The 62,216-nt window shown below is 32.5% G+C and overlaps 6 protein-coding genes and 1 pseudogene across 7 annotated transcripts; 1 reads left to right on the top strand and 6 right to left on the bottom strand.

The window, feature by feature from the left end:
• Positions 1 to 2,935: 2,935 nt before the first annotated feature.
• On the bottom strand, positions 2,936 to 5,504 carry LOC143604685 (putative pectate lyase 15). Its single transcript, XM_077081087.1, has 5 exons — positions 5,341 to 5,504; positions 4,513 to 5,155; positions 4,321 to 4,424; positions 3,472 to 3,610; positions 2,936 to 3,376 (listed from the first exon to the last, which is right to left on the bottom strand). Exons 1-5 carry the CDS (start codon positions 5,418 to 5,420, stop codon positions 3,161 to 3,163), a joined length of 1,182 nt encoding a protein of 393 aa, XP_076937202.1. The 5' UTR covers positions 5,421 to 5,504; the 3' UTR covers positions 2,936 to 3,160.
• A 2,904-nt stretch (positions 5,505 to 8,408) lies between these two features.
• Positions 8,409 to 9,414, bottom strand: LOC143604687 (vesicle-associated membrane protein 722-like). Its single transcript, XM_077081088.1, has 4 exons — positions 9,158 to 9,414; positions 8,925 to 9,045; positions 8,749 to 8,811; positions 8,409 to 8,653 (listed from the first exon to the last, which is right to left on the bottom strand). Exons 2-4 carry the CDS (start codon positions 9,024 to 9,026, stop codon positions 8,504 to 8,506), a joined length of 315 nt encoding a protein of 104 aa, XP_076937203.1. The 5' UTR covers positions 9,027 to 9,045; positions 9,158 to 9,414; the 3' UTR covers positions 8,409 to 8,503.
• A 6,753-nt stretch (positions 9,415 to 16,167) lies between these two features.
• LOC143604690 (putative pectate lyase 15) lies at positions 16,168 to 18,735 on the bottom strand. The gene is made up of 5 exons (XM_077081091.1): positions 18,572 to 18,735; positions 17,744 to 18,386; positions 17,552 to 17,655; positions 16,704 to 16,842; positions 16,168 to 16,608 (listed from the first exon to the last, which is right to left on the bottom strand). Exons 1-5 carry the CDS (start codon positions 18,649 to 18,651, stop codon positions 16,393 to 16,395), a joined length of 1,182 nt encoding a protein of 393 aa, XP_076937206.1. The 5' UTR covers positions 18,652 to 18,735; the 3' UTR covers positions 16,168 to 16,392.
• Positions 18,736 to 30,735: 12,000 nt separating this feature from the next.
• Positions 30,736 to 34,207, bottom strand: LOC143604684 (vesicle-associated membrane protein 722-like). The gene is made up of 5 exons (XM_077081086.1): positions 33,929 to 34,207; positions 31,485 to 31,626; positions 31,252 to 31,372; positions 31,076 to 31,138; positions 30,736 to 30,980 (listed from the first exon to the last, which is right to left on the bottom strand). The coding sequence occupies exons 1-5, from the start codon at positions 34,116 to 34,118 to the stop codon at positions 30,831 to 30,833; spliced, it is 666 nt and encodes a 221-aa protein (XP_076937201.1). The 5' UTR covers positions 34,119 to 34,207; the 3' UTR covers positions 30,736 to 30,830.
• A 1,641-nt stretch (positions 34,208 to 35,848) lies between these two features.
• On the bottom strand, positions 35,849 to 39,519 carry LOC143604689 (guanine nucleotide-binding protein-like NSN1). The gene is made up of 8 exons (XM_077081089.1): positions 39,402 to 39,519; positions 39,072 to 39,319; positions 38,412 to 38,505; positions 37,925 to 38,316; positions 37,580 to 37,844; positions 37,324 to 37,503; positions 37,041 to 37,252; positions 35,849 to 36,456 (listed from the first exon to the last, which is right to left on the bottom strand). Exons 1-8 carry the CDS (start codon positions 39,418 to 39,420, stop codon positions 36,097 to 36,099), a joined length of 1,770 nt encoding a protein of 589 aa, XP_076937204.1. The 5' UTR covers positions 39,421 to 39,519; the 3' UTR covers positions 35,849 to 36,096.
• Positions 39,520 to 41,056: 1,537 nt separating this feature from the next.
• LOC143604691 (uncharacterized) lies at positions 41,057 to 44,625 on the top strand. The gene is made up of 9 exons (XM_077081092.1): positions 41,057 to 41,076; positions 41,456 to 41,571; positions 41,703 to 42,011; positions 42,129 to 42,354; positions 42,445 to 42,591; positions 42,684 to 42,808; positions 42,912 to 43,116; positions 43,913 to 44,166; positions 44,295 to 44,625. Exons 2-9 carry the CDS (start codon positions 41,474 to 41,476, stop codon positions 44,461 to 44,463), a joined length of 1,533 nt encoding a protein of 510 aa, XP_076937207.1. The 5' UTR covers positions 41,057 to 41,076; positions 41,456 to 41,473; the 3' UTR covers positions 44,464 to 44,625.
• A 3,338-nt stretch (positions 44,626 to 47,963) lies between these two features.
• Positions 47,964 to 50,361, bottom strand: LOC143604688 (large ribosomal subunit protein uL13w-like; annotated as a pseudogene). The gene is made up of 4 exons (XR_013148343.1): positions 50,018 to 50,361; positions 48,529 to 48,645; positions 48,340 to 48,427; positions 47,964 to 48,244 (listed from the first exon to the last, which is right to left on the bottom strand). The product of XR_013148343.1 is annotated as a large ribosomal subunit protein uL13w-like (transcript).
• Positions 50,362 to 62,216: the final 11,855 nt, after the last annotated feature.

Raw genomic sequence — 62,216 nt, 5'->3', positions numbered from 1 at the left:
AACTTAGCTAGATGAAAAGGAAACATAAGAAAAACAGCTCAATATAGAGAGGTTGTTAGTCGAGTGACGTGGAATACGTTTTGGTCCGTGCGTGGCTTGAGATCTCTGAGGATACGAAGAATGGTAATTTTTTAAATTTTCGGCTTAGGGAGCAAAAACAAAAGGGATACAAAACCTGAAATCCTTGTGAAAGACATCTCCCATATAATGGGGGTGCTCGAGCACTCTACGAAAAAATACAAGCCATTATCTTAGCAAAATATAACGAAGATCAAATTTAGTATTATCGTGTTGTAGTTCTATCCATTCTCACATTTTTAATTATCTTCCATTTAATTTCGTTGTCTTATGAGTGTTGCGGACTTCCATTGAGATGCAATGGAGATAAGTTGATTATAAGGTATGATTCAGTCTATTTGCCTTGTGGCTGCCTAACCAAGTAGCTAACAACCCCAATGGTTAATGCAAGCAATCTAGCTAATCTGAACCTCAAAACTCAAAAGCCACGAGGGCCTAAACCTGAACAGGCTAAACGAATGGGCCGGTATCAATCTATATACTGTATAATAAATAAAGGTTCTTAATGTCACATGGCATCATACAAGATAGCTTCTAATAAAATTTTCCCACCTCTCTCTCTTATTAAATACATTTATTTTTTTATTAATAGTTTTATATTTAACTTTTTTTTTCTTTCTTAATCAATTTTTTTCTCTTTTTAATAATTACTTTTTAATAATTACTTTTTAATACAAACATAGATATATTATTTAGTTTTATATAAATATGTTGTATTAGTTATTAATATTAAATTTTTATAAGTAACAAATTTTCACGTTGATTTAGATAATATATTTAATTTCAATAAAGAAATTTTAACTTTATATTTGTTTTGCAATGAAGATTAATAAAAGCTAAAGTCAATCACTATAGATGGTTTGATTTGTTTTTGAGACAAAATGTTTTAACGCATGGTCAGTTATGTGTTTCATTATCTAAAGTTGAAATAAAAAACAAAACGAAACTACGAATTTTGATATGTAGGTTAAAATTACAAATATTGTATACAAAAAAGTATTTAAAGATTTATGAATTTTCAACAGCTTTGTATTTCCATATTGTGTAATTTATTCTACTATATATTATCTTTGTATCATTTGAACATATTTACATTTTGTTATTATCTAAACAAATTTATTTATTTTAACTCGTGTTCTACATGGGTCTTAATGCCATATGCTATTACACATGAGTGACCCTTACAAAATTTTTCCATTTCTCTCATGTTAAATATATATTTCTTTTTCTTATTAATAGTTTTATTTTTATTCTTTTTTCTGTTCAATCTATTATTATTGAGTGAACTGCGGTTTTCGTCCATATTGTTTGTCGAAATCTACGGTTTTAGTTAAATAATTTCCCCTCATCTCTCTCATATTAACTATGTTAATCCTTACAAAATTTTCCCTCATCTCTCTCATATTAACTACATTTCTCTTTTTAATATTCCATTTTCAATTTTTAATAATTCCATTCAACTTTAAAAGAATTAATACCATCATATATATGTTAATTTGTTTAATATGAAATGTATTGCATTAGTTATTAATACTAGATTTTTATAAGTAACCAATACGAAACGGGTGGGTTTCTATAACCGATTAAGTATCAAACATTGTTCATGTCAAAACAGTTTAAGGTTAGAATGAGTTTTGATTCACGAGTTGGTTTAAAAAAGTTGTCATTTACAACTAAGTTTTAATATAGAAAATAACAAAGACATAATTTATGATTTATGAATTTTCTAACAACTTTTTATTTTCAAATCACGTAATGTGTAATTTTTTTTATTGTATAATATATCTTTACATATATGATGCATTTCTTTTTGTATTTCACATCATGTTATTATATAAAAAAATTACTTATTCTAACCCGTGTGCTATACGGGTAACTAACCTAATTTCTTTATAAAGTTGGGTTGGGTAGATAAGTTAACAAACAAACAAACTGTTTTCTTCTTTTGAACAACCAATAAATTAAGCCCAGCTATCCGGGGTAATCCAATAGCAAAAAGCGATCGATATGCCTGCAATAGCAAACAACACCGGGTAGCCAAGCCCATCATCTTCTAATTTGAAGAAAACCCACCCGCCAGATGAAAGTCCATTGCGGTAAAATATGTTTAGGATTGGATTCGAACTTGAGACCTTGCAGCCTCCAACTTAAATCTTCAATTCCCCTCAAATGTCAATTGAGCTAAAGTTCATTACCAAAAATTAGTTCTAAATTTTAAAATTCAAATTGCTTCTAAATTAATACTAGTAATAAATAATATTTTATGAATTTATAAACGATCATAGACAAGCGAACATTCAAGAACGTAAATGAATGAACGAGACATATGTACATATTTAATAGATCACTATGTTAACCAGTAACGTCTGGGTAGCATTATGTAAATCTGGGTTATGATATATGACCCCTCAATTATAAAACCGAGTGACTTAAAAACCCCTCTATTTTAAAGCCCTAATTACGACATTGTCAATATAATCACAATTCCTCCCATCACATACACATACTATGTTAGTTTGTCTGTTGAACTAAATAAACAAAACATTTTGTTTATGTTCGTTTGTTTATTAATCAAAACGGGCTTTCGTGGAACCGTTGTATAAGGCTCCGGATCTCCGAAAGATGAACCGCATATCAAGGACAGTAGTGTGAGCTTTTTGGACCCTATTGTAGGAGAATTGTAGGTAATTATGATTGATTTCTGTATCAAATTACAATTCCAAACTAATATGGAGCTAACCAAAAAGTTGACACATTTTATTTGAAGCAACTCAATAGGAAAGAAAATCCAATTAAAAACAAACACAATCCCTTTCTTGCCATGAAAATTGCAACAATCAACTTTACATATAGTATAGTGAAATTTGCAAAACAGGAAGATATCCTTGAAGCAACATCAATGCTTACAAAGGTGAAAACTGACTCAAGAAACACATTGCAACTAACATAAATTTACAAACTTGTGGCAGGGTTTTAGTGTAAAGAAAATGGATTAGTTTTCGATACGCAAGTACAAGCATATCAAAGCAGACCGAGGTTGAACCTGTTGCAGCGGGTAGACCAAATAATGTTAAATAATTATTTAACATTGCCTACCTCGACGGCAAGTTAATACACCAGCACCTGAGGTAAGACTGTCCACCACAGAAGACGGTTGCGCACTTAAGCTTGAAGCCTTTGCATAACTAGCCGCTTCCCCTGCACCCGACTGGTTGAAGTATGCGCCATTCAACATTAAGTCTCCATCTGATCTCCAATTCCAATCCGACATTCCCTCTGATATTACTCTCTTTGTCACCTGTTTTACATCGGTTAAGTTTAAGTAAACGTGCCCTATGTTGTTGTCTATTTACACTTTTATAAAGAAAAAAAAAGTTTTTTATGTTTCACAACCTCTTTGGCATTGGGGTTATCCGGAGCAACGAATCTGTTTCCTTGACTGTTGATCGTGGGGTTCGCACTACCGCCAATCGCATACATTTCCCAGTGCATATAGTCGTTATTCACAACATGAAAATACCCATGTCTACATCTGTAGATAATTGTGTCAAGCAGGTTTGATAACAAGTCATATTTGAGTTCTATTAAAAGTAAGTCATTCTAAGCATACCTCAAATATATTTTCTTTTCTAACAAATCTTGAACACATAATTTAGTTTTTTAATAACTTAGCATATTTTACTTTAAAAAAAAGTACACACTTTAGTTTTTTTAATATTATTTCGGCATTCTTATACAATTTTATTAAAAATTGAGTTCTTTATTTTTTGCCTCGTAAATATAAAAGAAATATTCTAAGAATTCAATTTTTAATAACAAAACACTGAAAAAAAAAAAAACTAAGCATAAGTGTGTATTTAGTTTTTTTTTCCTTATGTTAACTTTTACAATTTATCTATAAAAATAAAATTATGTGGAAAATAAATTATTAAAAAAGAATAAGAATAAATGTTTTTGAAATTTGCTACTGCAACAACCTACCCAACAACCGGACTATTAGATACCTCAACAAACCACAAACCACCTACAAACACTTTCCATAATACCACCTAAACCTTAGAAAAAACAACATACAACCCAAATCAAACACCTATAATCTAATACTATAGTGGTATGGTGGTGTTTGCTTCTTAAAAAAAATCAGGTATTCGGTTCAAATCTTTACAAGTGTAAGGTATGATTTTAGGTTGAATTTTTTTTTTTTGTTAAAAATATAAACCCAAACCAACCCATCTAGTTTACCTTGGCATTCTTTGAACAAGACCTTCTCCAAAATGGTTGTACGCAACCGTCACTTGCATAACCTTGTCGCGGACATACGTATCGCTATGTCCCAATAATATCACCTACAAACACGAAACAAAATTATTCAAATTTTTTTTATGTAACTTCACTTCATAAAAAATATTAATTTTTTTTAAATGAAGTTATTACCTCATTGTGGTTAGTGAAATAGTTATTAGATATTGTAATAGCAGTTGAACCAATAACAGCATCAATCAAACCATCACTACAATTAGCCAAAGAATTATGATCAATCCAAACATGACTCGCCCCAAACAGCGAAATCCCGTCGCCATCCGCCATCGTTCGCCACCCGAAATGATACGGGGAGCTTCGAACCAACGCGTTACCAGTCGGTACGCAGTCATGTATGTGCAAACCATGTATAATAATATTCGTAACGTATTGGATCGTTATACCCGCTCCATACGCGATATGAACATCAACACCGCGCGCATCGATTGTTTTGAAGCTGTTCATGATCAGTTCTTGCTTTAATGTGATGGTCATATTTGTTTTAAAGACGATCCATAACGGTTCGTCTTGGATGACTGCGTGTCGCAGGGTTCCTGACTGCGGGGTTACAGCGTCATCGTCGGCCGGGCTGGTTACAATATAGTACTTGCCGTCCCGGCCGCCGATGGCGTTGTAACCGAACCCGATCGCGCAGTCTGCTAGGCGCTTGCGGTTGCGTTGCCAGTTGTCCTCGCAGCGCCAGCAGTCGTCGATCGGGTTCCCGGTCCCACATGAAAGGAACCCCAGGTTTCTTCTCTCAGTGGTGTCATTTATGCTCCTGTAAACATTACAATAAATAAAATTTAAAATCAATTTATTCATTAGCGGCGCAGCTTGTTGCCCACTTACATTCTAAACATTCTGTTTAGATGTGATTACTACTTTTAATACAATATTTATTTAGTAGAATGATAATTTGTAATGATTTAATAAGAATTTTGTGTAGGATTTTATTTTATTTACCGCGAAACCGCAATGCTGGAAGCTGCATTGGCAAGAATTATGAAAGAACAGAGTGTAATAAAGTGGAGGATAATTGACATGCTTGTTCTAATTCAGAACAAATATACAGTCACACACTTAATATATATATGTGTGTGAGTATGTGTATGTAGATAGGGTTAATTAACTAAGTGTCAAAGATGGTGCTTAACAGAGGAGTGGAGTTATATAAATATGGAGAACTGGAGGAGAAGAAGTGAGTATGAGTTTGGTTAATTTCCTCTAACCATGGTTAGGTTTCTAAGGCTGTTGGGTTGGTTTTAGGTAAAGTTTTAATTTTAGTTATTAAACTTCTATCTCAAATTTGTAACTTTATTGTTTTAATGGACTACAATTCATATTTCACTATCACCATATAATGCCATTAGATCACATGACCAGGTTACTTAAGTAGGTAAGTAATTAGAATTTTATTCATATGAAATTCTTGGATTAATTTGTTGTGAGGGTTAAAATGACTTTTCATGGCATATATACTTAATCTAAAAGCATCTTTAAAGCCGATGATATTACCGATTAAGTTACACATTTCGGTAACCACGTTGATCTCCTTCTAAGTCGTACATATGACTTTTATCGAATATGGCTTTCCGCAAAAATCTATATGTTTTCATGAGATTGAGTATGTAATTTTGTTTACTCACTTTAATATGTTCTCTCCTTATCCTGCTAGGACCGGAAATCATGTATTTTACATATCCATAGTAGGGCAAGTAAAATCTCTCTTGTTTTCCTTAACAACAAACTTACCATCTCTTAAATAAATAATAATCCTATAAATTACCTACACGTGCAGCTTGCATAATTTAAATCTTCCACCTTTAACACTAAGGGAATGCATCTTACCGTAACACCATAACCTTTGGGGACGAGTAGGACATGTAATCAATAAAGGATAACCAATGGTTCACAATTGTTTCTAACGAAATGACATTACTATTTGTCTATTTAAGATGTTAATGAATCCATGGTTTAATTTCATAATTGTAATCATAAAAGCATTTTTAAAAAGGTATATATATCAAGGGAAAGGATCTTAAGAGTATTTTTAAATTTAGAATTTTGAGAACCATTTTGTTAAATTACTCAACATTTTGATATTTTTTGTTCGGCATTGTGTTATCTTTTACTATCAATTGTGTCTTTATGACATTTTTAAATTTAGAATACTATATAAGATAACTTAACCCATAGGTATATATCTACAATATTTATTTAAAACAGATCCAATAAATAATTAAGATACATAGTATATCTAATAGAACACATATATAGAGTAGATTATATAGAGTTGTTCTTTTCTAGATATTGTTAGCTAGAAAACTTGTTTAGTTTAAAAATATTTATCAAATAAGTACAGTTTTATTTATTTATTTATTTATTTATTTTTTACTTTAACTAACATGATATTAGAAAATTTTCTTTTACAATCAATCTATTATTTTATATTTTTGACTTATTATTAAATGAATACACGTGATTATTTCTTTTAACCAGTCAATTAGCTTTTCTTTTATACCATTCTAAAGGATATGTCGGTTAAAATAAATAAATAATGCATTTACTGAGGTATGGCTAGAAGATGATGCTTGCAAATATTAGTGTGTTAAATTTAAATGTCAACCCATCTATTACCCATTTAACAACTTTATTTCACTAGAATTAAAAAAAATGTCAAAGTATGAAGGTTAGGCTATGCGCTATGGACTTATGAATTATTCTTAATTATTCTGGATCATTCGTCGTATCAGCGTCACCTCAGTTTTTCTTTAATAATTCAACCTCTTCACTCAACCCATGTTATACTTTATTTTCAATGATTCCATTTATTTATATTGTTTATATACAAAAAATAAAGAAATGAAAAAAACATGAAAAAAAGGGAAAAGAAATGATTGGTTAGTGATGTGCATGAGAATGGGGAGCGCGGTGTTCCAATGACCTCACGCGAGCCACATCAACATCAGTAGTGAGTCACATTGACCCATACCACATTTGTTGGCCTTTGGTAAATAAAAAGTAAATTGGCCTTTGGTAATTTTCAGTTAAAGTTTTGAGAAATAAGCCCATGGTTGGGTCTGAGAAGGCTTGCTACTCAGCAAGAGTGCAAGACAGTAGGTCAATAGCTATTGTAGAGATTATTAAGGCTTGTTACTCAAGTTAGTTGTTTGTATTTTATTGTTTTCTTGTTTAGTATTCTTTGTGTAGAAGTAATGAGATGGTTAAGATTCTCGGTTTCATCAAGATACTAGCATTAGTTCGGTACGCACGACTGTTTTGTGGGAGCCGATTAAAGGTCTTCTACCGTAAGCTTCAAACTTTTCTTAAGAAGGTCTCGTCTACTCAGAAACAGAGGAGAAATGAGAAATTGGTCACATCCATGACAATGCAAAACAGTTGGGGTTTTGGCATAAATTCTGGGTTGTATCGCTACTGTTTTGGAGAACGACAACCAAACAGGTCGAGTTGGATGTTTCAGCTTGGCAAGCTGGTTTTACCAATATGATGGCTTTTCAGTTTGAACCGATTTTTCAAAATCATCAGGTTGTGTTGAAATGACGCATGATAATAGTTCATATAAGAACTACATATTATAAAAATTAAAGAAATATAAACAATAAATGTTAAGACAATTCTGTTTCACACTGTTCAAAGTACCAAACCGGATGACACAGCTAAACCACCAAGCCAAACCGTTTAGATCTCAAACCGGATGACACAGCTAAACCACCAAGCCAAACCGTTTAGATCTCAAACCGAATGACTTGCTTTAGCGCAGTATAAGCCGTTTGGTTGGTTTATGAAACCCAATATTTCTCTCTCATCTAAGAAGCTTAAATACACTTGCAAGTCACAATATATAATTTCAATTATTAAGGGGTACAGAGAAAGCAAACAACTGTGAAGAAGAGAGCGAAAAAAAAGGAAAAACAGAGTCAAGTTTAATTGTTCCAAAACCGAGATTTCCTAATATGTATATATCAAAAATTCCATAAAAGTACAAGCTATACACACATAGCGTCTGCAAATAGAAGAAAACTTTAATATATCCAGCCTAAAAGAACAAATAAGAATTCCAATGAAAAAGAAACAAAGAACAGTTTTCGGATCAATGGATGTTGTTTCACTTGCCACAGTTGAAACCACCGCATGCTGATATAACTATAATGAGAATCAAGGCGATTATGATCCCAAGAACTATCAGCTTTATCTTCATGTTTTGCAACCACATCTTCCTTCTCATCTGAGTGCCTTGAGTCCTAAAATCTTGCGCCTGCAACATAACATCACGTTAAACATTTTGAAATCATATAAACGGTGAGTAAAGAAAACATATTAGTCAAATAAAATTGGCTTGAATTCACTGACCTGAGAGCGTAGGTTCTCTGTTTTATCAACCAGAATCTCAATCTTCTCTCCACGGTCAAGAACCTATGGTACATAATCAAATAAAAAATTATACACTACCAATAATATAACTTAATTTCCTTCATTATATGCTATATGCTAAGTGTTGTAAAAACACGAGGATTTTACAAGCTTACCTTCTCAATGTTTTCCATCATTACCCCTTTGACTTCTGAAACTTGAGCTTTGACCTTTGAAAGCTTACTGATTTCTTCTGGATGGTCAACACAATACTGCATCTGTTCCTTCAGCTTGGGTCTGCAAAAATAATAATAATAAAAAAAGGTTTGTTTGATTGCATGAAACTTCAGGAACTTAAACTCAATAGTTAATACGTGTGATGACATAAAAATATGGACAGTGAGAATACCCAAATTCTTTGTTCAGACTATTGGCGGTAGCTGTTGCAGCTTTCCCACCGCCATATTTCTTGGTAAAGTCATCTTTAATGCGTTCGAGAAAAGCGATTGGCACCTGCCTGCCGATGGATTCAACCGCAACAACACAGTATGCTTCACAAATAGAGAAGATAATTGTTAGTCAACATGTGATGGAAAATCAAGTGAGTTCATGCCTCAAGTGTATATTCATATAATAATATTAGCCAAATATATATATTAATCCAGGCATTTGAGACTGTTTTCCCTATGCTTGATGAATAAGATTTTTATAAGATTCTATTTTCCACCATTTTTGTATTTTTGTATACTTGATTACTTGGTTTAACATGGTTATACTATTGTAATAAAAACTCGCTTTCTGTAGATGAGGATCAGATTTCCAACAAAACTTAGGACCATGGATTCAAACTACAAACTAATGTATTTAGCAATAACATATATAACAGATTTCTAAATGATGAACCAATAGTGACAGGTATATTATAACATGATTGGTGCATCAAGGATATGACAGTAAGAACAAAGCATCAAGGTAATGTGTTTAAGTTACAATAACTGGTTTAGCAACGTGTTGAGAAACAAAACTCTAAAAAATTATGGCAAATTCAGAAAGTTAATGAAAATACAAGCTACAAAAAGATAACCTGCAGTAAGTAAATACCAGAAAAATACAAAACCTCAGAAACTGTAACATTTATGTGTCAACGTGTAACCTAGCATAGGCAAATGCAAACAGATTGAAGCAAAACATGCATACTTTAACAGTTCAAAAGAACTTTATACCCAAAAACAAAAAACACAACCTCAACAACTAATCACTGCAGTGAAATAAGACATGTAACTTTACATTAAAAACTAGCTACCGAATTCTACTTGATTCATCAGATCCAAACCACAACAAAAGTAACTGCAACACCACGCATCTTAGATTCACATTCAAACAACAATACAGCATTACAACAAACACATACGCATTAACTTCACAACAAGAAGCATATCAAACAAGCAGTACCTCATACTCCACAACAGCAATGAGCACATTTTACCGAATACCGGTACCGTACCAAACCAGTAAACCGAACACAATCAGTACCGGTACTGTATTCGCTTTTTCATGTTTTCAGTATCAGTACCATTCAATTTCAGTATTTTCATTAATACCATCGGCATCAGTACGGTACCGAATAACCGATCTCATCCCTACTCTACTAACCTAATCACAACTAGCATTGATGTAGACAGTTCACTTAACCTAATAACCTACAATTAAAACAACCGCATCTCGAATCGCATCAATCAATATATAACATAACAAAATATAAACAATTAAATCAGCTATAACCATAGTTATCAAATGCGCCAGGCACACTTAAGGCGCATAGGCCTCGCCTGACGCCTAGGTGCGAGGCGCAAAATAAGTGAGGGACTAAGACAAAAAAACGAACTTAAATAAAAAATATAAATATATTATGTATTAGAAAAATAGGGGAAAGTTAACGTACAAATGAAATTAACGTGCTAAACGTGAGAATCAAGTAGAGTAATTATGTAATTACATCATAGAGAAATTATGTAATTATTCTATGATGTAACTACATAATTACTCTACTTGTATATATAATTACTCTACTTGATTCTCACGTTTAGCACGTTAATTTCATTTGTATTTGATCCAAACCGTAGAAAAATAATACTATTCATATATAATAAACAAAGGCTATTAGTACCAAAAGCTCTAAAAGAGTCGAGATTCAAATGTGATTCCAAAACTTGAATAACAAATTGTTCAAAGTAAAGTACCAAAATGTTCAAAACATAAAAACCAAAAGGTCAAAAAAGTAATAAACAGTAAATGTTCAAATGGCTATTGTTCTTGATCCGTCATCAATGCCAGTAGAGGTGTTGTCACCTTCAAGAAGCGAGGGCCTAGGAACTAGAAGCGCAGACACTGGGCCTGGCCTGGAAAATGGGCCTAGACGCAAGAACTTTTAATAACTATGGCTATAACGCTTCATAATCAATTATACGCAACGAAACTTTAAATTAAAAACTCACGAGCTCACCAACATTATGTTGACGTATTTTAGTATGTACTTTTCAGGTAACTTAGCCATTAGGGAAGGGAATGAGGTTACGCCTTAGTCGCCTTAGTGAACCGTAGAAGCCATGGTTTTCAAGAATAAAGTAATGTAGTCATGGAAGACTACTTGATAAATAAAGATGTAATCGTTAGATGACATCCTAGACTAATTAATGGTGCTATGCATCTAAGACAATTTATGGGTCATGGTTGATCCGTTTGCTGTAGTTGTATCTTTGAATTTCCAAACTCTTAGCATGTTATGAATTTTCTTTTAAGTTTATTTATTTTCCACTGCTCATGGTTGATACCAGTCGGTCACGACTAGCCCCCCCCCCCCCCCCCCCGGGTCGGGTGTGACAGTTTAAAACACAACATACGTCTACATGGCGTGGCTATAATCAGAGGTGGATTCGAGGCAAGGCTAGGATGTGCTTGTGCCCACTGTTCGGCCCAAAGTTTTGAGTGTTAATAATGTTATATAGGGTTGAGTTATAATAAGAAGATTAGTTTTCCTAAGAATGATAGGAAATAATTTTGTCCATTCATTTGAGAATTGAATGGTTGAGATTAGATTAGAGAGATCATCAAGTGTAAAACAAGGGTAACGTCATAATAGGAATAACACATTTGTTGACTTTCTCTCTCCATATGTCAAATTCCCCCATCATTTTAAAACGTCCATAAACTTTTTTATACGAAATTTTTTTTTCAACACAAGTTCACCATAAAAACGAGTGTTTTTTTATCTTTTATATGAGTATCATATTGCTTTATAAAAATAAAAAAAAATTCGTGGGTTTTTACAAGGTGTGTTTTATCATAATTGTGTTATAGAATTGTGTTTTATTTTTTCATAGTGTTTTTTGCATTGTGTTTTTTACATTGTGTTATTTAATTGTGTTTTTTCTATTGTGTTTTTTACATTGTGTCTTTTTCATAGTGTTTTATTTTCCGGCGAAATTTCCGAAGACTTTTCCGGCAAGGCGGTGGCGGTGGACGGTGATAGTTGTAAGAGATGAGTGAAAATTTAAGTAGGTTTTAGTTAAGTGAGTTTTTGAAATTAAATTAAGTGGGTTTCAATAGTAAGGTAGTAGACTAAAATACTCTCTTCTTAACCTTCTTAGGAAAACCAAACTTCTTATTTGATCCTTTCTCATGTCATATATAGCTTAAAGCAAGTTTGTCAACAGTTAAGCCTAAGTGCCCAAGTATTAATTGAAAAGCCCAATCCTCTGGCCTAATTTGCTTTTAGACGTCTAAAGGGCTGAAGCCTCGATTGAAACCCTAATGAAATATGGAAAATGATTTAGAGTTGAACTAGTAAGTATAAGGACAACATATTCTAGCTCTATAGCAATGCTTGAAAATGTGATTTGTTATGAATTAATCGCAAAGAGATAAAATGTTTTGGGTGAGCATACATAGGACCCATCATTTTTTTATGAATTAACGACAACTCATCGTCTCCGTCAACGGTACAAGAGACAACTCAGCGGTCACGTCACCAAAACAAATTAAGTTTTCCGTTAACATTGCACCCATGCGTAGTTGGGATTATTTTTTGTCATTTCCATAAGTGTGACTTAAATTTGCCAATCGAGCATGGTTTGGATTATATTAAGCCAATTTGCCTTAAAAAATTAACTTTTATTTTTGTTAGCAACTAAACAACCATACCATCATTTTTACTTCATCATCTCCATCTTTTTACTTCTTCATCTCTTCATATTTTTACAAAAATAAAACATGAATCCATGGGATCCAAGCAACCCAATTTTCCAAACCCTCTACAAAGCCACCCGAACAACCCGATCTGTCAAAACCAACAACAAAACCTCTATAATGCCAACCTTTCCAAAACTTTTTAAAAGCCATCTGACACCCGATATGGTTACCAAAACATATTCACACAATAAATGTTCCCAGGAACACAATCAACACATGTCCGGTCCAAGCAACATAACTTAGCTAGATGAAAAGGAAACATAAGAAAAACAGCTCAATATAGAGAGGTTGTTAGTCGAGTGACGTGGAATACGTTTTGGTCCGTGCGTGGCTTGAGATCTCTGAGGATACGAAGAATGGTAATTTTTTAAATTTTCGGCTTAGGGAGCAAAAACAAAAGGGATACAAAACCTGAAATCCTTGTGAAAGACATCTCCCATATAATGGGGGTGCTCGAGCACTCTACGAAAAAATACAAGCCATTATCTTAGCAAAATATAACGAAGATCAAATTTAGTATTATCGTGTTGTAGTTCTATCCATTCTCACATTTTTAATTATCTTCCATTTAATTTCGTTGTCTTATGAGTGTTGCGGACTTCCATTGAGATGCAATGGAGATAAGTTGATTATAAGGTATGATTCAGTCTATTTGCCTTGTGGCTGCCTAACCAAGTAGCTAACAACCCCAATGGTTAATGCAAGCAATCTAGCTAATCTGAACCTCAAAACTCAAAAGCCACGAGGGCCTAAACCTGAACAGGCTAAACGAATGGGCCGGTATCAATCTATATACTGTATAATAAATAAAGGTTCTTAATGTCACATGGCATCATACAAGATAGCTTCTAATAAAATTTTCCCACCTCTCTCTCTTATTAAATACATTTATTTTTTTATTAATAGTTTTATATTTAACTTTTTTTTTCTTTCTTAATCAATTTTTTTCTCTTTTTAATAATTACTTTTTAATAATTACTTTTTAATACAAACATAGATATATTATTTAGTTTTATATAAATATGTTGTATTAGTTATTAATATTAAATTTTTATAAGTAACAAATTTTCACGTTGATTTAGATAATATATTTAATTTCAATAAAGAAATTTTAACTTTATATTTGTTTTGCAATGAAGATTAATAAAAGCTAAAGTCAATCACTATAGATGGTTTGATTTGTTTTTGAGACAAAATGTTTTAACGCATGGTCAGTTATGTGTTTCATTATCTAAAGTTGAAATAAAAAACAAAACGAAACTACGAATTTTGATATGTAGGTTAAAATTACAAATATTGTATACAAAAAAGTATTTAAAGATTTATGAATTTTCAACAGCTTTGTATTTCCATATTGTGTAATTTATTCTACTATATATTATCTTTGTATCATTTGAACATATTTACATTTTGTTATTATCTAAACAAATTTATTTATTTTAACTCGTGTTCTACATGGGTCTTAATGCCATATGCTATTACACATGAGTGACCCTTACAAAATTTTTCCATTTCTCTCATGTTAAATATATATTTCTTTTTCTTATTAATAGTTTTATTTTTATTCTTTTTTCTGTTCAATCTATTATTATTGAGTGAACTGCGGTTTTCGTCCATATTGTTTGTCGAAATCTACGGTTTTAGTTAAATAATTTCCCCTCATCTCTCTCATATTAACTATGTTAATCCTTACAAAATTTTCCCTCATCTCTCTCATATTAACTACATTTCTCTTTTTAATATTCCATTTTCAATTTTTAATAATTCCATTCAACTTTAAAAGAATTAATACCATCATATATATGTTAATTTGTTTAATATGAAATGTATTGCATTAGTTATTAATACTAGATTTTTATAAGTAACCAATACGAAACGGGTGGGTTTCTATAACCGATTAAGTATCAAACATTGTTCATGTCAAAACAGTTTAAGGTTAGAATGAGTTTTGATTCACGAGTTGGTTTAAAAAAGTTGTCATTTACAACTAAGTTTTAATATAGAAAATAACAAAGACATAATTTATGATTTATGAATTTTCTAACAACTTTTTATTTTCAAATCACGTAATGTGTAATTTTTTTTATTGTATAATATATCTTTACATATATGATGCATTTCTTTTTGTATTTCACATCATGTTATTATATAAAAAAATTACTTATTCTAACCCGTGTGCTATACGGGTAACTAACCTAATTTCTTTATAAAGTTGGGTTGGGTAGATAAGTTAACAAACAAACAAACTGTTTTCTTCTTTTGAACAACCAATAAATTAAGCCCAGCTATCCGGGGTAATCCAATAGCAAAAAGCGATCGATATGCCTGCAATAGCAAACAACACCGGGTAGCCAAGCCCATCATCTTCTAATTTGAAGAAAACCCACCCGCCAGATGAAAGTCCATTGCGGTAAAATATGTTTAGGATTGGATTCGAACTTGAGACCTTGCAGCCTCCAACTTAAATCTTCAATTCCCCTCAAATGTCAATTGAGCTAAAGTTCATTACCAAAAATTAGTTCTAAATTTTAAAATTCAAATTGCTTCTAAATTAATACTAGTAATAAATAATATTTTATGAATTTATAAACGATCATAGACAAGCGAACATTCAAGAACGTAAATGAATGAACGAGACATATGTACATATTTAATAGATCACTATGTTAACCAGTAACGTCTGGGTAGCATTATGTAAATCTGGGTTATGATATATGACCCCTCAATTATAAAACCGAGTGACTTAAAAACCCCTCTATTTTAAAGCCCTAATTACGACATTGTCAATATAATCACAATTCCTCCCATCACATACACATACTATGTTAGTTTGTCTGTTGAACTAAATAAACAAAACATTTTGTTTATGTTCGTTTGTTTATTAATCAAAACGGGCTTTCGTGGAACCGTTGTATAAGGCTCCGGATCTCCGAAAGATGAACCGCATATCAAGGACAGTAGTGTGAGCTTTTTGGACCCTATTGTAGGAGAATTGTAGGTAATTATGATTGATTTCTGTATCAAATTACAATTCCAAACTAATATGGAGCTAACCAAAAAGTTGACACATTTTATTTGAAGCAACTCAATAGGAAAGAGAATCCAATTAAAAACAAACACAATCCCTTTCTTGCCATGAAAATTGCAACAATCAACTTTACATATAGTATAGTGAAATTTGCAAAACAGGAAGATATCCTTGAAGCAACATCAATGCTTACAAAGGTGAAAACTGACTCAAGAAACACATTGCAACTAACATAAATTTACAAACTTGTGGCAGGGTTTTAGTGTAAAGAAAATGGATTAGTTTTCGATACGCAAGTACAAGCATATCAAAGCAGACCGAGGTTGAACCTGTTGCAGCGGGTAGACCAAATAATGTTAAATAATTATTTAACATTGCCTACCTCGACGGCAAGTTAATACACCAGCACCTGAGGTAAGACTGTCCACCACAGAAGACGGTTGCGCACTTAAGCTTGAAGCCTTTGCATAACTAGCCGCTTCCCCTGCACCCGACTGGTTGAAGTATGCGCCATTCAACATTAAGTCTCCATCTGATCTCCAATTCCAATCCGACATTCCCTCTGATATTACTCTCTTTGTCACCTGTTTTACATCGGTTAAGTTTAAGTAAACGTGCCCTATGTTGTTGTCTATTTACACTTTTATAAAGAAAAAAAAAGTTTTTTATGTTTCACAACCTCTTTGGCATTGGGGTTATCCGGAGCAACGAATCTGTTTCCTTGACTGTTGATCGTGGGGTTCGCACTACCGCCAATCGCATACATTTCCCAGTGCATATAGTCGTTATTCACAACATGAAAATACCCATGTCTACATCTGTAGATAATTGTGTCAAGCAGGTTTGATAACAAGTCATATTTGAGTTCTATTAAAAGTAAGTCATTCTAAGCATACCTCAAATATATTTTCTTTTCTAACAAATCTTGAACACATAATTTAGTTTTTTAATAACTTAGCATATTTTACTTTAAAAAAAAGTACACACTTTAGTTTTTTTAATATTATTTCGGCATTCTTATACAATTTTATTAAAAATTGAGTTCTTTATTTTTTGCCTCGTAAATATAAAAGAAATATTCTAAGAATTCAATTTTTAATAACAAAACACTGAAAAAAAAAAAACTAAGCATAAGTGTGTATTTAGTTTTTTTTTCCTTATGTTAACTTTTACAATTTATCTATAAAAATAAAATTATGTGGAAAATAAATTATTAAAAAAGAATAAGAATAAATGTTTTTGAAATTTGCTACTGCAACAACCTACCCAACAACCGGACTATTAGATACCTCAACAAACCACAAACCACCTACAAACACTTTCCATAATACCACCTAAACCTTAGAAAAAACAACATACAACCCAAATCAAACACCTATAATCTAATACTATAGTGGTATGGTGGTGTTTGCTTCTTAAAAAAAATCAGGTATTCGGTTCAAATCTTTACAAGTGTAAGGTATGATTTTAGGTTGAATTTTTTTTTTTTGTTAAAAATATAAACCCAAACCAACCCATCTAGTTTACCTTGGCATTCTTTGAACAAGACCTTCTCCAAAATGGTTGTACGCAACCGTCACTTGCATAACCTTGTCGCGGACATACGTATCGCTATGTCCCAATAATATCACCTACAAACACGAAACAAAATTATTCAAATTTTTTTTATGTAACTTCACTTCATAAAAAATATTAATTTTTTTTAAATGAAGTTATTACCTCATTGTGGTTAGTGAAATAGTTATTAGATATTGTAATAGCAGTTGAACCAATAACAGCATCAATCAAACCATCACTACAATTAGCCAAAGAATTATGATCAATCCAAACATGACTCGCCCCAAACAGCGAAATCCCGTCGCCATCCGCCATCGTTCGCCACCCGAAATGATACGGGGAGCTTCGAACCAACGCGTTACCAGTCGGTACGCAGTCATGTATGTGCAAACCATGTATAATAATATTCGTAACGTATTGGATCGTTATACCCGCTCCATACGCGATATGAACATCAACACCGCGCGCATCGATTGTTTTGAAGCTGTTCATGATCAGTTCTTGCTTTAATGTGATGGTCATATTTGTTTTAAAGACGATCCATAACGGTTCGTCTTGGATGACTGCGTGTCGCAGGGTTCCTGACTGCGGGGTTACAGCGTCATCGTCGGCCGGGCTGGTTACAATATAGTACTTGCCGTCCCGGCCGCCGATGGCGTTGTAACCGAACCCGATCGCGCAGTCTGCTAGGCGCTTGCGGTTGCGTTGCCAGTTGTCCTCGCAGCGCCAGCAGTCGTCGATCGGGTTCCCGGTCCCACATGAAAGGAACCCCAGGTTTCTTCTCTCAGTGGTGTCATTTATGCTCCTGTAAACATTACAATAAATAAAATTTAAAATCAATTTATTCATTAGCGGCGCAGCTTGTTGCCCACTTACATTCTAAACATTCTGTTTAGATGTGATTACTACTTTTAATACAATATTTATTTAGTAGAATGATAATTTGTAATGATTTAATAAGAATTTTGTGTAGGATTTTATTTTATTTACCGCGAAACCGCAATGCTGGAAGCTGCATTGGCAAGAATTATGAAAGAACAGAGTGTAATAAAGTGGAGGATAATTGACATGCTTGTTCTAATTCAGAACAAATATACAGTCACACACTTAATATATATATGTGTGTGAGTATGTGTATGTAGATAGGGTTAATTAACTAAGTGTCAAAGATGGTGCTTAACAGAGGAGTGGAGTTATATAAATATGGAGAACTGGAGGAGAAGAAGTGAGTATGAGTTTGGTTAATTTCCTCTAACCATGGTTAGGTTTCTAAGGCTGTTGGGTTGGTTTTAGGTAAAGTTTTAATTTTAGTTATTAAACTTCTATCTCAAATTTGTAACTTTATTGTTTTAATGGACTACAATTCATATTTCACTATCACCATATAATGCCATTAGATCACATGACCAGGTTACTTAAGTAGGTAAGTAATTAGAATTTTATTCATATGAAATTCTTGGATTAATTTGTTGTGAGGGTTAAAATGACTTTTCATGGCATATATACTTAATCTAAAAGCATCTTTAAAGCCGATGATATTACCGATTAAGTTACACATTTCGGTAACCACGTTGATCTCCTTCTAAGTCGTACATATGACTTTTATCGAATATGGCTTTCCGCAAAAATCTATATGTTTTCATGAGATTGAGTATGTAATTTTGTTTACTCACTTTAATATGTTCTCTCCTTATCCTGCTAGGACCGGAAATCATGTATTTTACATATCCATAGTAGGGCAAGTAAAATCTCTCTTGTTTTCCTTAACAACAAACTTACCATCTCTTAAATAAATAATAATCCTATAAATTACCTACACGTGCAGCTTGCATAATTTAAATCTTCCACCTTTAACACTAAGGGAATGCATCTTACCGTAACACCATAACCTTTGGGGACGAGTAGGACATGTAATCAATAAAGGATAACCAATGGTTCACAATTGTTTCTAACGAAATGACATTACTATTTGTCTATTTAAGATGTTAATGAATCCATGGTTTAATTTCATAATTGTAATCATAAAAGCATTTTTAAAAAGGTATATATATCAAGGGAGAGGATCTTAAGAGTATTTTTAAATTTAGAATTTTGAGAACCATTTTGGTCTACTAAAAAACCCTATAAAATATTGAAAAAATTAAAAAAATTGTAAATTTTTTTTTTTTTTTTTTAAATTAAACATTTATCTGACATCTCGATTAAAAATAAATCTTAACTGTACATATATATAGTTATATTATCAGTTAACATCCAGATACATAATGTAAACATATGTATATTATTATTTATCTTAATTGTCCATATGCGTATAAAGAATAACACGCTTTGGTTTTGTTTACTTTTTCTATTTTTGCATTTTTTCTTGCTTTATAATTTTTTTTTATTTTGTCTTAAAGGGGTTTTTTTTAGTTAAAAATGGTTCTTAAAGTTTTTAATTTTTAAAAGTTTAAACTTTAAATAGTAATTTAGAAAAACAACTATCTATATATTTTCTTTCAAATTCGGACGAACAAGCACATGATGAGTTTCAATAAAAAAAATATTAATCATGATTCACGAGTGTGTTCATGGAAGTCAAATTTAAGTGACTCAAATCTTTATTCATGCATTTTCCCATTTTGGAAGGAAGCTTCTTACGTGTATGAAGCGTGTACTATAACGGGTTTGGGGCACATTGATAATTTAATCGTACTACATTACTAATCACCTATTGGTGGGTTATCTACATGTATAGGGTATGCACGTTAATACTTTAAAAATTAGAATTTTTAGGTATGTTTTACTATTTTAGTTAAGGAAGTTGGAAATATAAAAACTAAAAAAAGTGTGGATTAGTATATTCCTCTATTAACCAAGAAAAATAAAACAAACAAAAAACAAAAAAAAGTTATATATTTATAGGTATGATAAAATGATGTGTATATCAAACCCACAAATATTTTTAAAATTCAGTTCCATGCTCGATCTCATATCTGTATACATGTATCATTACTCATCTTGAATGTTTTGGATTCAACAATTACCCCTTGGGTTCAAGTTCGTTTAGCGTCCATGGTATAATGGATTTGGAAATCATGGGTCGTATGGTCTAACAATTAACAATTAATCAATTTAATGGTTTTTATTTTCAAAATCAATTTAAGATAAAGAATTGTAACAATTATACAAAAAAAGTTTGTAACTACTTATTTAGAGCATTCACATCCCATTCCATATATTTTCCCTATAATTTAGCTAAAAAACACCATTTCATAAATTTATCTATCATTTTTCAAAATTTTTCCACATTTTATTCCCTATTCATATCCATAAATTAATTCTTTATTATTTTTTTCTTTTTTGTCTTATTATATAGTAAATGGTGATTGGTAAATATGTGATATATTATATGGTATGGATCAAATATGAGTTCATATATATTGGTATGGATCAAAGACCGAAGCCGAAAACCCCTTCCACAAGCTGAAGAGATGCCAAAACCAACATAGAGAAAACTTATGTAATTTGAAATTTGATCCAATTGAGCCCCTCTAACGACTTACCATTTGACCTATTTTTAAACCATAAAGAACCCAAAAACTTTAAAAAGCTTACTTACCCTAATTAATTTAAAATATAAAATATTCAACAACACTTCTCGCAATTCTAAAATTTAATAATTTTTAAAATTTTAACAATTTCAACATACAATTTATTATATTTGTCAAAATAAATATAGTATACTAATGTATCGACTTTGATTCGGGTAGATACGTGTTTGAGTAACTAGCATGTACCATCTAATACCATATTGTTCTAAAATTCAACAGCCGTTGGTTACTTACTGACTACTCCAGTCCATGTAGCCGGCAATCTTATAAATTGATATTGTCCCGAGGGACAAGAAATATTTATATGAAAAGTATTTTTGCCAGCATATAATAAATTGATATAGTTTGTGTGTGCTTCTAGAAATTAATTAATTTCCACACGTTCCATTAACTTAATATCTACTAACTGAATATTTTAAATCAACGTGGGTAAATTTTAGACTTATTGTTGATAGTGTTGTGAATTATTACGTGTTGAAACAAAATAAAAATGTTTATTCAAACAAAATATAAACTATTTAACTATATCGTAAATGACAGCCATATAAACTATGAATATGATATGTTAAAATAAAAATAAAAGATTTCATCATAAAATCAATGTCTATTTCAACACAAAAAGTTTAAAACTTGAAGTAACATGAATAAATAACTAACTTAATTTTTTTATTTAAATAATATAATTGTTTAACTTATTTATAGTTTTTTTTATTGATTTATGTTACTTTAACCAATGGTAAAGATTAATAGAGAGTACTTAATTACCCTGAGGTAAAAGTAATCTATAACTTTGGGCTTGATGACGGGGGTAGCCTAAGGAATTAATAAAATGGCTTCCACACATTAACGTTAAAAAAGTTAAAAGGTTAAAAGTTTCGTTTCCCGCCCAATTTATGTAAACAAGTATGTGAACAGTACTCATGTGCAACAGTACAACGCCAAATCAATATTCACATCACTGTTCCCTCTGAACAACGGACAGGCTTAGATAAAGTAATATTTTAATCATGGACCAACGGTCAAAACGTTCCCGACCATAAAGGTCAACTCTTTAGCAAACTGGCGGCTAACTAGGTTAGTTACTGGGACTAAAGGCTTGGGTTTTCCCTCTATAAAAAGATGACTCAGCCATAAACAAGAACACATCAAGATCTGGGCAGAATACACACTCCCTAATCTTATCTTCTTTCTTGAGAAATATACACTTTGCTTATTTCTTTCTTACTTCAAAAACATCATAGCTTCACCAAGAACTTCATCCAAAAACCGATCTCAAACATCTCGGTCTTGGATCGCTGGTGAACTATAACAACTAACAATAAACTAGTGAACCTCTCTCTGCGTTTTGCAAACGTAGAGGGATACCACGACCTGCGTTAGGTTAACCGGAACCCTTGAAACATGTTAGCCTAACCAGTCCATTCACTATCATTAGTCTTGTAATTGTTGTAGCAACATGGCTCAAACGAACATTTTCGGTTTTCAGATTATAAAATTGAAGTGTTCATTTTTTTTAATTTTTTTTAATTTCACGTAATGCTTTGTATTCTACCAAAATTCGTGATTCCAATTTATGTTTAGTACCGACTCAATACTCACTCGTAATCTCTTTTAATAACTTTTTTCTAATTGTTTAATTAGTCATTTAGCTTTTTTAACATAACGATATCTACTATCATTATTGTTATTTTCCCAAAAAATTTAGTTAATTTATCATCAAAGTTAAGGTTAAGTACGGGTTCTTTGAAAACTGAGAACTAATCTTAAAATATATTGTATTACTTATCTAGTGAAAAGATCCAATACACTAATTCTTAACGTACATTAACGTACGCGAATCCATTTTTTCACGAATCGATTAATGAAATCACATCCAAACATCTTGGAATCGTCAATACATATCCAATCAATCATTTGTTCTCTGAAAAAAATAGTTTTAGATGGTTAATCGATCAATTTTCCATTTTTTTCACGAAGACTGTTTTTTGAGCATTTGCTGAGCGTTTAAGTTTTCTGAACGTTTTAGGTTTTTGCCTTTGTTTTTTGCCTTTGAGCGTCTCGCATACCTACCGTACGTTAAGGCATTAGCGTACAGTAACTGCACCCTAATTATCTGAGTTTTAATAAAAGTGTATAACTAAGGTTATATCCTTAAGTTACACAAAGATATAAAATAGAATATGAGTGTTGATTGAACTACCATCTTGTAGGAAAGTGGTAAATCTTGTATGAACTTATAAGTAAAAATCTAGAAAATAGAATGAAAAACAAAATGCACTTTTGGAAAATGGTTTTTGTCGAAGCAAAAAATGCCATAATTATTTCCAAAAACATTAGTTATGAAGTAGTAGATGTCAAATTCTTAGGCAGAGAACTATGTAATAAGTTTGAACTTTCTTTTTTTTTTCTTTTTCTTTGCCTTTTTTTTAATTATACGTTTTGGATATGGAAAAGGGTATGTGCTTGTTCAAAAGGAAATATTGTTTAAAATTACTGTATGATTTTAATCTCCTAAGGATTAAGGTACGTGCAAGCATGCTTAGACACCTATGAAAACGAATTTAATAATTTAGGATAAAGTAGTTCAAATAATTTTGGTCCGGCTAATCTAAATAGGTATCAAAATCTAATATGGTCGTTGTCTCGCTAGTTTAACTTTAACTATGCCTTTGTTAATTGTACACTATCAAAATCTGATATGGATGTTGGTTAATTGAACTTAACTAAACCTAGCATTATTACGCGTCGTTAATTGTTTGGATTATGATACGCATGCTCTCCTCACATACAACATCTTAAACTCGTATTTTTTTTAGTTCTTATAAGATATTTGTAAGACCCACATGGCGGACATTATGTAATCCGGCTAATCTAAACGGGTATCAAAATCTAATATGGTCGTTGTCTCGTGTGGTAACTGATATAAAGCTATGGTTGCGGTACGTAACTTGTGAGATTATGTGTGTTTGAAAACTTAGAATATTTTAGATTAGACTATCTCTTGTTCTAATGTTTTGTGATTGGAAACATGCACATGAAGTTATGAACGGCCAAACATCAAGAGCATTTGGAAATTGATCTTCCTGTATTTGAAATGATGTTAGTTATTGTTTATATAAAAGTTAAACCAGGATTTGCAATATTGTCTATTTTTCACCATTATCTTACGGATTTATTATTGGTTGCCGTAGTGAAAACTTACTGGGAGGTCACTCATCATGGTACAAACTCCAACATGCACCCTTAGCTATGCAGATCCACGACGAATGTGCCCATAACACACATGTGATATTTGAGGCGCCACATTTATTATGAATACAAAATCTTTCATGTCACGATGATGTGAGATTTTCTTCTAGGGTGTCACACTTTCATGTTTAAATTAAGGGTCATGTAATTTTATCAATTTAGAACAATATTATAATTCTTATTTACTTGGAATTTTTTTGTGATTTTGTAGGAAAAAGTGGAAGAGACAGTGTATTTGGTAGATGTTAAGGATATAATATGACTAGAAGAACTTAATGACTAAGAATGATATCATGAGGCTTGTTGAGGTAAATATTGACGTACAATGAAACTGTTGAGGCTAAAATGATGTTCAATGTCAATGTAAGTTGAGACAACCTCTATCATACATATAAATAAAAGTAAACATAAATATGATCATATGCTCAAAATATTCGAAACACAAGATTTTTAATAAAAACATGCTAGTTTTTTGTTTGATTACCCGCTGATTTCTTTCCATTTTATCTATCGATACTAGTAATATAGATCTAGAAAAAAAGTTAAGGAATAGTGTTGGATACATCTCAACCTATACTAGATCCGCCTCCTCTCATACTGGTCATTTACTTTCACTATAATGAAATTTTAAATAAATAGTGTTATTAAAAATAAACTTTAGGATTATAGTTAAGAATCTAAATAATGTGTGACTATGTGTAGCCCCCTCAAAACTCTCAAAATTTATTTCATTTATATCATTGCTTGCTTACTCATTATTCAAATATAGTTCGATTTGTGTTTATATGTGTAAGAAATATATTATTATTGCATCGTTAAAACAACTTTATATGACCATATATTTATTTACTTTTCTAAAATATTTTTGCAATTAATATAAGTTAAACCAGATACATGTGAACATCCCACTCACTATTCCGGCAGAATTTTAGATTATTTATTTACTAAACAACCGTGTGCTATATTTAAAAACAATTTGATAAAAACATTTTATTGAATATAAGCATGCAATACCATAAAATATTTCACTTAATTAATATTTATTTTTTAAGAATTAAATAAAAACCCCGTGAAACACAATTTGGAGTTTTGGACCACTGATTATCGTTAAATTAAATGATCATTAATAAATCAAAAAGGTTAAAAGTTAGCAAAAAGCTGTATTTTGTAGAAAAAAGAAAACTAAAAGGAATGTTCGATTTTTGGACAAAAAAACGTAAAAAGTGTACCAAATATTAATTCATATTTTATTCACCTTGAAGAAAATATTAATTCGAATATGGTAATATAACAGTGGGGCCCACTTATCCTCCAATCATATGCTAGACGGCGATCATGGCAAAGGTAGTTTTTATGTTTTGAAAATTACTACAATTTGTCTCCTTAATATATTTAACACCCATGTAATATAAGCTATCATAAAATTACACAATCGTGGCCAGTACATTGCCATTTAAAAATATAACAGTCACTTTTTGAAGGAATATTTGTATTACAAGTTTTACAAAATATATTAGGATAATAATTTGTTAAAGTTAACGTAACGAAAAACTAAAAGTCGTTAATTAGTTGGTCGGATATGAAGATTTTCAATATAATTTCTTTTATTTTGTTAACAAGTAAAATAGTCGACGTAATTTCCAAACACTAACGGCTTTCAACCAAAAGACTTAGTAATCTCCCTTACTTATACGATCGCTACCATCATCACTGATCACAGACGTCAATGACATCGATCGGTACCTTATGGTCACACCATATTCATCACCCCCACCACCACAATCTCCCCCACAACAACCACCCTTGTTGTTTACATCCTCGTCACCACTGAATCACAGTCACTGATGCCACCACCATGACCACCGACGTCATGGTCCCGCGATAGTCACATCCACTGACTTCTAGCAGCCGGTGTTACCACCTCCACCACCACATTCCAACTTCTCTAGCAAATATACAAAATGAACATAATTTTTTAACCACATGCATTAAACAATTAATAACTTTAGCTCGAATAATCTTGTATCATTTTTTGGTAAAACACACATAATTTTCATGTTTGGTTCTTCAAATGTTTTTGGTTTGATTTTTGGTATAGAATTTATATGTACTTAGAGCATTCTCAACCCATTCTCTAAAGTTGTTAAACTCATAAAATTTATGGTAAATATTAAGAAAACCATCAAAATCACCTCTCCAATCCATTCTCTATTATATGGATGAGTTATATGGCAACTAATGTAAATCCCTAAATATAGGGACTCAATTTATCCATACCATATAACATATCACATATCTCTCAATCACCATTTACTATATAATAAGACAAAAGAGAAAAAAAATAATAAAGAATTAATTTATGGATATGAATAGGGAATAGAATGTGGAAGAATTTTAAAAATTGATAGATAAATTTATAAAATGAAATTTTTTAACTAAATTTATAAGAAAAATATATAGAATGAAATGTGAATGCTCTGGATACTTGCATAACATTGTTAATGCTTGTAGTATTACTTTAATGCAATATGCAGTAGCATAGGTGTGATAACTCAATTAAATTGTAGTTTGTATACGCTGGGCTGGCATGGGCTTATATTGGACCGGGTCACAACTCGTACCCTTTAAATATTAGTTTCTAAAAGAATTTGGTAAAAGTTCTATAAATGTAAACCCTTTATATAACACTAGCTTGATATCTGTGTATTAAATGTATAAGTAACTGATGAAAAAAATTTTTATTTAATAATTAAGCAAAATACAAAAAAACAAACCCATCATGCGTTGTTAAGAGACTGTCGTTATTTGATAGCGTTTTAAACAAGTTAAGTATTCGTTTTGTTATTTTTGTCTTTAAATTAGTATTTAATAGTTTTCAATTAACATATAAATTGAAATGGATGATTTTAACTTTTAAGAACTTGGTTTTATATTACCCCACACCACACCATTTGGTGTGATGGCAAAAATGGTTTAGTTTCAAAATAGTGGTAGGAGGTCTGATCCTCACTAGTGGTGGTTTGTAAATATATATTTTACAGTTAAAAAAAAGTTGGTTTTATTTTGTGATGATTAATGTGGGATTACAACTTACAAGTGCCAAATCATCGTAAGTATTAGAATATACAAAACTCATATGAAGATGTCGAAGAGATAATTATTTTGAAAATATATTTGTTTAAATAAGTATTTGATTTCTTTACGTATATTGAATCCTTTTAGTGTTTGAATAGGGTTATAACTTGTACTCTATATAAACAGACTACATAATGAATGAAGATTGACTTTGGAGATATATCATACTTTTAGTAAGTTATTAAAGAATATATAAAATTATTGATATATTATTTAAAAATTAGTTATAAAAATCTTAGTGTTATAGACCAAAAATGACAAACAATACCTTATGAGGAGAGTTGCATGTTACACTATACAAACTTTTAAATCTAGGGCATTATTTTCAAAACTGATATCATGCTTAATTTGTTGCTACTTTCTTTTTTACAAGTTGACGTACAAAGAGACAAAGAGTTAAGTTAAGTGTTAGTTGTAATAAAGTCATTACACTCTCTTTATTATAAGTTATGTGTTCAAATTTTCTAATACACATGCTACTATTTAGAAGAAAAAAAAATCTTAGTTATGTTTCTTTATTTAGTTATTATATACACACACACGTTATAAGTTACGTCTTCAGATTTCCAAATCTAATGTTTAATAACAAAAACGATATAATTCATAAATATCAAATTATTTCTTACAATTGAATTCATACATATAATAATTGAAAATGAAAAACGTTAAGAATTTGAGGTATTTTTATATTATTTGAAATTTTCAAGAATAAAATAATAGACAAAATCAGTTCAATAAAACACATTTAGGTAAGTTTGTTAACATTGTACATAGTTTACCCTTTTATCATACTATCTAAATAGTATTTTGAAATAACTTTTCTCACAGTGAACCTTTTAAAATATGATGATCATTTGATGACAAATTCAAGAGCAACTTTTACAACGCATTACAAAAGTGAATAGTATATCAACTTAGAAACCAAAAATTAATAAAAAGAGTTGTTACATACAAGCTTACCCGATTTACTATTTACTCTAGATTATCTTGCTTGATTTTATCAACATTACTAAAACTATACTAAAACTAGGAAGTCGTAGGAAATGTATCAAACGGATTGAACCAACGCCACTGTAACCATCTCGCCGAACTCTAAGATATCATATATCAGGTTATCGCTTTTCGATTTATAGCTTGTAGATTTTAGAATTTTTGTTCAGGTCATTGTGTCTTTTTATTTGTCATTGTGTTTTTTGTATATTTCCGTCATTGTGTCTTTTTTCCTCAACATTTTGTTAAATTACTCAACATTTTGATATTTTTTGTTCGGCATTGTGTTATCTTTTACTATCAATTGTGTCTTTATGACATTTTTAAATTTAGAATACTATATAAGATAACTTAACCCATAGGTATATATCTACAATATTTATTTAAAACAGATCCAATAAATAATTAAGATACATAGTATATCTAATAGAACACATATATAGAGTAGATTATATAGAGTTGTTCTTTTCTAGATATTGTTAGCTAGAAAACTTGTTTAGTTTAAAAATATTTATCAAATAAGTACAGTTTTATTTATTTATTTATTTATTTATTTTTTACTTTAACTAACATGATATTAGAAAATTTTCTTTTACAATCAATCTATTATTTTATATTTTTGACTTATTATTAAATGAATACACGTGATTATTTCTTTTAACCAGTCAATTAGCTTTTCTTTTATACCATTCTAAAGGATATGTCGGTTAAAATAAATAAATAATGCATTTACTGAGGTATGGCTAGAAGATGATGCTTGCAAATATTAGTGTGTTAAATTTAAATGTCAACCCATCTATTACCCATTTAACAACTTTATTTCACTAGAATTAAAAAAAATGTCAAAGTATGAAGGTTAGGCTATGCGCTATGGACTTATGAATTATTCTTAATTATTCTGGATCATTCGTCGTATCAGCGTCACCTCAGTTTTTCTTTAATAATTCAACCTCTTCACTCAACCCATGTTATACTTTATTTTCAATGATTCCATTTATTTATATTGTTTATATACAAAAAATAAAGAAATGAAAAAAAGGGAAAAAAAAATGATTGGTTAGTGATGTGCATGAGAATGGGGAGCGCGGTGTTCCAATGACCTCACGCGAGCCACATCAACATCAGTAGTGAGTCACATTGACCCATACCACATTTGTTGGCCTTTGGTAAATAAAAAGGAAATTGGCCTTTGGTAATTTTCAGTTAAAGTTTTGAGAAATAAGCCCATGGTTGGGTCTGAGAAGGCTTGCTACTCAGCAAGAGTGCAAGACAGTAGGTCAATAGCTATTGTAGAGATTATTAAGGCTTGTTACTCAAGTTAGTTGTTTGTATTTTATTGTTTTCTTGTTTAGTATTCTTTGTGTAGAAGTAATGAGATGGTTAAGATTCTCGGTTTCATCAAGATACTAGCATTAGTTCGGTACGCACGACTGTTTTGTGGGAGCCGATTAAAGGTCTTCTACCGTAAGCTTCAAACTTTTCTTAAGAAGGTCTCGTCTACTCAGAAACAGAGGAGAAATGAGAAATTGGTCACATCCATGACAATGCAAAACAGTTGGGGTTTTGGCATAAATTCTGGGTTGTATCGCTACTGTTTTGGAGAACGACAACCAAACAGGTCGAGTTGGATGTTTCAGCTTGGCAAGCTGGTTTTACCAATATGATGGCTTTTCAGTTTGAACCGATTTTTCAAAATCATCAGGTTGTGTTGAAATGACGCATGATAATAGTTCATATAAGAACTACATATTATAAAAATTAAAGAAATATAAACAATAAATGTTAAGACAATTCTGTTTCACACTGTTCAAAGTACCAAACCGGATGACACAGCTAAACCACCAAGCCAAACCGTTTAGATCTCAAACCGGATGACACAGCTAAACCACCAAGCCAAACCGTTTAGATCTCAAACCGAATGACTTGCTTTAGCGCAGTATAAGCCGTTTGGTTGGTTTATGAAACCCAATATTTCTCTCTCATCTAAGAAGCTTAAATACACTTGCAAGTCACAATATATAATTTCAATTATTAAGGGGTACAGAGAAAGCAAACAACTGTGAAGAAGAGAGCGAAAAAAAAGGAAAAACAGAGTCAAGTTTAATTGTTCCAAAACCGAGATTTCCTAATATGTATATATCAAAAATTCCATAAAAGTACAAGCTATACACACATAGCGTCTGCAAATAGAAGAAAACTTTAATATATCCAGCCTAAAAGAACAAATAAGAATTCCAATGAAAAAGAAACAAAGAACAGTTTTCGGATCAATGGATGTTGTTTCACTTGCCACAGTTGAAACCACCGCATGCTGATATAACTATAATGAGAATCAAGGCGATTATGATCCCAAGAACTATCAGCTTTATCTTCATGTTTTGCAACCACATCTTCCTTCTCATCTGAGTGCCTTGAGTCCTAAAATCTTGCGCCTGCAACATAACATCACGTTAAACATTTTGAAATCATATAAACGGTGAGTAAAGAAAACATATTAGTCAAATAAAATTGGCTTGAATTCACTGACCTGAGAGCGTAGGTTCTCTGTTTTATCAACCAGAATCTCAATCTTCTCTCCACGGTCAAGAACCTATGGTACATAATCAAATAAAAAATTATACACTACCAATAATATAACTTAATTTCCTTCATTATATGCTATATGCTAAGTGTTGTAAAAACACGAGGATTTTACAAGCTTACCTTCTCAATGTTTTCCATCATTACCCCTTTGACTTCTGAAACTTGAGCTTTGACCTTTGAAAGCTTACTGATTTCTTCTGGATGGTCAACACAATACTGCATCTGTTCCTTCAGCTTGGGTCTGCAAAAATAATAATAATAAAAAAAGGTTTGTTTGATTGCATGAAACTTCAGGAACTTAAACTCAATAGTTAATACGTGTGATGACATAAAAATATGGACAGTGAGAATACCCAAATTCTTTGTTCAGACTATTGGCGGTAGCTGTTGCAGCTTTCCCACCGCCATATTTCTTGGTAAAGTCATCTTTAATGCGTTCGAGAAAAGCGATTGGCACCTGCCTGCCGATGGATTCAACCGCAACAACACAGTATGCTTCACAAATAGAGAAGATAATTGTTAGTCAACATGTGATGGAAAATCAAGTGAGTTCATGCCTCAAGTGTATATTCATATAATAATATTAGCCAAATATATATATTAATCCAGGCATTTGAGACTGTTTTCCCTATGCTTGATGAATAAGATTTTTATAAGATTCTATTTTCCACCATTTTTGTATTTTTGTATACTTGATTACTTGGTTTAACATGGTTATACTATTGTAATAAAAACTCGCTTTCTGTAGATGAGGATCAGATTTCCAACAAAACTTAGGACCATGGATTCAAACTACAAACTAATGTATTTAGCAATAACATATATAACAGATTTCTAAATGATGAACCAATAGTGACAGGTATATTATAACATGATTGGTGCATCAAGGATATGACAGTAAGAACAAAGCATCAAGGTAATGTGTTTAAGTTACAATAACTGGTTTAGCAACGTGTTGAGAAACAAAACTCTAAAAAATTATGGCAAATTCAGAAAGTTAATGAAAATACAAGCTACAAAAAGATAACCTGCAGTAAGTAAATACCAGAAAAATACAAAACCTCAGAAACTGTAACATTTATGTGTCAACGTGTAACCTAGCATAGGCAAATGCAAACAGATTGAAGCAAAACATGCATACTTTAACAGTTCAAAAGAACTTTATACCCAAAAACAAAAAACACAACCTCAACAACTAATCACTGCAGTGAAATAAGACATGTAACTTTACATTAAAAACTAGCTACCGAATTCTACTTGATTCATCAGATCCAAACCACAACAAAAGTAACTGCAACACCACGCATCTTAGATTCACATTCAAACAACAATACAGCATTACAACAAACACATACGCATTAACTTCACAACAAGAAGCATATCAAACAAGCAGTACCTCATACTCCACAACAGCAATGAGCACATTTTACCGAATACCGGTACCGTACCAAACCAGTAAACCGAACACAATCAGTACCGGTACTGTATTCGCTTTTTCATGTTTTCAGTATCAGTACCATTCAATTTCAGTATTTTCATTAATACCATCGGCATCAGTACGGTACCGAATAACCGATCTCATCCCTACTCTACTAACCTAATCACAACTAGCATTGATGTAGACAGTTCACTTAACCTAATAACCTACAATTAAAACAACCGCAATCTCGAATCGCATCAATCAATATATAACATAACAAAATATAAACAATTAAATCAGCTATAACCATAGTTATCAAATGCGCCAGGCACACTTAAGGCGCATAGGCCTCGCCTGACGCCTAGGTGCGAGGCGCAAAATAAGTGAGGGACTAAGACAAAAAAACGAACTTAAATAAAAAATATATAAATATATTATGTATTAGAAAAATAGGGGAAAGTTAACGTACAAATGAAATTAACGTGCTAAACGTGAGAATCAAGTAGAGTAATTATGTAATTACATCATAGAGAAATTATGTAATTATTCTATGATGTAACTACATAATTACTCTACTTGTATATATAATTACTCTACTTGATTCTCACGTTTAGCACGTTAATTTCATTTGTATTTGATCCAAACCGTAGAAAAATAATACTATTCATATATAATAAACAAAGGCTATTAGTACCAAAAGCTCTAAAAGAGTCGAGATTCAAATGTGATTCCAAAACTTGAATAACAAATTGTTCAAAGTAAAGTACCAAAATGTTCAAAACATAAAAACCAAAAGGTCAAAAAAGTAATAAACAGTAAATGTTCAAATGGCTATTGTTCTTGATCCGTCATCAATGCCAGTAGAGGTGTTGTCACCTTCAAGAAGCGAGGGCCTAGGAACTAGAAGCGCAGACACTGGGCCTGGCCTGGAAAATGGGCCTAGACGCAAGAACTTTTAATAACTATGGCTATAACGCTTCATAATCAATTATACGCAACGAAACTTTAAATTAAAAACTAGCTAACAAAATCTACCGTTTCAGTCAGATCCAAACCACAACAGAAGTAACATTTACATCAAACATCTTAGATTCACATTCAATCCACAATACACCAAAATATCAAACACACATACGCATTAACTTCATCAACAAGAAATAAATCAAACAAGCAGCACCTCACACTATAAAACGAGCATTTATATGAAAAACAAGTCACAGAGTCAAACTAACCTAGCATTGATATAGATCGTTCATTAAACCTAATAACCTATAATTCAGGTAAACCGTAAGAGCATCTAAAATCGCATCAATATATGAGATAACAAAACCTAATTGGGTATTAATAATATAATAATAATAAGAAATAGATCAGAACTGAATCCGTCTTCAACAAGGTAGTTAAACGTGTGGCCGTCGCAGTTATAGGTGAACTTGTTATTAGTAGCAGGAAGCTTCTGGAGGCATTGAGCAGCAATTGTGGTGAAATTGCCGGTGAATTCGGTGAATTCGGAGAGAATGACGGTGCCTCTTGCTACAAAACTGTAGATCAACGACTGCTGGCCCATGGTGGTGGTGATGACAGAGAGAAAGTGGAAGGTGAAGATGAAAATATGTGAGAGATTGATTGAAGATGAAGATTTATGGGGTTTTGAAATACGGAAAGAAAGAAAGAGAAGAGGACTTTGGGTTTTGAGAGGTGATGGGGTGTTTCCTTGAAAATTAAATTTATGAATTTTCTGAGGGTATTTAATGCTTTTAATAGAATACACGCTTTGTGTTTTATGTTATGGCCGTTTAATATATGTAATCAGCGGCGTACACAAGTTAAGGGGAACGAAACTTTTTCTTAATGTTGCATATTTGTATAATTCAACATCGTATTTATAGAAATTTCGTTATTGAACTCGTAGAAACTATTCACTGAACATTTAAAAACATTGACAACGAAACTTAACCCGCATTTTAATTAAAAAATATTAAGTTGTTAAGCCTATAACATTATTTTTTTTTTTTTTTGCGTTTTAATTTGATTTTCGCTAATTATGTGACTTGACCCAAACTGTTTAACCGGACCGGACAGAAAAACCCGACAATTACTAACCGACAGTTGGTCGTTCGCCTCTCGAAATTTCCGAACCCGAAGAAAAAAAGTACTTGTGCCACTGTACAGGTTCATACAAAATGACTGAGTAAAGTGAAAAGTTTATGCAATTTGAAAAACACGCATAAATAGTAAAAGTATTTGTGATTTTCACAAATTTATACAAATTGTGTGAATGGTTATACATATTATTAGCATAGTATAACTATAGTAAAATTGGATTTATTAATTCTATATTTTTAAGTTTGGCTGATAATAATAATCTTATACTGAAAATTGTTGCAACAAATTTCATATTTCACACTATTTGTTTTCATTGGACCATCGTTTGAAAATAAAAATATGTATAACAATATACTTCTCGCTGTGTCGTGGTAATTTTAAAGCACAAAATAACAAAATTGAAGTGATTTATGGTTACATGAAAATCATTTAGCCATTTAATATAAAGTTACGTGTAATGATTTTACTAAAAAGTGAAAAAAAAAATGGTGACACTCACTGTCGCATAAGCACTATTCTCACACTCGCTTAGGTTAATGGTTTTACAATGGTTCCATTTTGTTTTTAAGAATGGTGAGGTGGAGTCTTTTGATCGGGTAGTATTATGTTTATGGGTATAGATGTATATACGAAGCCAATTTTTAATATAGAATTATAAGAATCTCATAAAATACACATATTGTGTTGTACATAGTGCTTAGTAGATATAATAAGAGTCATAAAAAGAGTGGTATAAACGCCTACATAGATGTCTTGGGGGTGTGTTGAAGTAATGTTCCTCTCCAAATGGTTAAGATTTCTAGTCACATGTACATTAGTGTATAATTAAAGTAGATTTAGAGAATATTAGATAAAAAAGTCTTTGATATCACAGTTAAAATATTTCTCCTGTTCTTATAGTCTCCGCTTAAAATAATTTCTAAATTGAAGATTTGAAGGTTCAATTTAAAAAAATATTTAAAGAATAATTTCTATATAATTTCTACATTTACCAAAATATTTTTTAAAGTTCAATTTAAAAAAATAAAAGTATGACTATAAAGGGCGGCTTCAATTAGGTGGCTGAATATGGCTTTTGAAGTTTAAAGAATAGGTCCAGCTGACCAACCGAATTTTAGTTCAACTTTCTAGAATTGAGAAAAATATTAAGGTACATGGTCAAATATAAAGACCTAGCATGAATCATGACACACAACCTCTTAAATACCTATATACAAATACATTCACACTTATCAGACAAACAAATCCAACTTGATGACACATAACCCTTGTTTACCAAAAAAAACCATTGACCCACCATACCCATAACCCATTACCAAACATCAATCTACATAATAATTTAAGTTTTTTAATATATAAAAGCAAAACTGAAAACATGTCAAAACTGTTGGTGTAAACAAAACCAAACCAAAATACGTAACTCATCATTCCTTAAAATCCTACTCAAGCTCCAGAGCAGAATCCGGCAACGCAAATCTGTTGTTCATGGCCCCATTAACCAACGCGTCATCATCTCCCTCATCACCGACATCCATTGCAGATCCGTTCATATTATTATCAACCTTCAATTCATAATCACCATCCATTGGAACTAACTTATTCGCCTTTTTCCTTCTCTTCTTTTCAGCTTTCCTTAACTTTGTGTTTAAAACACCTTCAGCGGCATACAACTTCTCGTTTTGTCGACTACTTGAATTTTTTACCGTCACCTCTTCCAAATCATTATCATCTGCCATGTATTCGTCCTCGCCACGACTTACATTTTGGACTAGATTCCCACTTCCTAATTGCTTTTCATTCTGTAAAAACAAAATAAATATTTTTTGCACAAAAATTGTTAAAATCATATATACCCATGCAAAACTAAAAAATATCATACGGGTTCCTTACAAAGTACTTGAAATATCAAACCTACCAAATTCATTATAAGCAATTTAATAAATGACCATTTAACGCTTTTTAAATTTACCGTTTTAGCTTAAACTTTTTTTTACCCATTGTTAACTTGTTATTTTATTTTTTTTACCCATAAAAAAGAGTCTCTCAAAATATCCGATAGCTAATCGTTCAATTATCATGCAATTATACCTGACTCGATTATTTGATACGAGTAAGATTATCTAACTTGAACATACAGATATGATTGTTCGATTATCTGCCGTCGAGACTCGAGAGAACTAAAGGAGGGAGACGACAGGTCGGTTACTTATCTTCGATGTCGATCAAAATCAAAATAACAAGTAGGGTTTAAACAAACATAATAATAGAAAGGGGTAGAATGGTCATTAAGTAAAATTTTATAAAAGTTATATATGAAAACTTTTAAGTTTGTAAAGGTATAAATGAAATTAATCCTCAAAACAATTGTGGAAAGAATACAAACCTTGAGCATTGTTTCATCAAAAGCTACAGGAATATCAGGCACGATTGTAGCAGAGTTAAAATCATCTACAGATTTTAAGCTGCCAATAATCGTAGAGTCGGTTCCATAAACTTCATCCACATTAAACTCCTTTCCAAGTTCAGAAACTAGATTTGCCTCCATAACCTCACCTTCGTTTCTAGTTGGAGGCATTGTGTAAAATGGAATTTTACCTACAAGAGAATGTGACTAATAAGCATACATGTATGTATCGGAAAGAGTTGACCAGTCAAAAGATACGCACCTTCATTCCAATCGTGTAACACGATTCTAGCAGCAGCACTGATGTCCACAATACCTCCTTTTTTAAGCTTACCTCTTGAAGTAGCTACCTTAAAAAGAAAATCATCAACCGAATCGAAGCTGGAAAGTTTGTATATCGTCGTTAACGTTTCCACAGGGCATAATTTCAAGATCTCCTTCACTGCAATCCATAAATAAACCATTTAGATACACAAGTATGTATGTATTTTGAAGATAAAACTATGAAAGTAGGTTACCTGGGCCCACAGGGTCCTCTAGCTTCTCGATTCGTTTGCAGTTTCTAAGTGCAACAGCAGCATCATTATCCCCAGATTTAAGCATCACGACACCGGGACAGTCCAGAAGTTTAACATTCTTGTCCAGCTGGACTTCTTGCATTGTTCTGGTCAGTCCAGGTGTCGCCCCGACATTGACAACATGGCATCTCTTCAAACTGTTAATAAGACTACTCTTACCAACGTTAGGTAGGCCCACCACACCCACCGTGATTGATTTTTTGATCTGTAACAAAAAACATTATTAACTGAAATCATAAAAAAAAGGCAATAATAATAATAAACAGTGGTGTGAGATAATAATACCTCGTGACTTCTTGAATAATTTTTAAGCAGTTTTATGAGAGTTTCGGCTCCAAGACAATCACTTGTTTGTAATAGATTGCTTGTCTTCTTTGCAGCTTTGGAAGATTTCCACCCAAGATTAGACCTTTGTTCTTGTGTACTACATTTAAAAGCGACAGCTGGCAGTTCCTCTCTAAGATACTTAAGCCACTTTTCAGCAGCTTCACGAGGAACAAGATCAATCTTATTTAAGAGCAAAACAAGATGCTTGTCTGGACCGGCTCGCATAACCATCTTCTCCATATCAGCAGAACGAGTACCAAGTGGGTCCCGAGCATCAAGCACTTCCAATATGACATCTGATGCTTCAATAACTTTTGCTAACTCCTTGTAGAAAGACCTCTCTGAATTGTCTGTGTAATCAACAACAGTTTAGAAAAATAAAAACAAGACTCGATAACAAATAAGCAAATGGATAAACTACAAAAGACGGTATATTGCTACTCACCACGTGTCTTATTCATCGATGTAAAATCATCATGCTCAGAACGATTTGTACTATCATCATCGCGATCCAATTGCCCTAGCTTCCGCTTTAAAACCTAAAGAAACATATATCATTCTTTTTTTTCAAAGTGAACATAATAATAAAAAGAAAATGTTTATTCACATGTGTGTTAGTTACTTCCTACATAAAAAATCATGAGTTCAACAGTAACTCTGAATAGAGGTGAGCAATAACCGAACCGTTAACCAAAAACCAACGAAACCGAACATAAATTTATCAAAAACCAAATTAACCTAATATTGGGTATCTGTTTTTTTGTACTCTCGGGCCTCAGTTAACGGAAAATATCAAACTGAAGCATTCATATTTTCATATATTTCTAGCTTTTATGCCTCCATTTCATGTGTTATACCTCTATTTCATTTATTTAAAAGCAAAAATTTTAGCCCGAGTTTGATTTTGGTTACTAACCGAACCAAAAACCGACAAACTAACCAAATAAACCAAACCGATTAACCGAAAACCAACCAGTTAATAAAATAGATTAACCCACGACTTCGTTTCACTTTAGGCTAATAACCGAACCGAACCAAACCAAACCAAACCGTGCTAACCCCTAACATAAAAAATTTGGAAACTTCACAGCATATGAAGCAATACCTTGTCTTTATTGGCAGCAGCTTTTTTCTGTTGATTTTGTTCAAGAATCTTGGCTTTACGAGCCTCGAGAACCTTAGCCTCTTGTTCCTTTACAGGCAACTCATCAGGGGCAGTTTGGTGCTTGTCAAGTTTGGGTTTTTTGTGCATACCGAGCTTCTTGGCCTCATTGGCTTTCTTTTTGTGGTGTAGCTTTACCTTCTTTAGCACCTTGGATTTATGCTTCAGTGTGATTCTCTTGTTCTTACTCTCTGCAAATATAAATGAAAAATTGAGAATCATTTACATTTAGAAATATGAAATAATATCATCAAAGGTAATAATAATTCTTACTTTTGCTCTGTTTGCCCATTACGATTGATTGATGGTTTAAGGAGGTTAGATATTATGAAGACGGGGCCGTCTGGTGGTTGTGTTGGTATTAAAGAGATTAGGGTTTTTGAAGATGAAAGTCTAAATAAATTTAAAATTAAAAAAAAAAAGCAAAATAATTAAATAAAAAATATATATGGGGTGAGTGAGGCTCGAACTCTCGACCTCAGGATCACTCTATATTGCTATGGGTCCTACGCGCTAGCCAACTGCGCCACCACCCCATCTGTTTTCTCATCATATTATTCCTTACTAAGTCAATAGCATAAGATATCAATAACATTAGACGAGGTCATAAATATAATAAACTATATGGTAGTCTATACATATGATACCAAGTTTAGTAATAGAAATTTAAGTGATACAATTGAGGATTTGATTATATGATTATGTAGAGGAGGATGTAAGAGGTAAAAAGGTAAATGATGGGTGCTAGTTTAAATGATGTGGTGTGAGGAGAGAAATAAGAATCATAAAGAAAATTATAGTTTATATAGCCTTTGACTTGTTGTAATTTAAGTTAGAGCATCGATTGTAGTATTTCATAAGTTTGGAATTAGTCATATTATAAATGCTGCCAATAAGTGAGGAAACATCATCAGGTGTGTGTCTTGTTAACACTCATGGTGTAGATGTCAAACAAGTTTGTATTTGTTCAGGTCCCATGAATGACATGATTTGGTGGTGCATGTTATGTTTACGATGTTTTAGACGTGTGGCACATGCTCAAATGTTACTAGGAAAGAAGAATGGACATGAGTAAATGGCCAATACGTGTATGGAAAAAGGACGTCATCCGCTCCTCGTATTAACAAGAGTCGATGTGAGCGAGGTAATGATATATAAAAATACAAAGTTAATACTTATATGGAGCAAACCAATGATTGTTTCATAAGAGTCACGTGTGACATGCGAAACATCTTAGCGGTTGAGAAATTTGTCATAAAATCGTTTAGAAATGTAAGAATGTGACGTGACGTGACGTGACTCATTGCTTAACATAACAATCCCTCACATGTCTTACTTTGGTTATGTTAAAGCGGCTCCCATTTTTTAGGTTTTAATTTTCTTTAATTATAAGTTTTTAAAAAGACAACAAAGAATCAACCTAAAAGGATTTCATTTTCACTAGAACTCATATTCTCACATTTTTTATAACCCAACTAAATATAGTTCTTTTTACGAAAAATTATTCGATTTTAGAACCATTTTACCCAATGTTTTAAAAATCGGTTTTTTACTCGTATCGGATTTGATTTAACAATGGTACAATCGGTTGAACCGGAAGGTTCAACTGAGTTGGATAGCTTACATTGTAATTTCATATAATACAACTTCAACTCACAAAATAACTCAAAATTACATTAATAAACATCACAAATGAACCAAACATCATACATAAACATTGATCGTGTCAAATAGTAAGTTTATACTTTGTATACAAAATTAATCAATTACCAAAAAATGTAAAGAAATCAACATTTCATTTGCAGGATATAAAATTGGTTGATTTATGATTCGTCGTTTAGTGTATTTATTCTTTTCAACTTTATCAAAAGTCTCCTTCCTTCCTTCCTTTTTCTCACCTTCATCTTCCTTTCACTAACTACTCTAGGGTTTCTACATTTCACCCCTGGTAATTAATTGATTGTATTGTCACTATATCAATCATATTAACACATCTTACAGCAGCTTATATTATATCTAATGTTAAATACTCTACAAATTTTCATTCTAGCTGGTTGATTTACAATGTCTAAATCGTTCATGTTTGGTTAAACTGCATTCTGCAATTGATTCACATTGGTTAAATTGACTATAAATTGTAGCTAGATTGATCAGCTTTTGAGCTGAACACTGCAATTAAATTTCATGAAAACTGCTTGTGGTGAATACAAGCACATTATGAGGCTCATCTTATATATGTCTGCTTACTGCTGTTGAAATTGCTGCTACTGTGTAGTTTATTTTCTTCTTATTACTATCTGACTTTTTAATTAATGTATGTTTCTTAGAGGCAGGAAAATAGACTTATGACAGAATATGTTGCGGTCCGGCCATTTATTAAGCTCCCCGTGCTTGGACCTGAGCTAAACTTCATGCCAAATGGATTATATGCTCAAAACCGCAGGTCTTATTCTTTACTTAACACGTGCCCTTGTATATGTCCTCTGCTACCTGTCATTAAGTAAAAGAAATGCACTATTTTTATCATTTTGTTTGTGACTTCTGATTATTATTCCAACTGCTATTAATCAGCAGGAAGTATTATACTGCCTGTGGTAGAGCTATGCAGACCACTCACAAGTTTCGTGGCTTCTGTTTCACTAACTTAAGAATAAATCATTATCAGAAGGCGAATCAAATGAAGTGTTACTGTTTGGGAACCCTAATAAGTACACCTGGCAGTTCTTTAGGATGGATTCCTGTAGCCGATCAAGTGCTCCTCATGAGTAGCATATTTCTTGCACATATGGCTGTGGCTGTACCTGCTGACGGGCCCTTTTTAGGTTCTGGAAGGAAAAAGTTGAGTGATGATGTGGCGCCCGATGGAACTCCCATTCCTGGTAGGTAAGCAAGGTACCGGAAAGAAGAAAAACATTATCTGGTTTGTAAATACAGTCAATCTATGTATGTCGTGTATCTCATATATGTTTTATCTGTTGTCTATCTTTTCAAAAAGTGCAGTGCTATGAAGAATAACAAGGATGGTGAGGCTACCTTAGAGTTTTCGTGGGATATTGTGGAACGCAAACTTATAGATTCCATAACAGCTATAGAAATTGAGACCAAACTTGAAAAACAAAGTATGGAATCAGGACAAACTGCTAACCAACCTTCAAGTTTGTCTGCCATTGCAGTGGGACCCCGGTTTCGGTTGATGTGGTCTTCTTTTAAATGGCTTAAAAATGAGGTAAACAACTCTTTCTGTATATTGGTTTGGTTTATACTTTATAGTTCAGATATCTATCTAATACACAAAGGCCTAATAACTGATATACAGGTGAACAATATCTCTAACGGCAATTCTACTGCAGACTTGAAAAGTCTACAAATGGTTTTCTCTGAAACCCTTCAAAGATCTTCGCTGTCTATATGCGTTGATTGGCTGAAAGAAGAGCTTTTGTTGAGAAACAGGAAGTCCATCAAGGTATATTTGGAAACTTAGATGATATTCGATAGTTTCTGCATTTAAAACCATATTTCATGTTATGATTTTGTAACACAAATTTCTTTCATCAGGAATTCCCTCCTGCTTTATTTGAGAAGTTAAAAGGAGACAAATCGATTTTACAAAACATTAGAAAGTCAGGGAAAGAGGATCTATATTCTGAGCTAGTTTACATTCTTAGATTTGGTTCTCTAAGGTATGAATAAAAGGCACGCTGCATTATTGGCATATTATTTTTGTTTATGGTTAAATTTGAACTTTGAAGGTAGTTGTTCTAATGCAAGTTTGTATGTTGACAGCCAAGAATGTTGTTATGATTATGAATTCTTTGTTTCTTGGGGGGCTAATGTGTTGGAAGATTTGGTCATCGCGTTGGCTGATGGAATTGCAAGTATTTATTTGGAGCTAATTTCTGTAGACTGTGACATGTCAAATGAAGTGAACAGCCTAGGTTTGAATTTGTGTGACTTGTCTACCCGAGCACTTCAGAGATTACGGAATGAGGTATACTTTCAAATTAAGATATTATGTCCATATATTTTGTTTTTTTAGAATTATTTACCAAAGTATAAATTATTTCACACCCCTATCATGTTTTGGTTAACACACGTAATTCTTCAATAGGAGCAATATCATTTCAGAACTTCCAAATAATTTAAGAACTCTTAACAAACCAATCTTTTTATATGACTATTTTTCATATTTAATATTATCTGAGGGTAGGTTAGTCCGTTAGTCATATATTGTATGTAATTACATGATTATATAAATTAGTTATAATATATAAATAACTAAATAAAATGATTGGTTGTTACTTGTTAGGAGTTCTTGAAAATTTTAATTTTTTTGAAGTTCTGAAGAGATCCGAACCCTTGTTAAAAATTTTACATAAATATATAAATTATATTGCACAAATTATATAAATACAAAGATCTCACTTAGACCTTTAAAAATGGAACCAATAATCGATTATGTCATCTTAATGTTTAAAATTTATTAAATACATGTTTTCTAAAAAGTTAAACTTAATCTTTGAAGGCTGATATAAAATTATTTTCACTATTAAAAGTTTTAGAACATTGTTTTGTACTTTTATGCATTTTAATCTATGCATGAAAGTAGTTATATATTCAACATAAAATGGCAAAAACAGCAGTCGTAGGATATTGACTTATTGAGCATTGTTCTAAATTTTCATCATTTTTATAAGGTGCATATGATTTGGAGAAAATGCAAGAAATGTAAAAAGTCAAAAACTGCCCTTCATCTGTAATGTGGAACTAAAATCTTTTACTGACAGGTGTCACTGAACCAGTGGTTTGTTCAGAACATGGAGACGGTTGCATCTATGTACGAGGATCGGTTTGACCTTTGTGTACTCCAAATTCAACCCGTTACAGATTCTAGCAAGAGCAAGACAGAAAAGTTTGGTTGGTTTAAGAATCTTAGTTTAAGGAAATCTAGACCCTTGGTTTCTCCTTTATGTGCTGCTGTAATCAGCTCTGTTCGTGTACCTGTCAAACGGACAAAAGAATTAAGGGCCCTCGTGGGTTGGTATGCTCTAATTCTCTTATACACAACTGTTATTGCCACCTCTAAATTATTTATTAAATAATAATCAGAATATCCTATATTTGGGCTTCGGTAATACTAAGTTCTTAATAGTTTTATTTTTGTTGCAGGAGGTACTACTTTAGCTTATATCTTGAAATGGCTGATATTGCAATGCCAATTGTAAGGACAGTTGTTGCCAAAATCAGCGATGCGGTTTCTTTCTTTTTGGTTTGCTTGATCGGCCGATCCTTGGGACTCATCTACACTGGAATAAGGCAGTCGTTAAGGTGGAAGTAAGATATAATTGTATGTATCTTTTTTGGCAGTTTAAATGATTTAGATCAAGGACAACGTATCCATGCAAATTGGAACACTTCATTTTTTTCATGATTTAGCTTTTGGACAATGTGTGTACCTTCTGTGCCATGAAATCACTTGTACAGTACAATTCATAAATGAATCTCTTTGTTAAGGAAGAATATACCATGCAAACCGCCTAACCCAAGAATTTGTTTTAATTTTTAAATGGTCATAGATGTTTTTGTTATTTTCAATCATTGTGGATTGTGTATAGTATAGTAACCTGGTATGAAGGAAGACTGAGATCTTTGTGATCTCCGGTTCGATCCTGAGTGTGTCTGGGGGTTTGTTTTATCACCAGTGGGCCTTTGGGCGAGTGAGTTATCCTTGTAACTGGAGATAACTTAGAGGTGCTTAAGGGCTCTGGCGGTGACCTTTTGCCATCACGTCATCCCATACGAAGTACCTAGACATTTTATGTTTATTGGTCGTTCAGAAAAAAGCAAAGCTATTATGAACACATAGCCCCTAACTAGGGTGTCCACATGAAATCCTCATAGGCAATTTTTAATTATAAAACTTACTAGCTTTAGAGCCCGTGTAACACACGAGACGATTTAAATAATTAAGTTACAAATAAAGCAATACATAATGTATATAGAAAAATGTATTACATTTATGTTTGTATTATTATACATAAATTGATTTTATTTATAATCATAAAATGATTTTTTTCCCAAAAAAATGAACTTAATAAAAAAAATAGTGCATGTGCAAAAACATACCCAAGAACACTTTATTCATTGAAAATTTATTCTCGGTATCATATATGTATAATTGAAAGAAATTTGGTTATTAACTAATTTCGTAAAATACTTCTCATATAATAATAGTTTTTAGCTACACCATGAAAAAGTTTTTGATAAGTTTGAGGGTCTTCTAGACTTTGTCAATTGACAAAAACAAATAAGATGTTAACCTGTACAATTCTGTGAATGTTTTGTTTCACTTAAGCGAGGAAATCGAAGCGAGAGACTCTACTGTATTATCTTAGAGAGTTTATTAAATAATCGAGTATTAATTTATCGAGTTTCTACTGTATTATCTTAGAGAGTATTAAATAATCGAGTATTAATTTATCGAGTTTCTACTGTATTTTATTTTTTTTACTTATTAGTGTTTATTTAAACAGGCTGCGGGTATTCCCAAGATACTTGCTTCAACCATCGGTATTGCTGTGGACCATAGGCGCAGGAACTGCTCTTTGGAAGGTTTACAAGCCAATGTTTAGAGGCTTAAAACCTTTAAGGATAAGTTAGTTGTCTTCCCAAGACGCGCAAGAAAGACAAAGGTAAAAGTTTTAAAATGTTTGGTTAATATTATAAACTACTTGCTTTATATAATTGTATAGTGAACCTGATGCAGTTAGAAGGGCATGTCAAATGGCAATCAAGAAACTCATATGATTATTAGCCAAAAGCTTGAAACCAAAAGGTTCTAAACCTTCAAGGTTTACAAAATTATTCAAAAAACCAAAACTGGCTAAACAGAAAACCTAACAACCTTATTTATAAATGAAAATAAACATTTGGGCCGGGTCGACTTAATGGACTGGATGCTCCTGCATCATAACCTTTTTTAATGAATCAGGCGGGTGTAAAGTTTTAATGAATCAGGCGGGTGACTCTACACCAGAAGAGCTTGCAACCGACACACAGGTTCAAGGTACGGTATTGCCTGTTGTTAGGGAGAAGGCTGCTGTTGAGCTTGTGATGGTTACTGAAGAGATGCAATCATTTAATGCGTATGCCAAGTTGCGTCTTGAGGGTACAAACGGACGTCTTAAGAGGGCTGCATAGGCAGAGAAGGAAGAAAAGAAATAGGCGAGAGGTCTCGTCTTGTTTGCTTGGTTTGACAATTTATTATAAAACGAAACTGCTTTGAATTTTATTTTATCTATAGATGGTTTGTCCTTTTGTTTTTGAAGTTTAAACTTTGTTTCTGATATGAAAAAAATAAATATTGGTGTGATTACTGATGAGCACCAAATTAAACCATTTGGGGTGGTGAAATAGGTTTTACATTCTCTACTACTTTTGAGTTTTTAACAAAGTATTAGCAGGTGATGTATTTCTGTTGGCGTGCTGTTAATATTTAACAAAGTATTTACATCAACTGTGCTCTTACTGCTCTATAGACTATAATTTCCAAAGTAGATAAATACTGGCACAATTTATATAAATTGCATACAATATATTGATTTTTATTTTTCTTATTTATGTAATACATACTAATATTAAAAAGAATATGTTTGATGTATGGTATATTTAAAACTTTAAAAATAATAATGAATTCCATCAAATTAATTGTACTAGTCATGTCTATCTGATACCACATTAATTTGTGGCGTGCAAAGTCGGATCGGTTAGAGGGTTTAGTCATAGCTAATCATATCCAAGCTTAGATTATAGAAGATTGTTTAACTATCAACATATGGTTGGTTAATCATGGGTTAGTTAACTTTTGGTTATTGGTCGGTTTCGGTTAAGTTCCGTAAATTATCCGATGTATTTTTTTTCTTTGTTAAATGGTTCGGTTATGGTGTCCCAATCACAAATATTGAAGTTTCTAGGTGTAAATAGGCCGGTTTCAAGCTTGGTTATGGTGTTCCAAGCTATGTTATAAACATTTGTAACATAATTAAAATGTTCGATGCTAGAATTGGAGGTATAAAAGATAAAAATAGAAGTATAAAATTTGGGAAAATAAAAACATACAATGTTAGGTTCGGTTTTAGTTAAAGTTGGTTAACAAAGACACATTAACCGTAACCATAACCGAATGGTCTGTTAATTAGATTCACCTAGCCATAACCGTCGGTTTTGTTTGTTGCCTAATGGTTTAGTTTTCAGCTGTGGTTGGGTTTTGCTCCTCTCTACACTTGTATTGCTGATGTTCTAGCATCATCATCATAATCAACAATAATTGGTTATAGAGGAACGTCATGTAAAAAGACATTCTATACATCAAGCCAGTGAAATGACCATGATTGCCATAAACAAGACCGTTTACCGAAGAACAAGCAGCTAGTGAAACGACCATGATTGTGACTAACTATGACCACCGCAAGGCTAAAAACCATACTTACAGCGGCCAACTTAACAGCCGTTACAAGTATCATCACATTCGATGCCAATCATCTATCACAAAATGTTCAAACGATGCTCACATTCGATGCCAATCATCTATCGCAAAATGTTCAAACAATGCTCGACTATATCTAACAAATAATTTGTCAATAAATGTACCACAAATTGTGACATTTTTTTTCAGATAGACTACGTCTGTTATTATGACGAATCCATTAACAATTCAACACTAGAACTCTGTTCAAAAGGCGTATAAGAGAGTTTTTGTAGAAAAAAAAAGGTGGATATCCCTAGAATACCCCGTTCAAAAACTATAGCAAAAACTGTAAAAGAAAAACTAAACTCCATCAACAATCTCATACTGTCACATGCATTTGAACAAAAACCAAAAGATTCCACCACATTATACACCAATCCTCATAAAGATATCAAGAGTCAACACCATCAAACACAAAATTCCTAGCAAAAAACTAAAACCGAAAGATTTAGTAGGTAACCGGTGCAAGAACCTCCAGTTGTGAGCCAAGTTTCTCTTCCGCTGCCTTCTCTGCCTTTGCACGAAGTTTGTTGAGTTGCTTCTTTCTCTCGTACACCACTGCAGCCTTCTCCTTCCTCTTCTTTTCAAGTTCCTGTAATAATGATAATAATTCAACAATAAATCAAATGCCATTTAACACCAACTTATACATATTGAAATTTCAAAAAACAATAATAAATGATTTACCTTGATGGTTTCATAGTGATTCCATCCAACCTCAGATGATAATCGACCCAACAAGCAGTACTTGTGACCTGCTGTAAGCCTCAAAACCCTGTTTTTTTAAAAAAAAAAAACAAAAAAATCAAATCAAATCACATTATCTCAATCAACAAGTATTTATCAAACAGCATGATTTATCATCAAAGTACTAACTTGAGTGCATCAGGGATGACCATCCTCTTCTTCCTGTTGTAAGGAGTCGGAACACCTTCATAAACCTTCAACCGTGCAAGTGCAGCCGCGCCACGCTTAGTCTTGTGTGGAATCATCCTACACAAAAAAAAATATAAATTATTAATATAGATTCACCAATGTTCGATATTCATTAAATTCATTCCAAATCATTCTTTCAAGCAACACTTTATTAAATTCAGATCACTACATACCATTAAAAATAAACTGAAACCATACTGTCAACATTAAATCAGATGCACAAATTGTGCTAAGCTAAATGTGTAGCACACAAACATCTTATCAACAGTGTTGTAGAACTCGCTAATCGCTAATCATGTGGTTGAGTAGGAACCATCAAATTAGAATCTTACGTATAACTTTTTGAAATTATCTACACCACATTATACATACACATATATAAATACACATAATTTTATATATATATTATCAAAACATACATAATTTTTCAAAGTTAAAAAACTTTATCAAATATTGGCAAAAATTTACCAATTTTCAAGCTGGCTCCGACCGATGTTATTGCGTACCGATTATAAAGTCCGATCACAAAAATCAAATCGGTCGACTAATTCAATTTTATAACATTGCTAATAAAGGTTATGCAATAACCGGTGAGGTTACTGTACAATAATCGCTTAACGTACAATAGGTACGCGAAACGCTCAAAGGCAAAAATACTAAAACGCTCAGCCAAAAAACTAAAATGCTCAGCCAAAAAACTAAAACGCTGAAAAACAGTTTTCGTGAAGAAAAGTAAAAAACTGATCAATTAACGATCCAAAAACTGTTTATTTCGGTGAACCAATAACTAATTGGATATGTGTTGACAATTTCGAGATCTTATGATGTGATTTCATGGATCAATTTCATGAAATTAGAAATATAAGTATTCTTGTACCTAATGCACGCCTAGGGGTGCAAACGAGCCGAGCCGAGCCCAAGCTCGACTCGTTTAACTTACACAGAGCTCGAGCTCGGCTCGTTTACTATTTATCAATTATTTTTTTATATCATTATAACTATTCTATATATTTTTTTTAAATTATAATTTTATTTATAAAAGAATATATATTATTTAGTTATTTTTATTTATTTTTTCATAACATTATATTTATTAATTAATAATTAGTAAATATATATTTTAAAAAAATTATATAAATGGCAAGCTTGTTTAGGCTAGCAAGCCGGCCCGTGCTCGTTTATTAAACGAGCTTTTTTTAGGCTCGAGCTTGGGCTCAATAAAGCTCGGCTCGATCGAGCTTTTTAACGAGCCGATCTCGAATAGCTCGCGAGCAGCTCGGCTCATTTGCACCCCTATGCACGCCCGTTAAGCAATTATTGCATTCTATCTTTCTTGACAATATAAATCGTTACTACTGTTTCATCATTAAACCTTAACTTAATTTCAACAATATATAATAACACTTAAATCATAATTATATGAATATACCCTCGGATGGTCATTCAAAGGATCTTAGACGGAGCACGGAAATGAATGGGACCGTGGGACGGCTTAGTGTTCATGCGCTTGCGAAGAAACCGAAGGTACTTCATTTTCTGACGGACCAGTCCACCGGACAGACAGATCTCTTCGCAGCGGACGGCAGTAACACTCTGGCCGTTGAGTAGTTCTTTGGCAACAATTGAAGCTAATCGGCCCAGCATGTGGTGGCGTGCGTCCACCACCACCTCCTTCTTACAAACGCCGGATCCTGACACCATTGCTTTGTTCTTTGTTTAGGGTTTCACTCACCTGCGCCTCCAAGCTCAAATTTGGTTAACGATGAAGATGGTGGTGTATATAGGATTAGGGTTTCTATTGGGCCTGGGTTTAAGCCTGGAAACAAATTCATGGGCCCGGGTTTAAGCTGTATTCAGGTATACAAGAGGTGCACACATAAACCGGTTAATCGGTTTCTAACCGATTTTGTAACCGGTCCAACCCTAACCGGGTACTAATCGATCATAACCGCCGGTTAGTAACCGGTTTGTATTTTGGATTTCAAAACCGGTTATAAAACGGTTAACCGAACCGATTAACCGATTTTTTTAATTATTATTTTATAAAAAACCGGTTATTAACCGGTTAACCGGTCCGGCCTAACCGGTCAAAACCGCTTCTCAAGCCGGTCAAAACTGGTTATTAACCTAATCGAAAAACCAGTATAAACCGGTTAATGCCCGCAAAAAAAAACCGGTTAGCAAAAAAACCGGTTATAGTTTAACCGGTTAACCGATTTGTGCACCTCTAGTACAAACTACAAAGTACAAACTGGAGGTCCACAAATCGGGTTTCTCGAATACCCGGGTTCGGGTATGATCGGGTATTGGTAAAAACCGGGTCGGTTTCGGGTCCGGGTATTTCCTCTAAAACCATACCCTATGCATCGGGTTCGGGTCGGGTATAGAACCGGGTATTTGAATACCCTATTTTTGGGTATTGAAAAAACCATATTTATTGGTTTTTTCAGGCTTTCCAGGTATTTTTCGGGTATAGATTGGATTTTTTAAAAGTTTGCACTTTTTAGGGGTATTTTTTGAATATTTTTAAGGTATTTTTCGGGTATACATCGGGTATTTGAAATACCCGGTTTCGGGTATTGGAAAAACCCGGTTCTGGGTATGGAACCGGTTCGGGTTTTTGAGTATTACCGGGTACAAATCGAGTTCAGTTCGGGTTCGGGTTTTAGTACCGAAATGCATTCCCTATCCGTACCCTACGGTAGGGTACGGGTTTGGGTATTAAAAACCCGGGTATTAAAAAACCGGTTCCAGATTTTTTTTCTGGACTGCTTCCGGGTTCGGGTTTTTTGTGCACCTCTAGTACAAACTATAGGTGTACAAAAAAAAACCTGAAACCGGAACTGGACCTGAAATACCCAGGTTTTAATACCTAAATCAGTACACGACCCTACCCATAGGGTACGATAGGGTATGCATTTCAGTACCAAAATCCGTATCCGAAACCAGACCCGATTTGTACCCAGTATTACCCAAAAACCGGATCCGGTTACGTACCCGAAACCAGGATGTTTAAATGCTCAATCTATACCCGAAATTACCTGAAAAATACCCAAAAAGTGCAACCCCTCCAAAAAGTTCTAATTATAAACCGGTTTAGGTGGGAAATTGTTTGAACCAATCAAACCCATTCGGTTTAGTTTATAAACCGGTTTAGAGCAAAAAAAAATCTAGTTTGAGGCAGAAAAACAAAATGGCATTTTTCTGGTTGTGATAGAGGAGATCAAACATGGGAATAAGGGGAATAAGAAGTACTTTCAATACCTTTTTGTATCGGGTCGATTCTTAAATACATTTGGTTATTCAAAGTCCAAACTATTACGAACCGTCAAGGCTAGGTCGATTTGAAAATCGGTTTAACTCAATCCGGTTGTGGATGTACCAACTACTGGTTTGGAATCGGGTTCTTTGGTCATCTCTAATTCTAAATGATATATCAAATTACCATTCTCGTTGGGTAGTTGAAATTCATTTACAATGATTGGTTGAGTTATCAACAGAGATATTGGTTGATAATAACAGTGATATAACCTGTGCTTCGCGGCGAGGATTTAAAGAAATGCTGGTAGGATGTACTTATTTATATATTGACGGGTTTATATACACCATGTATGTTTAACCTAATTGACTTAAATGACCGTAACAACCGACGGGGATGCGGTTGTGACGCCCCTAACATCTACGTCTTCATCGTTTTTCATCGCCATGTGAAACCATCGTAATCGAACCAAGTTGTTGTCGTTGCATCACCGACACTTTTTTTATAAAATTTGAGAAACTTTACAGTAAATTTTTCAATTACATTTTAAAAAGTATAAAATATAAATTTTAACAATTAACATACAATAAAAGAATATTATTTGTTAACTAACTTGTAATAGAAAAATATTATTTGTAAGAATAGTAGACAAACGTGAGACAACTACCATTTACAAATTAATATATATTAAATTCACAAGGATACTTTTATTGGTTACATTATAAATTTTTTGTTTCATTTTGTTGTTAACAGTAAACATATAATATCAAACAAGTAAACTCATAAGTGTTTTAGGTGATGACACTCTTAACTTTCATCTTTGTCATTAAAGACGGCCTCACTTAGAAAACAAAATATTGATTCTATGAATTGTGTTTTTGTTAGCTTTTTTCTACATGTCTATATATTGGGAAACAGGTTAATACATGGATTTAACTTTGTTTTACTTAATCCACACTAGAAGGCGTGATATTCTATTTTAAAGTATGAACTGAAAAATATTTAAATTTAAGTGAAGGGTTTTTATTCCATTAAAGATTTATTAACTGAATTCTTTCATTGTATGAATATCCATGTAAGTAAGGTGAATGAGACGAATGAGTTTGAAATGTTAGGACTTGGTTAACAATTCTTGAGTTATAGTTTGTTTGAATCAAATTGAGGGGCCAAAATGTCCACAGTTGAAACTTAAGTACTTAACTTATGTGTGGTGGTGGTGGTGGTGGTGGTGGTGGTGGGGGGGGGGGGGGGTTTGGGGGGGGCTAGTGTCAATCTCTCATAGTTCATAAAATGGGATCAAAGGGGTTAGAAATTTGCTCGAATGTATTGAGATTGTAATGATATTGATAATGATGTTAGTATTAGCGGTATTGTTATTGATATTCACACTATGGCATGTCTAATTAGATTTTTGTCACAGCCCTTGTCACACCCCGACCAAAGGTCGCGGAACATGTTGGGGTGCAACGGATTGCTCAAGAACACAAGACACTATTTAAAGTGACAATATTTAAACAACTCATTCATATCATTTAATCAACAAAAGTAACACAACATCGTTCATACAAAATAACATTAAATATAAGAATTTAATTGTTCATTCTTCTAATAACCTAAACGGTCTCAAAAAAAAGATAGCATCTTCGAACTCCAATCAACCAATAATCAAACATGTAACAAGGCATAAAATATTTTTTGTCAACACGAATGTTGGTGAGCAATTTCATAGTTTTGAGTATATATAATATGAGGCAAAATCCACAACTCGTATATTAAACTATAAATAAAAGCAACAATTGTGGTATATAATTCATAAATAAATGAGGATCCTTTCTAATCGGTAACAACCGACATATTTGGATAATGATGCCCTATTCTACTAGCTCAAAGCCTAAGTAGTTAGGGGTCCGTATGATCATACTTATTAAGGCCAACAACATAAAATAAACACTTGTGCACGTAAAGCATATGAAACATATAACACACAATAGAGCAAGTATTCTAAGTATCATACAACCTAGAGTTTGTGGTTTGAGGATAGAGTATTATAAATCATTCTTGTTATGAATAGGTATGCATGTTACCATCAAAGTATAAAAAAAACGCGGGATGAAATGTACCCACATGAAATAAGTAACTTGAAGAATTAGTTTGCGATAATACGAAAGGTAAGTTCAACGAGCAATACCTAGATTAAAAAGGGTCTTGAGTTAGAAGATGGACTTAAAAGCTTTAAAGTAAAATAACATGACTAGTAAGATAATTAATTAAATTTTGAAGGCTAAAATGTAAATACATAAGAAATTAAAGTAATGGTTTTTGAAAAGTAAGTTTACTCGAAGTCGGGTCTCGATATTCTATTCATTTGTTTTACTTAACCTTTGTTAAGTAAATATTTGGGTAAGGTTGTATTATTGCAAGATCCTTTGTTAAATAGATACCAAAACGAGATTTTACGAGTGTTCGAATTTTTCGGTTCGAGTCTTGATAATTGGTCAAGCTCGAAACCAAGATTCCAAAGTATAAATGTTATGAGATAACTCAATGAAATCAAAAGAAACTTAACCAAGTGTGCAGTTCTATTAAGAAGAACCTCGACATCCATTAAGCAAGTGTTTGGTTTTGTCGGTCCAAACTTGTTATAAGATCAAGTTGTATCCAACATACCAAGTGTTTTGAGAAAATAAATAAAATTAGTTTATAATATAGTTTTAGAGAAAAATACGAGATTCGGTGGCCCAAAACACAACTGGTGTGTCTTAAGCGAGTGAACTCAGTTTAGTTCGGTCCTTGACTCAGAATAAGACCGAGGATGGTTACCACATACCCAATACCATAGAACTTATTAAAATAAACTTAGAATTGATAATACTCAAGTCTTACACACAATATGTCAACAATAAAGTATTTAAACAAAAGTTCGGTTTTGGTTCGGCTCTTTACTCGGGATGAAACCGATGATGGTTGTCACATATCCATTACCATAGAACTCATTAAAATGATTTGGAAACTAAAATAAACAGAACTAAACATTAACATTAATAATAAGCTTAAACAAAATTTAAAGTGTTAACAAGGACTATAATAGTCCTCCATGAAGCCTTGCATAGCAATACACCTAAACCGACCATAGCCGGAGAAGGGAAAGCCAAGGAAACAAGGGGTGTATGTTTTAAACTATCAAGAATTTGAAGAAGAATACTTAGATCTAGATTGGCGAGAGTTTGAGGTGAACGAGCAAACCCAAATGGGATGCATTAGTCTTATATTTATAGTGGAAAAAGCAAAAGTTACCCATAAGAGTTATGCAGCATTTTGATTGGTTAAAATGGTCAAACAAGGTGGATGGTGGTGGAAAAAATAAGGGCTATCCATTAGTTTAAAGCACCCCTTTATCTTTGGTTGTTTGGCAATTTGGGTTCCTGAAGTTCATTTTAAGTCGTTTTTTAATAATAAAAGGGTGTTTTAAGGCACCGTAAAGGGTGTGTTCTTGACCCGACAATTGTGAAACATAAAATCGAATATTTTATTAATAACGAAGGATCCGAAAGACAAAATGGGTCGGGTTTCCGATACAAATACAAGTTAAACTGAAAATGACGAATGTCACAACCCTCAATCCCTATACCTCGGGAGTGGAGAAATGAACATTGAGTGGTTGTATCGATGTTTATTAAAATAAATTTGCAGCGAAACATTTCATCAGAACCGTAGTTCGAAAAAATGATCAGAGTTATAAAAACACCATGATTCTTATTTAATAAATTGGGAATAAAACCTATTTTCATACAAACATAAGTTTTATAGGGATAAAGCCTTTTTTACAAAACACGTTTCTTTATTCTGATGACAAGCCACTTATTTAAGCTGGAAGTCCGCATGCATCATTTCTTTGTCTCTAACAAGTCACCTGAAACATGTTTAAAAATATTTGATCGGAAAGAAATGTCACACCCCGAAAATCTTAACTTAAAACGGCGGAAGACTTAACTTAAGTCGTTCGAGTTATGACAGATGCCGATAGCCGATAACAATAGAATAAGAAATAAACTAACTTTTATTTATAATTATAGATTTAATACAATATCAGAGTTTTATACACGTGCTACCGCACGGTTATTAAAATCCCATTTTTCTACTTTATTCAAACACAAACCATCGTCCTTTCCATGCCTCCTCGAAACCTTCACTTACCTGAAAGGCATATTATAATAAACGTCAACACGAATGTTGGTGAGTTCTTTTTATAGAAAGTAACTTATTTATATATGTACTTATATATATAATACCATATGATGAAAATAATTCAATCGAAACTTCCATATAAAATTGTCATGAAAAATCGACAATAGATGACAATATATCAAGTAATATAATAATAATTTCATATCATATATATTTCGACATCATGGTTCAACAACCATTATTTTATTCACAATCTATTACCATAAGCGACGGTGGTGGCCTTTCCTACCGACCTTTTAACATGGTAATAATAATAATTCAACAATCGAATTTACCATCAGAACGAAGCATTTTACCTTTTAAACAAATCGTACTGTTGTTGACGAGCAAAGTATACAACAAGTGTATGACTATCAAAATTGATAACTCGATACATACCATACTCAAAATATTCCCAATTTTAACCCAACGTGATTGGAAATTAGGGGTGTCATCCCGATAGATCTACCAATATTTATGTGCCCTTACTAATTCGGTTAACAGTTATTTAACTAATTGTTTACTCATCACACTTTTTACACGGTTTATAAAATAAAATTCTTTATAAAAACTTCAATAAAAATCGATAAAGAACATGTTTTTCCCCCAAAACACAATTAAAACATTTCGAAAACGAGGGGTCAATAGAGAAACTCACGGTTTGTAGCCTTTCGTTCCAAAATCTTGTGTCCTATATTAGTACATGTTTGTTAATAAAAACTGGGTTTTGGTTTATAAAATCCTTTTAGTTTATTAATCCTAATTTAGTGTCCACACAAGCACATAAGCAAATAAGTTCCTATTAAGTTAACGAATACACATAGTTCGGTTTCCTGTTAACTATTATTTAAATAACTAAATTAATTAATATATAATTAAAATATATAATAAAATATTTTAAGTTTCAGTTGCTGGAAAGTTTTAAGAAAATATTAATATTTTATTTTTCATGATTCTTGTCGGTTTTGTCGGTTATATATTTAAAAACGAATCGTTTTGTTTTTCGTATAAAATGTAACTATTAAATCAAGAAAATATTTGCTACATATATATTAGTCAAGTTTTATAACTTACCTTGTAAAAATATGTTCTTTTCATTTTCATTAATATTTTCTTAAAATAGCAACTTTTTAACGTTTTCGTGTCGGTTTTCGCGACACGAACCGTTTAGGACTAATTTTTATCATCTTGTCATTTTCCCATATATTAACTTATGTTATATATGAGTATTTTACAAATTTAGGGGTTGTTCTAAAACAGTCCCTAATAGTTGTGTCAGTTTTGTTTAAAAATTCCGATTTTTTAACCGTTAACGTTACCGACAAGTCAAATAAGTTGAACAAGTCTAAACTAATCATCTTATGAACTAATAATACATATAATAACACATAATTCACCATAAATTCCAGTTTTGATCATATAAATTCACAAGACCCATTTAAACAAGTTTCGAGCTTTTAGTTCATATTCTAAGTTTGTTAACAATGTTACTAATTAAGTTTGTTATTCTTAATGAACAATTATTATTATGTAACCTAAGATTCCATAATTTTAACTTATTTTATGAGTTCACAATAAGTTAAAACATTACTTTTCAATAAAGTTCTTATTCTATTTTGAAAGAATCTAATTTTCATGATCCAAGTATTGTCTATTTCAAAGAATCAAGTATTAGCTTTTAGACGATTCTATTCTTTACTATAAACAATCAATTTTCATCACTCCTATCATTATCAATCTCTAAGAGATCACTCAAATCACAAGATTATGTATTCTTATGAGTTTCTAAATTTTAATCTAACAAAGTTTCCTATTATAGTAACTTTTAATATTGGGTAATACTAACTAACTTAATCTTTCTACTTTGATTAAGTATAAGTCTAAGTTCAATTCATTCAATTAGTTTGATAGGGTTTCATGCATCCTAAGTGTTCTATTACAATTTTTTTCTTTCAATTTACCATTCAACAAAGTTTATATTTCAAGTAATTTGTTGTCCATTTAACCAATGTGCTAACTAATCATGCTTCTAATCATACACCCTATCTTAGTTCAAAGATGTAGTCCATCACCTATTGAATACATTCCTTCCAAGTTTTTACCCCAAAATCAAACATTCAACTTTTCTTAAATTAAAGTTTCCTTAATTAGCAACTTTAACAACCTTTAATCTTTAAGTACCAACTATTGATTCTAGCATATATCCTATCTTACTTCCAATTAGATCATTCCATATAATTTCTTGATACAACAATCCATCCAAAATCCCTAATTAATCCCAAATCCAAAAATCTCCATATTACAATTATGAAAAAGTTCTGGTTTTGTTTATCTCTAACAACAAATTTTCAATCATTCAAGTCCATATTATCAAACTTTTGATCAATAATTATCCTAAATCCATTATATCATCAAACCCTAACATCATGTTCATATCAAGTATTCAAGAGATTAACAAAACTTAAAATTAAACTTAACAACCAATGTAGGATCCTTAGGATGAATGTATGCATGTGTAAATGAGCTTGATCTTCACTCTTACACATACATACATACATACATCACCATCCATAATTTCAAACTTTCAAGCTTCAATCAAACTCAAGAACAACTAACCTAATACTTCCAATCCTAATAATCAACATTAAATCAAAACTTACTTGTTCTTGGAGATTTGAAATATGAGAATGATGATGTTAAGAGTGTGTGAGTGGTGTTCTTTCTTAATCTCTTCCTAGTTGCTTTATCTCTTGTTCTTGATATAAACCTTCATAACTCTTGATTATGTGTGTGTGTGTGTGTTAATATTGAATTTGATTTGAATGTTGATGTGAGAGAGGGTGTTCGGCCGAGCTTATTAAGAAGGGAGGGAGGGAGAGAGTGGAGTAGAGTGTTGAATTGGAAGTAGGTTGATTGGTGGATGTCTTGTATGCTTTATAACACATCTTGCTTCTAAAAGGATCAATCATTTGCAAGGTGAGATGGAGGTCAAGCATTGGAGCATTTGGGAGGTGAGGGTGTGAGTTGTCAAGGGGGGCCGGCCAAGAAGGTGTGTGTGTGGGGGGGGGGGGGGGTGTATGTGAAGGGTTTTGATTATAAACAAGCTACTTTCAGTTAACCGTTTAACGTATTGCGTGATTTAGATATCCAAACGGATCCCGTTTTTAATAATTTTTGTCAAACTTTGAACGAAATCAAATTCTGACAATATGGACTATAAAAATTATCTTTTTTAAAATAGTTTGTGTCGGGTCCTTTACTGGCTCGTGCTTACTTATTTTTCAGTTTTCGCGATTCGAGCCTTCCTAAATTATGTTTTTATATTGTCTCACATGTTTTTGTATATATTTTGAATTTTTGAGACTATTTTATCATCCTGATGATTTATTTACTTTCTGGCTCGCTGCCCAAGGTTATTGCACGTTTTTCTCGTTTTGTTCAGGAATTTGGACTTTTTGTTGACTTTGCATGATATTGGACCTTAATAAAGAGAAATTTTATTAAATAAACGATATTAGTATGATACACAAGATTACATTAGTGAAAATTTTTGCCAAGTGTTACAAGAAATACTGGTGAGTGCATTCACATGTAAATGGCATATTTTACAGTTACAACCAAAGTTGTAAAGTCGTTACGCGGACCTTAGGCGGGCCGACTGGGGAGTTGGGTGTACTCGGAGTACTCGGGGAATACTCAGAGAGTACTCGAACATGGTATATATAATTACAATTAATTGTTGGATATTATATATATAGTCAAATATCATTAGTTTACTGATATTATAACAAAATATATGTGTGTCAATATAAATAAGAGAAATACATTTTTAATAATTAATTATTTTAAAATTTGTTAATCATTAATTAAAAAATGATATTTATTCTTTAATATTATATAAATACTAATTATGTTATATTCATTAAGTCCAAAAATTGACACAAGTTTACCGACTAGATGTTGTGATTCCGGTTGAGGTTACCACCTTTGATCAATTATTAATAGTTAGGCGGACTGAAGATAAACTCCCTCGTGGACATACCTTTTAGCGAGTACTCGGGGAGTACTCGAACTTTTAAACATACTTTTACAACATTGGTTACAACGTTAAGATGCTTTTACATATGTCTGCTTACAAATTACCAAAAGGTATTTGTCACTCGACCGTATCTATGATTGTGGTCATATTACTTATTGATTAACACTTGTCCAATAAGTAATATGTAATAGCCCCGTAGGCAAGCATTGTATACAAAACCTCACAATACAAGTAGTAATTATCCTGTAAGTTTACAGAGACTTAATCACTGTAATGTACTTTAAAAATCCTTTGAAAATATATTTGAAAGCAATTATATTATCTGTCATGAGTTTAATTAGGTTTAAAAATCATCGTGACAGAATTGGAAAACCAGTTGTCTTACGTAATTGTGAGATGTAAAAAGACTCCAATGTCTCACATTGTAAGTTTATAATTAAAGAGCGCATCATGGTATTAAACACCTAAGTTAAACACAATTTAACATATTTAAATTAGTATAAACCCAATAATTATAACTATAATCACGTGATCATAAACTTTACACGATGACACAATGTCTTACCTTGTACAGGCATAGCTTTCGGATTCGTGTATGAAAATTTCTTATCGATCGGAAAGGGTATCGTTACGACTACTCGGGGGTATTATACCAACTTCTAAGTATAAGAAAAAGTGAGAGAGAAATCAGTTGTGGGACGAGCAAATGAAAGCTGATTTTCCCTCCTATTTATACTTGAAATTTGGACAATTCGCTTAGCGCGAACCAACACAATCTAGCGCATCGCTTCGCGCGAACGGAACATAGGGTTGTCGAGTCAGCCCTAGCTATGCCACGTGGCATGCTATGTGTCACTATTGCGTGACTACTACGTCACGTTGCGTGACGGACAAGAGATTCTGGACAACTGATAGTAATTCACGTAGCGCGAAGTAGCTTGAATGTATTCATTCGCGTAACGCGAAAGAACAAGTTCAAAAACTATAAGGCGGCTCGAGGCGATGCGAAGTGCGCCATCAAAGCACCCATCGCCCGTGCCCATGCACGTCGGGTGCTTCGCACCCTCCACTAGGACCACTGAATGCATGCTAGGCATGAAAGAATATTACTATGGAAACTCATTTTTTCTTATAAAGGAACTTCCAAATTTATCTTACTTTCCATGTAAGACAATAACTCACTTTCATATTTATATCAAGGTGTAGTCATTTCAGTTTCATTTCTCCACCAATATAAGATGGGGTGTAATTCTTTTCTTTTCTCAACTTTTCCTTTTAATTATTTTTATGGGTTGCTATAATTTTTAGAGTATGACAAGCCATATACCCCATATCACCATATGTTTGCATTCCCCCCCCCCCCCCCCCCCCCCCCGCAAGCCAAATGCTCCATATGTTGCTTATACCCATTGGTTAACCGATGGTGCCCCAATGTCAACTATTTTACCAAAATAGATAAGAGCGCTACTTCTAAGGGATAACCATACTTCCAAAACAGTTAGACTACCCCCAAATGAAAGGTACACGGCAACCTAAGACGTTGTTACCTATCAGCCTATAAATACGCCACCAAAACTCCAAAGGGGTAACCATTCAATGGAAAAACCTTTATTCTCACGCCATCGTAGAAAACCTATCCTGCGATGAAGCTAACGCCTTTATTCTTAATAGGTAGATGAAGCTAATCGGGGTCCTTCTCCATTGTAGGAACATAAACATATAGGTCTTCCAAGAACCCAAAAAATCTAAAATTTTCATTTTAACACGATCTAAAGTCTAAACCCAAAACCAATTCATACATCCACACCCATACCCATACAAACTACCACACGAGTGAAGAAATTAAAACTCTTAACGATAAAACAAGATTAGTATATAATCTGTATACCTTTTTTTAACAACTAATGTTACACCATCAAGGGTTTAAACGAAGTAATGTAGTGTGCATACCACACTCTAACAAAATTATTAACTAATAATAATAATAATAAAAAGAAGTTACTTTAAAGAGATAAAATGAATTCCAGTTGGTTACTTCCCTCACCAACCCCCACTTATAAACCCCACTGGTTTCCCTTCAACTTCCTCACCTAATCTTGTTATTCT

Source organism: Bidens hawaiensis, unplaced genomic scaffold (assembly GCF_021521415.1).
Source record: "Bidens hawaiensis isolate Kalapana, Puna unplaced genomic scaffold, B.hawaiensis_p1.1 tig00066199_1, whole genome shotgun sequence".
NCBI lineage: Eukaryota > Viridiplantae > Streptophyta > Magnoliopsida > Asterales > Asteraceae > Bidens > Bidens hawaiensis.
The sequence above is the reverse complement of the archived record's forward strand: the minus strand, read 5'-3'. Positions and strand labels throughout refer to the sequence as shown.

Bases quoted from the DNA above. Each gene is read 5' to 3' on its own strand.
- LOC143604691 (XM_077081092.1), top strand. From the start codon at position 41,474: ATGACAGAATATGTTGCGGTCCGGCCATTTATTAAGCTCCCCGTGCTT. The intron at 42,592-42,683 runs GTATATTTGGAA...TTCTTTCATCAG, and splicing joins GAAACAGGAAGTCCATCAAG to GAATTCCCTCCTGCTTTATT. The intron at 43,117-43,912 runs GTATACTTTCAA...TTTTACTGACAG, and splicing joins TTCAGAGATTACGGAATGAG to GTGTCACTGAACCAGTGGTT.
- LOC143604685 (XM_077081087.1), bottom strand. From the start codon at position 5,420: ATGTCAATTATCCTCCACTTTATTACACTCTGTTCTTTCATAATTCTT. The intron at 5,156-5,340 runs GTAAATAAAATA...TAATGTTTACAG, and splicing joins TCCAGCATTGCGGTTTCGCG to GAGCATAAATGACACCACTG. The intron at 4,425-4,512 runs GTAATAACTTCA...TCGTGTTTGTAG, and splicing joins ATTTCACTAACCACAATGAG to GTGATATTATTGGGACATAG.
- LOC143604690 (XM_077081091.1), bottom strand. From the start codon at position 18,651: ATGTCAATTATCCTCCACTTTATTACACTCTGTTCTTTCATAATTCTT. The intron at 16,843-17,551 runs GTAAACTAGATG...AATTATCTACAG, and splicing joins CTTGTTCAAAGAATGCCAAG to ATGTAGACATGGGTATTTTC. The intron at 16,609-16,703 runs GTTGTGAAACAT...GATGTAAAACAG, and splicing joins ATAACCCCAATGCCAAAGAG to GTGACAAAGAGAGTAATATC.
- LOC143604684 (XM_077081086.1), bottom strand. From the start codon at position 34,118: ATGGGCCAGCAGTCGTTGATCTACAGTTTTGTAGCAAGAGGCACCGTC. The intron at 31,627-33,928 runs GTTCTGATCTAT...CTATTTGTGAAG, and splicing joins CCTTGTTGAAGACGGATTCA to CATACTGTGTTGTTGCGGTT. The intron at 30,981-31,075 runs GTCAGTGAATTC...GTTATGTTGCAG, and splicing joins CAGAGAACCTACGCTCTCAG to GCGCAAGATTTTAGGACTCA.
- LOC143604687 (XM_077081088.1), bottom strand. From the start codon at position 9,026: ATGCAGTATTGTGTTGACCATCCAGAAGAAATCAGTAAGCTTTCAAAG. The intron at 8,812-8,924 runs GTAAGCTTGTAA...TATGTACCATAG, and splicing joins TGATGGAAAACATTGAGAAG to GTTCTTGACCGTGGAGAGAA. The intron at 8,654-8,748 runs GTCAGTGAATTC...GTTATGTTGCAG, and splicing joins CAGAGAACCTACGCTCTCAG to GCGCAAGATTTTAGGACTCA.
- LOC143604689 (XM_077081089.1), bottom strand. The intron at 37,253-37,323 runs GTGCGTATCTTT...ATTCTCTTGTAG, and splicing joins GTTACACGATTGGAATGAAG to GTAAAATTCCATTTTACACA. The intron at 36,457-37,040 runs GTTTGTATTCTT...TTGTTTTTACAG, and splicing joins TTGATGAAACAATGCTCAAG to AATGAAAAGCAATTAGGAAG.